At 38.2% G+C, this 52,884-nt stretch overlaps 5 protein-coding genes across 5 annotated transcripts; 3 read left to right on the top strand and 2 right to left on the bottom strand.

The window, feature by feature from the left end:
* The first annotated feature begins 430 nt into the window (after nt 1–430).
* On the top strand, nt 431–2,336 carry LOC117290885. The gene has a single exon (XM_033772451.1). The coding sequence runs from the start codon at nt 570–572 to the stop codon at nt 1,635–1,637; it is 1,068 nt and encodes a 355-aa protein (XP_033628342.1). The 5' UTR covers nt 431–569; the 3' UTR covers nt 1,638–2,336.
* Nucleotides 2,337–13,089: 10,753 nt separating this feature from the next.
* Nucleotides 13,090–24,216, bottom strand: LOC117290802 (coiled-coil domain-containing protein 42 homolog). Its single transcript, XM_033772362.1, has 9 exons — nt 24,058–24,216; nt 23,182–23,287; nt 21,936–22,040; nt 20,412–20,497; nt 19,448–19,619; nt 18,985–19,148; nt 18,485–18,553; nt 17,201–17,285; nt 13,090–13,358 (listed from the first exon to the last, which is right to left on the bottom strand). The coding sequence occupies exons 1-9, from the start codon at nt 24,111–24,113 to the stop codon at nt 13,266–13,268; spliced, it is 936 nt and encodes a 311-aa protein (XP_033628253.1). The 5' UTR covers nt 24,114–24,216; the 3' UTR covers nt 13,090–13,265.
* Nucleotides 24,217–24,299: 83 nt separating this feature from the next.
* On the top strand, nt 24,300–32,133 carry LOC117290976 (protein NipSnap homolog 2-like). Its single transcript, XM_033772567.1, has 10 exons — nt 24,300–24,388; nt 24,987–25,111; nt 25,794–25,839; nt 26,230–26,324; nt 26,902–26,972; nt 27,115–27,255; nt 27,910–27,941; nt 29,097–29,191; nt 30,047–30,130; nt 30,883–32,133. Exons 1-10 carry the CDS (start codon nt 24,300–24,302, stop codon nt 30,945–30,947), a joined length of 843 nt encoding a protein of 280 aa, XP_033628458.1. The 3' UTR covers nt 30,948–32,133.
* A 2,731-nt stretch (nt 32,134–34,864) lies between these two features.
* LOC117290251 (zinc finger protein 91-like) lies at nt 34,865–44,433 on the bottom strand. The gene is made up of 4 exons (XM_033771546.1): nt 44,248–44,433; nt 42,177–42,299; nt 41,294–41,404; nt 34,865–39,699 (listed from the first exon to the last, which is right to left on the bottom strand). The coding sequence occupies exons 1-4, from the start codon at nt 44,357–44,359 to the stop codon at nt 36,632–36,634; spliced, it is 3,414 nt and encodes a 1,137-aa protein (XP_033627437.1). The 5' UTR covers nt 44,360–44,433; the 3' UTR covers nt 34,865–36,631.
* A 633-nt stretch (nt 44,434–45,066) lies between these two features.
* Nucleotides 45,067–52,246, top strand: LOC117290252 (caldesmon-like). Its single transcript, XM_033771547.1, has 9 exons — nt 45,067–45,178; nt 46,047–46,321; nt 46,713–46,883; nt 47,565–47,687; nt 48,091–48,249; nt 48,488–48,603; nt 49,461–49,566; nt 50,649–50,777; nt 51,273–52,246. The coding sequence occupies exons 2-9, from the start codon at nt 46,211–46,213 to the stop codon at nt 51,336–51,338; spliced, it is 981 nt and encodes a 326-aa protein (XP_033627438.1). The 5' UTR covers nt 45,067–45,178; nt 46,047–46,210; the 3' UTR covers nt 51,339–52,246.
* Nucleotides 52,247–52,884: the final 638 nt, after the last annotated feature.

The following is a 52,884-nucleotide window of genomic DNA, read 5'->3' on the forward strand; positions in this document are numbered from 1 at the left end:
CTATATTCATCACACAAGTGATGCAAAACCTTCACCTTATACTTGCGAATTTCATAAATTGACAGTTGACTTAAATTCATCGCTTACATTTAGGGCTTGGGCTACATTATGGTGCCGCACACACGTGTTTGTTCTCCCGGTTTAACTTGTTTGAGTGTCATTTGCGGTTAGTGTTCACTTGTTTGCTTTGGTTACGGGAGCCTTGCCCAATGTCAACGGTCAAGAAGGTTTGAAAACGCACGTCAGAATTAGCAAATGATGTCATCAATTGACACATGCGTGGCATAGAGGGCCTACTGCAATTGACACGTTGAGCATGGGTCTGTCGATGTTGTGAAGAGATACCCTCGTTAATTGACAGAGACAGCAATCGACGGCCCAAGTTCGTGAGAATTAAGGTACTGAAAGAAACTATTCATTCTACCTCCATGATTGAACTATGAATTTCCTGGACGGGGGTGTATTGCCTTGTGGATGGAGTCAGTGATTAAAAGTGGGTGAACTTGACACTCTAAGGGCATTCGATGTTGAGCTGTTCACCGCGGTAGCTCGGGACTAAATCATACGAGATGGCAATGATGAGTGTTAACGGCTCGCTGTCTGATGCTGAAACCTACACTAATATTACCGATGTGAACATTACTACAGCTTCGCCACCGATGGGGCCACCGATGGACGGGCCACGGTGCCGTTGGCCGGCTCCTACTCCAGACTGGCCGGTAGCATTTGCAGAATGGCAATGGGGGTGGTACGTACACATCTACACATTCCCTACGCTGTATCTCTGTCTGACCATTTACATCATCGTGTGGTTTGTAAGCAGCTGCTTAAACGGGGACTCAAGAGGCGAAGGGGGGTACCGTGGGAACAAGAAGACACCCCGTCTGAACGCCACACTACACGGTTTAGTTCTCGTGTCGTGCTCGTCAAGATGTATCTTTCTGTACATTGACCCTTACGGAACTCGGAAACTGCTTCCATGTCCACTGGGACCAGTCTTGTGGTCAATGGGATGGCCTTTCATCACGGCATCGATAAGTGTGCTCCTTCTTGTTCTCCTCGAAACAACAAAGATGTCTCTAGCTCCACCGAAGTTTCAGCGGCCGTCTGTCCTCGCCTGCATCGTCGTCCCCTCTCTGTGCTTCGTCCTGGTGGCTGACTTTCTCGTCGCGTACGACAACTCGACAAAATATGCCCTGCTGGTGTGCCAGGTCATGTTCATTATCTGGGGTGCCCTACTTGGCTCGGGGTTCCTCTTCGTGGCGTGGAAGATGCGCCACATCGTCGCAAACTCCAAGGGGTGTTACACCAGCGAGGAAGTAGGTGTGCGAGAGACGGGTCGCCTGAAGCGACTGAACAGTATCGTTCTCTCCTGCTCGCTCGTCGGACTTGCCCTCACCGTGACCAATCTCTACGCCGTGGTGTCAATCTTCATTCCCTCGTTCCGTTCCGGGTATACCAGCCCATGGAGGTGGATGGTATTCCAGACGTGTCAGCGCCTTCTGGAGGTGTCAATTGTCGTTCTTGTCTTGATGGCTGTCGCTGGAACGGGTAAGTGGAGCAGGAAGTCGGTGGCACCGTCCTCGGCTGCTGTCACCAGGGCTGGTACTGCGTCGGTCTCCAACATCCCAGTTTAGGATACCTCTTCCTCTTCAAAAAAACTATTATAAATAAAACTATTGTAAACTCGTTCAAGAAAACGCTGATAAATATTCTGTTGGGAATTTCAATGTAAATATTAAACTTTACTGCAAACGCAGAATGAAAAGTAAAAATGTATGAACAACTATAATTGTACGCTCGTTTAAATAGTGGTTTTAATCCACTGCTGAATATTCGGTTGAAAGGACAATTTAACTATTTTAAGTAATTGCAAACGCAACATGAAAGAAAACGTTTGCCTTTTGCGTTTGACGGGACCCTTATAAAGGACAGGTAAAAAGAAAGACCAATTTAAAACAACAACAAATATATAATTGATACCTTGAAATCGTAGTTCGTTTTCATGTCGTTCACACGAAATACTTTACATTGCAATGATGTCGTTCCCTCAAAATAATGCTGCATACTATTTCGTTCCGTTAGGAAATTATTTCTTTTTTTGGAAGTATCAAGTGTCGAGAAAATGAAAGTCGATTTCGAGGGGACGAATACATTTCTATATGGAACAATGTCGGCCTATATATATTTTTGTTTTGGTACATATATTTTGTTCTCTATTTTTTAACTGTCCCTTATGAAGCCCGTACATGAAGTATAAGTCGAGGTTTATGTTTTTTATAAGCTTAAAGGCAGTGGACACTATCGGTAACTACTCAAAATAATTATTCGCGTAAAACCTTACTTGGTAACGAGTAATGGGGAGAGGTTGGTGGTATAAAACATTGTGAGAAACGGCTCCTCTGAATTAACGTAGTTTTTTCTTTCATAGTTATCTCGCAACTTCGACGACCAATATTGAGCTCAAAATTTTACAGGTTTGTTATAAATGTGTTGAGACACACCAAGTGAGAAGACTGATCTTTGACAATTACCGATAGTGTCCAGTGCCTTTAAGGGATACGATGTGGTGTTATATTTGATTGGTGTAATCGAGTATGACTCGTACATGTAACAAATGAAAGAAATACCCAATAAGCAGGACTTTTGATAACTTTTTATGACATTGAATTGGGACACATCAGCAAAAAACAAAAATGTTTGCTTTCACGTTAAAATGGAATTAAAGAAGTCCAGTAATCTTGCCTTTGAATTTCCAGTTTAGTATTTTGTAAACAAATATTGATAGCACTGTCTTAGTATTGCTTAATCTTAAAAGGACTCGTCCTTGGATTGAGTGCTTTTAACACAAAAAAAAAGGCATTTGAAAGCGTTTGTGATGAAAAGAATATGGTTGGAAAGGTGTTTTTAATGTACAATAGGGATCAAGAAAAGTATAACTCGAAATTGTGTGGTTTTTCAATTTGATGTCTCACACGGTCCCGTCTATTTGTGGAGTCGAACATTTATGAAGTGAAAGTTTCAATGGGCATCTGAAAGCACCTTTGAAATGCTTTTCGATGAACATGCTAGTCCAAATTTCCACATGTTTTTTATGTTGTGCTTGTGTTAGGATACATCAAGTGAAAATACATGTACTGGTCTTTGAAAATTACCCAAGAAAGGTGTCCAGTGCCTTTAAGTCATCTAAAACATGATGTGTGCATTAATAACCTCCAGGATTCTGTTATGGGGCATTTGGGAAACCGCAGCTACAACTCCGCCATTATGATGCGTCCTGCCTGAAGCCCTATGTCACAGTGTTTCAACGCTGACGGAACCAAGACCGTAGTTTCGAAAAGGCATAACAGAGAGATTGGCATTCTCATTACAATAAAAATGACGTTAGATAAGATTGCCCGTTATAGTTATATACATCCGTCAAAATCAATATACAAAATTTGTATTAATATTAATAAAGGGTTGACTAATGAGAATAATGATATTAATGTAGGCCTACGACGTCTCAATGTAATTCTATTCTAAGAAGCCACCTGTAGAGTCAGACATAAATAAACCGTTGTTATTTGAGCACAAATGAAAAAGTACAGCCTGGAAGTACAGCCTATAATACCTGTGTTGTGTTTGTTTGTAATACAGTTATCTGTAAAACTAATGTGTTTCGGCTTTTGTTTGTGCTGTTGTCGTTAGGGAAGTTTAGATCAGCTCAAAGGCAAGGTACGCGTTTGGTAATTAAGTTACGGGCTCTTAACGTTTGAAAAGAATACCACCACGACGCGAGGTGTCGGCCGGGGGCGGAGCTCCAAAAGGGGGAGATTTTAGCATATTTTAAGAGGCTGTATCTCGGGAACGGTACGGAGTATGGACTTAATTTTTGGTTTGTGCTCATTTTAGCCATAGTGGAACAGTTAGACAAAGTTTCATGTAAATCTGGGCTAATTTGACAACTGGTTAATTTCAACCCATAGGTTTGTACACTATAATATTTGGGGGAGGGGGTGTCTGGCAGGTCTAATGCAGCAGAAAATTTGTCTGACGGTTGATATTTTTTACTTAGTATCATGTTAATGACCGTTTCCACTTGGTTTCATGTGGTACCTAGAATCTTTGATTCAGCCCATTATTTTGCCTCTTTGTTGGGGGTCCATGCGCCACACGCAGCGGGGGGTCCCCGGCAGACATCCATATCTGACTATGTCAGGTTATCCACTAAACGTTCCTGTACTCAAATATTGGTACCTCGTTCCTTTAACCAAAGTGCTTTGGGCTGCCGGTCTATTACCACACATAGCGTGAACGTCAGATTGTGTTGTTTCTAGCTAGGTGACGTCACCACTTGGTTTTATTTCTTGCTCAAGCATGACGTCTGAAAAATGGTAAGTTCACGACATATACTAAAAACGAGAGAATTTAAAGGAACGTTACAGACTTGTTTTGCTAACGAAGCAGTTACTGACAGTGTATGCACTTTATGTACATTGTTATCTACCATACATAAACTTACAATTACCTGTAGAAGTTTCAGATCGCTCGGCAATCTGGGGCACGAGAAACTTGTGAAAAACCGAGTACACATTATGGTTTGCATGACATCGATTAAAACAATAATAATTTAATGTGACATTTCAGACAGAAATATTTCAAGGGATGTTTTCTACCATCATCAATATTTGACCATGTAAGTTTAATGTAAATAATAAGATCATAGACGATTTGTTTTTCATACCAATTCTGCAATGTTCCTTTAATAACGAATAATTTGTTTGATAACAACTGTATTATAATTGCTGATACTTTCAAGTCAACATTAGCAAACAAAAATTCACTGTCTGTGACGCTTGTCAGCCTTCAGCTGTTAATATTTCATCCCGATGCTTTTGTTCGCCCATTACTCGAAAACATCATCCAATTACTCAATTACTCGTGGAGGTGCACGCCTCCACGAGATGAAATTAAATTGGTTTCAGAAATGAAAAAAAAAATGAAAAAAACAAAAAAAGATTTGTAGTTACGCTTTAATGACCGTTATCAGCAAACTGCTGAGTAAGTTTGAGGTAGCGCTTAACATTACCGAAGGGCGTCTTATCAAAATGCTTCCAACATTATAAACCCCTGGCTACTGGGCAATTTAATTCATCCCCTTGACCATCTCAGCTCCCTGGGGGGAACATAAAGCCTGTGCAACAAAACTATGCGCTACTAAAGCAAAATCAATAACAAGAACCATCTCTTCCCTCACAGCACCCATTTACCCATGGCTGGAGAGAAGTAATTATAGATGCTGGTTTTCATTGTTACGACGAGTGGTCTCAACGTTTCGACACAGCCTTAAATCGCCATCGGGAGACTTGTAACGAGGGGTCGACTCGATCCAATGCTGAGCGAAAGTACAGTCCCGGACGAGTACCTTCCGCCATATACTTATTAAAGACACTGGACACTATTGGTAATTGTCAAAGACCAGTCTTCTCACTTGATGTATCTCAACATATGCATACATACAATAACAGACCTGTGAAAATTTGAGCTCAATTGGTCGTCGAAGTTGCGATATAATAATAAAAGAAAAAACACCCTGGTTTACACGAAGTTCCCCTTTCAGATGCTTGATTTCGAGACCTCAAATTCTAAATCTGAGGTCTCAAAACAAATTCGTGAAAAAATTACTTCTTTCTCGAAAACTACGTTACTTCAGAGGGAGCCGTTTATCACAATGTATTATACTCTCCCCATTACTCATTACAAAGTGGGGTTTTAAGCTAATAATTATTTTGAGTAAGTACTTTACTCCGCGGCTGTACAAATTAAGACACAGTGCCCGAAGAGCAAAATCTACACTGCAGATTGTGTTAATCCACTAATACACAATATTGTTATACCTCTGTGCAAATTGTGAAGTTTGATTGGTCGAGAACCACTCATGTGACGCGCAACAAAAACGCGTGTTACATGGTTCGCGACGCGCCGGTGTGGCGGTTTCATCTTTCCGCAGTGTTCAGTTTCCGAATGACCAAATACGGTAACATTACGTCATGCGATGCCTGCGCACAGCAAGCGAAAGTTGTCAGTTTTTAGTGCCGTCTTGAGTCATCCGTGTTACTCTTCGGTAGCTGTCATGGCGGCGTCCACGAGTACAACGAGCGGCGAACGCGTGTGGATCGTATGAGAGAATTCGGTGTGAAGACCAAGCAAATTATCCTGTTCACCAGTGGCACAAGCAGTGTGACCTGCTTAAAGTTGTACCCTTGAATACGTGTGATGGGGCAAGGGAATAAACAGAAAAGAATCGTAAAATAGAAACAATTTGGGGTCACAGAGAGAACTACAGTACTCGCCATGCCAGGGTACTCGCGGCGGTATTTTTGTCTGACTACATCACCCGGAAAATTGAACACGCCGGAAAGCTAAAACCGTTCGAACAACGTGCTGAAATGTCCGGCTACGTCACCCGGAAAACTGAACACGGCGGAAGACTGAAACCGCCACACCGGGTAACATGAAAAGTGATGTACACCGGGTGTACATCACCTTGATCGTTCCCAGCGTTGGTCGATTTCGCGCTGTGTACGAAACAATCGCGGGTTCGAGGAAGTTGTTTCTCGTTCGTCTGCTTATTAAACAATGAATAGTCCGTCGTAATAATGTTTGAAGATGACAACAGAACTTCGAAAAGAGGAATAACAATTTTACAAAGGTATAACAAAACAATTGTTGCACGTTGTGACTGGGGTCCATGGGTTTTGTACACCCTCGAGAAAAAATGGCACTTTCATTCCATTTTCCCCCTCGGGTGTACAAAACGCCATGGACCCCGTCACAGCGTGCAACATTATTGTATAATGGAATATGAAGCCTCACCATTACATGCATGCTGAGGTATCAATGAAGCCTTAAAAACTATGTATAGAATTAATTGTCCAAGTGAAACTTCAGAAAGTCGCGATGTTCTTTATTATTCAATAAAAAACAATTTCTGTTTTTTTTTTCAATATACATGTATGTTAATTCAGATGAACTCTAGTCCTAAGTGATGTTTGTAGCTTAGCATGGTGTGAATGATAAGAAAAAAATAATATTAGACTTACGAGTACAACCATGTAATAATGACAATACTGTTTACCGAAAGTGTATAATGGCTTTAAAGCCATTGGACACTTTCGGAACAGAACACAAAATAAAAGTTCACAGATTTACAAATAACTTACAGGGGTTACAGAAGGTAATGGTGAAAGACTTCTCTTGAAATATTATTCCATGAAATGCTTTACTCTTTGAGAAAACATGTAAACCATAAACCATATCAATTCTCGATATCGAGAATTACGGATTTATAGTAAACACATGTCATGACGCGGCGAAACGTCCGGAAACAAGGGTGGATTTTCCCGTTATTTTCCCCTGACTCCGATGACCGATTGAGCCTAAATTTCCACAGGTTTGATAAGAGCACTGTGTTTTGCAACTTGCGTTACACAACACACGGGACCAACAGCTTTACGTCCCATCCGAAGTGACGGTATAATAGAGATCAGGCTAGTCGAAACAATGACCACTCCGTGGAAGTTAAGTTAATAACGAAGTCCTCCAAGTCCACGAGGCGAAAATATTGTTCCAGCCGATTTCCTATACCTCCCCATTAGTAGGCAGGGCGGGTCTTTTCAGAACTAAGTGGCCTACGGAATAGTTTCCAGGGTTCCGAATGATTTACTCCGAGAATCAAAGTAGAATAAATAACAAGACAAGTTCCCACGAACAATCTATATTACACATTACGTGCAACCAAACTTAGTATGCATTGATACCTCGCCAGCATTCAACGACTCGGAAGCCATGGATACAAAAACTAAACACGATCTCCTACAGGCATACCTCTCCATTAGTAAACAGGACAGTTCTTTTCAGAAATAAAGGTAGTCACCCGAATTACTCCCCGGAAGTAGAATAAATAGCAAGACAAGTTACCAGGAACACGTAGCTAAATGATCGAGCCATCGTAAACTGATCATAGGCCTACATGGACTTCGATCACCATGCGATGCTCGGAAGCCATTAATTACACAAACTATAAACACGATGTCCTATACCTCCCTATTAGTAAGCACGACAGTTCTTTTCAGAAGTAAAGGTAGTCACCCGAATTCCGAATTACTCTCCGGAAGTTGAATAAATAGGAAGACAAGTTCTCAAGAACAAGACTGCAGTAAGTATATATGCAAGGTACGTGTATACACGATCGAGCTAGTGTGTAAAACTGAAACATTTACCTCACCAAAAACTATTGCGCACTTCATTACGCATTTACCACACGACCATACAACTGAGTGTCTATTACTTCCTCCATGGTCACACCTTTGCTGAAAATCAAACATCCTTGGGAACAAATTAACGGGATGGGTGAGATGAGAGGAATGCAGTTGATGATGAGGCAGGTGATGGTCGAAACACACTTTGAGAGTATACGTTGTCGCGTTCGTTCGCTCATCGATTCTAGATTGATATAAAGGGTATAGGTATACCGTGTATCGTGAATGCTACACCGGAGGAGGAAGGTAACACCCCGAAAAGTAATTGAACATGGCCCAATTTCATAGAGCTGCTTAACAAACAATTATGCTTAAGCAAACAAAAATCATGCTTAGTAAAAATCAGATTACCGGCCAGGACTCCACTCAATTATTGTTATGCTAAGTAAACAACAGCTAACTACCAGTCACAAGCAATGTATATGTCATGACATTTTGTCCAGTAACATGTGTAAAATAAGCAAGCTATTTTCGTGCTTAAGCAAATTTTTTGCTCAAGCAGCTCTATGAAATTGGCCCCAGAACTCGGTGTGGTGTTGATCGTTTGTTTGTAACCCTTGGTTTGCGTGAGGAGATGGGTTGGGTTCCACCCAAATGCACACCTGTAGTATTTCGGTATACACGTTTCAGACAGGCACTCCAGAGTTGCGCCTAATCAAATTATCATGAAAAGTTCGACGTCTCAAACAGTTGGGAGTGACTGGACTACACTTCTACTAAAGATCGACTGTTGCAGTCGTTCGGAATGACTGTGGAGCGCCTTTGTTTCAGACGTCGATCTTGTCAAGAGATGAACCTAAATGTACATGTAAATGTAATTGGGGTTGACCTATAGAGTCGCTCCTAATCTATTCAGTGTGCCTCTGAAACCGGTGTTTCTTGGTTTCACCGAGACCCTTCTTTCACTGGATGGATGCTCTGTGTTTTATTTATCGAGGCACAAAGATTCATCTTGTCAGTATCACCATGGTATCACCATAGTGATTCATCTTGTCAGTATCACCATGGTATCACCATAGTGGTTTGTATGGTTCCAATTAAACACTCTGCCTGTCAGTTCGTACTGTTGTACATTTTTTTAAGAGCGCTTTGACAAACTTTATTCAACGATTAAAGTCTTTTGAGAATTAATTTCATTATTGTGATGGGGGCAAATTTAGTTGTATAATCTTATTTATTTGACGTCCTTAAATGAATTTAAGTAGTCAAACATTAAAGAAGAAACAAAGTTAGGACGAGTAAAACAAAACCCGAGATGATAGACAACATGGCTCTGCCAGCAGGGACAAATAGCTTGCGTATTTCTCAACCTTCAAAATGTTTCTTATACCAATTGAAACTGTTTTCTCAAGGGCTTTGCTTCTTTGTCCGCTAGAAATGAACCAATGTCTGGTGAAGCGGGATGAAGAAAATAGACATCTTCATCCGTGGATGAAGCGAGCTTTAGTCTCCTGTCATATAGATCACCAGAGGGACCTCTTCGTGTTTAGAGAGATTCAATTGACCGTACTGACTACCGGTTTGATAGACGACAACCATGAGGCAAGTCCAAGATGTGACTCTCAAAGCCAGACCAACAGGGAATTGTTTTGCTGCTAATTTCATTTTGGGTATCAGGTTATTAAATAAAATGAAAACGCATCTCGAAACGCGATTAGAAGTTATATCTTGGTCAACATCACTTTTGTTGTTTTAATAACTGTGTATTCAGTCGTATAAGTTAGATACCGGTGATACAGCTGAGGTCGAAATTATTCTGTGGCCGCAAATCATAACACTGTCTTCGGAGGTGTATCTGTCTTGGGAGAAAATAATAATAAAGACCATCCCCAATTAATGAAGTAAATCAATAGAAGAGATAATTAAATAAACAAATCGATTAATTGCCAAATACAGACACGATATCACAGTCCATGGAAAAAGTGGCACAATTGTCAGGAGTACAAGGGCTGACCTAAATATACGGGGTGTAGGTTTTCATATTTCCATTAAATTTTGGAACTCAGACTTAGGTAGGCACAATGTCATGCCCGGAAATAATAATTAAATCAAAATAACGTTGTTAATATAAATTAATACGATTAAAATTTAATAAAATAATTTAAAGTGATAATAATAATAATAATAATGATAATAATAATAATAATCATCATAATCATAATAATAATAATAAACAAAAAAAAAGAGGGGAAGTATACACATTTCACAAAAAAAAAACGTTATAAAAAAAAAGAACATAATAATAATAAAATACATGAAAGAGATAAAATAGATTCAAACAACTTGGGTTAGAGAAACAAGTACAAATATAACAACGACAACAAAAAAGACAAGAAAAACATGGGTTCACATACTTCTGAACTTCAATTTTGAATTTTGTTTTTATTATCATACAAAGATAGTTTACAATATGTACATTATATACACGGCATTATTTCACGAATTCAACATAAAATGTTTAGCTTTTTAATATTGTGGTGTCTGATTTGATTGGGGAATAGAATTCGTTGGTTGGGCAAATAGAGGGAATATTTGGTTGAATCGTGCCTTTAATTATACCATGGAACAGCCACTGTCTCCTTGGAAAGATATTTGAAGGGCCATCACAAACATGAATAAAACAACTATAAGGTAGAATAACAATCAATTTTCAAAATGGCTGCTATTGCTCGTTTGACCGATGTTTTTTTCCCACAGGATATGCCTATACAATGCAATGGCAATTTTCAGTCCAGTCCAATATTTTTTTCCAAGACATAGGGCGATTTTGACTTTGTGCCAAATTCCATGTTTGTACAAAATGTATAACCAAGGGGCAAAGGCACAATTTCACATATTTGCCGTATGCCTACTATATTCAAGTTTTATGGACAAGCTGCACCATCATATTTGTTATGAAAACAGCTTCTATAATAGATACATATCATTCGCGCTTGTGTATATTTTCCAAAGCCTAAATTATAATTGGTTGATCATACCAGACACCATGTTGACATAACTTCCCAATCTCTAAAATGCTCTTTCATAAAGGCTCTCAAAGCGTTTATGTTGCATTAGGTTTCCTTCAAAAAGATGCATCAATTGTTAAATTCTCAACCTTCCAAACATCCTATGACATCAATAGTCACGAAGTGAGGCAGTTAATGTTCCATTGAGCTTATCAAGATGAGGTTACAGCCACTTCATCTTAGATAAGAGCCATCTTCTTACACAATCTTCCTCTTTCTTACAATGTCCAGTTAGTGGAACCTTTTGGGTGTCTTTTACATTTACGGAGCTAAATCCTCTTTCTTGTGTGGAGCCGATGGTTTGGGAACGGTTTAGAGAAGCTATTAAAAGATGAAAGCACTTTCTACCTTTGGGGAATTATACAGACACCCACTTAAGAAAATAGTGGCTCCAGAACCATCTAACTGAGAAAGAGCCATCTTCTTACACAATCTTCCTCTTTCTTACAATATCCAGTTAGTGGAACCTTTGGGTGTCTTTTACATTTACGGAGCTAAATCCTATTTCTCGTGTGGAGCTGATGGTTTGGAAACGGTTTAGAGAAGCTGTTAAAAGATTAAAACACTTTGCACCATTCGGGGAATTCAACAGACACCCACTTAAGAAAACAGTGGCTCCAGAACTATCTAATTGAGAACACGTTAACAAAAGATGGTAAGGTTGATCGTAAGTTGATCAAAAAGCACCACACAACAATTTTTAGAACGTTTTATCAAGCTTGGTGGGTGTGTTTGAATACAATTTTTTTTTTTTACGTAAATACATTGTGCTTAAAAAAAAATTCAAAAGAGCTTTTATGTAGGCCTAGTTAGGGCTTGATATCAGGACAGACTTACTGTCCTTAGAAATCATTGTTTGTTAAAAAAATTGTTGTGTGGTTATTTGATGTTCTCAATTAATCCTTTGAGGCTACTGATTGTGAAGCTCATACTAGAACCATTTTTTTTCTGTAAAATATTTCCCTTAGAAATGAATTCATATTTCAAAAACTGTATCTGAAACCCCTATGTTTAAATTGGCCATGGTTTGTTAAAAATTTTCTCCTAACTCACACAGGGATTAAACCAAAATTTTCACAGGTCTGCTATATCAGGTATAAGGTTTATCACAGATCACACAAAACATGAACACTGGCTGTGACTATTTTGTCAGCCCTACCAATCATGTACGCCTTTAAATGTCTGTATTTTCCTGCGGCTTCATTGAATCTAAATTTCGTTACAGTTAGTTGATTACAGCAACTGATGCCCTAGTTGAATTATTAGAAGGTTCCACTGAGTCCCTGACTCTCCGAAGGTTATCAATTTTACTGTGGGAGAATCAGTTTAACAATAAAGTGACCTAGTTGATGTCAGAAAAAAACATGTAACTGCAACCTTCTTCCCTGCAACAAAAATCTGAACGTGGTGTTAGCCAGGAACTTTTGTCTAGTCGATGTTGAAGGTTTGCCCTGCCCGGCACTAACAATTCTTTTATTGTTAAAGGCTTTGGACACCTTTGGTAATCTTCAATAACCAGTATTCTCACTTGGTGTATCCCAACATATAATGCATAAATAACAAACCTGTGAAAATTTACTCAATTGGTTATCGAAGCAATAGAATAATGAAAGAAAAAACACCCTTGTTGCCTTTCGTTTGTGTGATTTCAGATGCATAATAAAAGGCTCCAGCTGAAGTGTTTTATTATTTGAGTGAGACATTACATTACTTCAGAGCGTTTCTCACAATGTTTTACCATCAACAGCTCTCAATCCATTGCTGGTTACCAAAGTAAGTTTTTATGCAAACAATTATTTTGAGTAATAACCAATATTGTCCACTGCCTTTAATACTTTCCAGAAATTCTTGCGAAACCAGATTGAAGGGTTTGCAATGATAGGATCAAATCTGTGATAACTTACTTATATATTTACATAAGTATGAAGGACGTTTAAATAACAAAATAAAACTCCTAGCTTGAGGTTACAGCAGTTGTTGTAACAACTGTCTCAGCTCTCTTGATCTCTGTTGTAATCTGCGTCAAGTCCATGATAAACATCTGAATCTGTCAAGAAATCAAGAAAGGACACATATATTTAGATTTTGTAACAGACTGCAAAGAGCCATTTCAGGCCTAGAATTTCATCCCTTGAAAGGGCAAGGCCGTTTTTCATATTAAAAAAAAGGGCACATTTCGATTGGAAAATCTTAAAGCCAATGGGAAACCTTTGAACTACACCAAGGCAAAAACCAGGGGCAATGGGGACCATGGCCTCCGTGGCAGCCTGTGTGTAAATCCAGGCCTGCCAATTTGCTATTTATATTTTAATAAAGTCTTGTACAATGACTTGCTTATATTTACATCAAAAGTTACTGCTCACATGTAAATTCCTACTTATATAGTATTTGGATTTCTCTATTTATACTGTTGAAAGATCAATAAAAACCAAACTCAAAACTTCACTCAAAGATCTTCGTTGTTCACATTGTGTTGCCTACTTTAAATGATTTTGTTTAATTAACACAAATCTTTTTGTCCCAGGCAAAATGAACAATCCTGGAAAGTTGATATGAATCTCTTTTTGACTGAACTGAGCTCTTATGATCTGCAGTGATAATGCATTTTAGCAGTTTACAGACTTTCTGTAAACTACAAAAATATTTGGGTGGCATCATACTCCCATTAATTATCCTCTGGTCCCCCTGTTTCTAATGGGAATTTGAGGTCGGAAGTGAATAGACTTCCAGAAAATAATTGTTTATCACACTTTATTGTATTAAAGCTGCAGTCCTTACAAGTAATTATGAATAAATTTTCCTAAGAAATTAAAATCTTTGGCAGGTACTACATTTTGCCAAATTAAATTTGCAGTGTCCAAACATTCTTTGTACATGTACTTTCTTTTTATCTGTAAAGGGCCTTGAGCATATTTTAAGGCGGGTTTTTGTGCTATGTAATTGCTTTTTATCGTTAATACTATTATTACTTTAGTCATCTCTTTTAGAAAAATTCAGAAAAGAAGCAAATATCTGCAAAACAATCTAAAGGATAGCAGGATAAAAAGAGGAAGGTGTACACAATTGAATTGTGGTTTAATTAAGGCAAACTAAAAAAAGAAACGTGTTTAGCGTCCCGGCACGCTTCCTTTTTTAGAGGCCGCCTCTTTAATGAGTATTTTGTAACGGTCTTATTAAATCTAGAAAATACGTTACTTGAAAAATGTGTAGGGCAGTCATTAAAAATAAAGGTCCCCTTCCTTCCTTTTTTTTTTTTTTTAATATGTTTTGTTTTGTTCAATGTCTTGTCCAGCATGTTTCATTTTGTTATTGTGAGTCTGAACAGTAGAAAAAACAGTGGATTTTTTAAATTTTAAAAAGAGTGGTACTTGATCTACAAAAGTATCAAAACCCTTTTAAGCTTTGTGTATGTATCAACTTGAATCAAAGAGTACTTCATACCAGGGAAAACAGTTTTTCACAAAAAATACAATCCCTGCCGTCAATTTCACAAAACTCTTCCCAACTTGGGATTAATCTTAGGACAAAGGACGAGTCCCAGCCCTGCACTGTAGAATGCAGACCTTAAGATTAATCCTAAGTTAGGACAAGTTACTCGTCCTAACTCTAGAAAAGATTAATCCTAGCGTTTTGTGAGATCGGCTGCTGTTCACTGACAAAAAATTGAAAATAAGAAAAAACAAAAACCCCAAACACCCAACCAATACCTTAATCTTGTTAACATTTTGTTATAATAAAGTGATTGCTTTGGCCAGAGCACTGTGTATTCAAAGACTCATTAATTAATTATCCAAACAAACTTTTGTTATGTCTCTCAAAATTATTGCCAAGGTGATATTTTCACAATTTGGCAGGAAAATCTAGCAATTATTAACTTTTAATATTTACAAAACCATTTGCACAGTTGATTACAAGTTAGCACATCACTTGGAATCACAGACATGTCTTGTTTGTCACAAACAATTTTGTCTTTACTTTTATTGACCAAACAAACCTACGTGTACATGTTTTGGTATCGAGACAGAGGCCGTTTCTTAAAGGGAAGGTGCACAGTGTATGTTTCGTAATCACTCTTAAAATTAATGGCAATGCAAACTTTCAGTTAGAAGCCTTAAAGGCAGTGGACACTATTGGTAATTACTCAAAATAATTATTAGCATAAAACCTTTCTTGGTGACGAGTAATGGGGAGAGGTTGATGGTATAAAACATTGTGAGAAATGGCTCCCTCTGAAGTGTCATAGTTTTTGAGATAGAAGTAAGTTTCCAAGAATTTGATTTTGAGACGTCAGATTTAGAACTTGAGGTCTCGAAATCAACCATCTAAACGCACACAACTTCGTGTGACAAGGGTGGTTTTTTTCTTTCATTATTATCTCGCAACTTTGATGACCTATTGAGCTAAAATTTTCACAGGTTAGTTATTTTATGCATATGTTAAGATACACCAACTGTGAAGGCTAGTCTTTGACAATTACCAATAGTGTCCACTGCCTTTAAAGCAGCTTTCCATAGTATAAATCACTTTGAGAATCATTTCACTTTTAAGTAATGTGGTTATTAAAACGATATCAGTTTGTAAAGCCCAAATTTTGAATTCCTATGAGAACTAGTCTTCCTACATGTACGTGGAAATGCATTAACCGCTCTGGATTTTATTTTAAAAAAGCGACCACCATTTGAAATTAAATTTTCACATGTTAGTTTTGCTGTTGCACTGGGCGTACATTTCATAGGTCTGTTCACCACGGAATTCTGTGCTTAATTAAGGCTACCATCCTCTGCATACAAAGTTAACGCACAATTTCTGCACCAGCTGTCAGGCTGTGTAACCAAAGATTGCTCAGGAATAACTTAATGTCGCACAAGCACAAGAGCAAAAGCTCCACACTAACCTGGGTAAATACGCTTATGATAAGCACTTACGTGTACATTAAGCAGCAATTAAGCAGCAATAGAAGAGCCATGAACTTTGTCCATGGTCTATGTATACATAGGTGTGCTCTTGCAAAATCACAAAAGACACAGTGACGTGACTTAATGAGTGATTTTCTCAAGTTTTCTCAAACTGTTTAATTTAAAGGGATACTGCATTTCACCACATCATATTCGCACATGCTTGATCGAGCGCATTGGCACACTAAGCGATTATGTAATCTCGACCACAAGAGAACTTTCTATTGTTGAGTTTTAAAAAAAAACTCACAGGTTTGCATGGAAGGCCCATTGCCAAATATCATATGACCAAGTCGAGCATTTCTGCAAACTTTAAATTAAAAATTGTGTTCTTTAGTGAAGCAGGGTCCAACATTAAAAAGCTCTTTGACTCTACTTAAAATAAATAATCAGATAAAGCTGTCTTTGCAATGGACCAAAAATGCATTGATATGAATTCCCTATAAGGAAAAAACCAATGCAGTCAGGCAGGTACTACCCAATCCACAAGCAAGGCTCCGGTCAGAAACCACTGAGCCAACCTGACTACCCTGAATTGGTCTGTGTGCTATTTGTGCCTGTTTCCTTCTGAACAGTTTTACACAAGATTTAAGACATTATCAACTTATAATAATAACAATAATATAATACTTGAAAAGCACAACATATCCACCTAACAAGTAGGTGCTCAAGGGCGCAACAAAAAAGGAACAATGGGTTTTAGGCAATTACCATGAGGTTGGTTTTAAGGGAAGTTTTGAAGGAGTTGAGGGTTGAAATAGAGCAATGTTACGAGGAAGGCTGTTCCAAAGAAGAGGGGCAGCAGTACGGAAAGATCTGTCTCCCCGGGAGCAGTAAGTACTCGATTCAGTCAGAAGAAGTTGATGTGCCGAACAAAGACCAGCTCGACTGGAGTTACAAGGCATGATGAGTTCAGAAAAGAATATCTACTTACTCTATTCAGCTGATCAGCGGTGTCTTCAGCGACTGTCTGCTGCTTTAGATGTTTATTGACAAGTTGGAACAGATTGTGTGTTGCCCTACAAAAAAAAAAAATAATCATCATTTTGCATGTGATTTAAACTCGTTTACTTGAACCCAAACTTAAAAGGTTTGGTACTATAATATCCACAGATTTACATTAAACTTATAATACAAGGTTTCAAGATAATGATGGTACAACGCTTCCCTTAAAATAATTCTTGCTGAGGTGCTGTTGCTTTTGAGAATTGAGTAAAACAATGTTTTGAAATTACCGGTAATCTTCCTCTTAGGTTTTTTTATATATTTTTTGTTAGCATGTACAAAGTATATATTATGCGACTCTCCTAAAAACATTGCTCCGTGATTTTCACTTCTTTTCTCTCAAGAACTCACGACTAATGAAGCAGAAACTTCAACAGGTAAACTATATTACATTCATCGTCATTCACAGTGAGTAGCGATTCATGTCATGGCCAAAAAAACATGATCTACAAAAGGTATCAAAACCCTTTAAAAAGTTAAAAGGGGATTACATTTGCTATTGAATGAAAATCATTGCCACTTAGTTCTGATTGAACGTCATGGCCGACTTCAGCACAATAAATTTATCTAATTGAAAAATGATGAAGGTTGCAATCCAATTTGGAAAAGCTGATTATCAGTACAGTAATTCAATTAGCCAACAAAAGCTCAATACCGTTTTCTTTATTCTGTACATATGTATTGTGTAAAGGTCAAAATTGTGTGTATTTTTTTTTAGTTTATTTACATTTGTGCACAGTGCAAGACGAAGCATTTCATGTAAAGTATTGTTGAAGCTTTGCATGGTGTGGATAAATAGGAAAAAAATATATCAATAAATAGTAAACTTGAGGGAACAGCCATGTGTAAATCTCTTTTGTGGGAGTGTTGGTGTGGTCTCGACGTTTCAATTAGTATTCCCTCATCTCAGAAAAATGCTGGACTGGTGAATTTCAAGTTGTTTTAAAATCATTGTGACCAATAACTGAATAAATTATTTAATTAATTAATAAGTAACACTATCTACAAGTGGGGCCCCGGGTGAGCTTGACAGTAAAAATCAAACCCCGTTATTACACCCTGGCTCTGACTGCTTGACTGTTCTCTTGCCTACCATCTTGAAGCCACTTCTAGCATGACGCATACAGCTTAAAGAAGGGGGCTGACGGTAAGCCAAAGCTGCAGCCAGGGAAATTAATAGTAAAAAGTGTCCCATGTTTGTTGTCATACTCACATTTTAATTCTTCCTAGTAACAAAGTCTTCTTGGCTGCGGTGTTCTTGATATGTGTCCATTGGGACTCCCTGTTTAGTGATAGAAAAACAATAAATACATACAGGCTGTAAAAATAACACTATGGTGAAGTACTTGTAGGGCTTGAAATACCCGTTGCACCACTAGCCACAATTCACTAACCAGTGGCGTAACCGACATTCTCATATTTAACAATTTATCTTTCTAGGAGTTGGGGCAAGTGGGGTGAAGACATGATCTGGTGGGGTTATAAAATGCATTGAGTTATTTATTTGTGTATCGTTTGTATCTCATTTGGGGGACAAAGAGGACACAAGGGTTTGTGAGTAAATCCTTAAAAAAAATATGTGTTTGGAAAAACAATAGGACTCCAGGACTTACATGTATTGGGTTATGAATGGCATAGCCATATGAGGGAGTGGCTTTGTCGAGAAAATCATCCCAACAAAAACAAAAACAAACAAACAAACAAACTACATACCATTTAACAGCTTCACTCTGAGCTCTGTCCAGCCTCGTCTGTAACTGTGCAAGCTTGTTATTATAATGAAGAATCTCATTGTTCTTCTCTTCTGTGAACTTCACCAGAGCTCCTCTTTCTTTCTCCACTGCATCTTGCGTCCTGTGAGCCTTATCCAGCAGATCCTAAAGGAGGCAAGAAAGGAGATGGGAGGAAGAGGGATGAAGATGAAGTCAATACATGAAGTTGGAGATCAATCAATCAAAATGAAGCGCACGTAAGAAGTAAATTAAAGTCATTGATGTTAGGCTTCCTGAAGCAAGTGGGCTTTCAGAAGTGTCTCAAATGTGTTGAAGGATGTTGTGTCCCTGATGTGATTTGGAAGTTTAAACTAAAGCGACGTGTTTTATCTGAATTTATTTTTGTAAATAAAGATACGCCAACTTTCGCATGGGGAGAACACTTGGAACAGTTTCATACTTACACTATGCGTTGCGACCAGCGTCTCATAGCGAGCGATAATCTCTCGGATTTCATGGAACTCTTCAGCGGCCTCCAGCGTTCGCTCCAAGTAACGGTGATAGATTTTATGTTTGTTGAGACGACCGAGAAGTTTATCCTTTGACCCCTGGAGGTCTTTTTTCTCATCCAGTAATCTAAAGGAAGGAAATAATTAAATGAGAAGGTTTGTAATATTAATAATGACTAGTTCTTATATAGCGCATTTCACAATAATGTCTCAATGCGCTTTACGATTTACTTGCCCTGGTCAATGGGCTTATAACATTCCTTTAATCTTTCTAAGCTCCCTAGGGAGTATACAGCCCTGAGCTGCCATGGCGCCATAGTGGCTTTTTTATAGACAATATGAACCTCTACCCCGGCAGGTACCCATTTTTACCCCTGGGTGAAGAGAAGCAATTATAGTAAAGCATCTTGCTCAATTACGGACACAAGTGTCATGGCAGGGATTCAAACCCGAGTCCGATGACTTTACAACCAGAACTTGAATTAGATGCTCTAAACCACTCGGCCACAACCCCCTGGTGCTTATTAAGCCATTGTGTAGGAGAGTTATTCCCTAAAGCAGTGTAATAAGGAATTCACATGCCTGATGCTCTATTCTTAAAAATGGAAACGGCACCAGACTAAAGGGCATTGACCAGGGGTCCGATGTGTTTGACTGCTCGGCCGCCCGCAACACACCTTGGGCAATCAGTGCATTCAAGAAGCTACATGTATTAACGTTTCAATGTGTTCTATAAGTGAGCACTTAAATTACATTTTGAGATGTAATTATAGTTTAATGGAATTGAAAGACATCCTTTACCAGTGGGCGACAATCGGCTTAACAACATCTACATTTTCCTGTTACTTTTTCAGATTACTTGATATATAAGCTTTTCATTATCCTTTCAACTAAAACCCCATGATTTTCTTCCACTCACCTGAAGATTTCTTTCTCTTTAGACTTTCTCAACTCTCTCTCGTCAAATGCTTTCTTGACAGCCCTGGCACGCTTGGAATCATTTTCCTGTCAAAAATAAGGACATTTTAAATCAGTAACAGAAACAAATTAGCTTTTTCTAATGTAAAATGTCTGAATGTACTTAAACTTTGCCTTTAAAAAATTATTTGATGCGATATAATTTCTTTTTTAGGCCTACATTTTTTGTAAAAAACAACTGAAAATAATTACTTGAATAGAAGAATCTGCCGAGACATTTTGTGAACTAAAAAAGATGATAAACCTTAATTAATAATTAAAAATAAACAACCCCAAAATGCAAGTTAAAAAAAAAAAAAATAATCTTCCATATAAAGACACAAGTTGTAAATTAAATCAAATTTTTAATGACATAGGGGGGCCTAACAAGTGTAGGCCTAAAACAGTTTCTATCCTGAGATAAAAATTCAATTCAATTCAATTCAATTTACATGTTTTAATTATACTGTAAGTGTTAAACCCATGTGATATCAGGGGTCGATTTCACAAAAGATAGTCCTAACTAACTTAGGACTGGACCTACTGTAGTCCTAGATTAAAAAACTTAAGGCTAGTCCTAACTCAAGATAATACTAGTCCTAACTCTTTGTGAAATCCACCCCTGCTTACTCTAACCATGGAGGTCACCAATGCACTCTAGGGACCAAGAAGGCAAAATGGTCTGGCACCGTTATGGTGGAATGAGATGGAGGTATTCATATTGCTATAGCACACTGGGGACATGACAAACATGGTTGCAGCATTTACCAGTTTCAATACGAGAGGGAAATGAAAGAAAAGAAAGAGGAAAACAATTACAAAAAAATAATCACATAACATGTAATAATAAAAATACAGTGGCAAACAACAGAGAAATATTCAATATTCAACAATAAAACAATTAAATCTTTGATTACCGGTATGATATAACACATCAATTGGGGGGGGGGGGGGTAGAATAAGATTTGAATGAGTCAACTTGCAGTATACACATTGTACAATGCAAAGCAAAACACTTGTCATTTCGTTTGTTAATACACTCTACGTGGCCTATAATTAATACATGTAGCAAGTAACATAAATCTAAAATCTGTGGACTATGGACTAAACCTGGTATTTAAAAGAGTTTTCAAATGCATCACAAAAGAAAAAGGAAAAAGCATTTTTATAAAGTTAATAAAACATACAATTTCAAAGGAAACACATTAGAAAAACATATAATAAACGTGTCTATTTAATGAACACAATATGCAGCGCATGCAGCTGTGGTCAAGTGGTTAGACTGCAGGACTTGCAATCACAAGAATGTGATTTTGAATCCGGCCAAGCTAATCGCTCAACAATGACCAGAAATAGTATTGTCATCTATGTGAGTCAGTGAGTATACTCCAAAGGAGGTTTCTGCACAGTAGGGCCTATAAGAAGGTGATGATGATATAGCCCCCTTCTAATTTATAGATTTGTAAAACACCAACATTAATCTGACCTTGAGGAATTTGTCAAACTTAAGAAGCGATTCCTTCAGCTGGTATTCTTTCCTGTCGAGTTCTTCTCTTCTCTGTTGCAGACTCTCCATCTTCATCTGGAACTCCTATGATTTTAAAGATACAAAAATATTAATTTTGTGTTAAGGGTACACACAGTGTCTAGAGATTTGATGTTTTTTTTAAAAACTTTAATGACATTCGACTGGGAGATAGTCCCATACACTGTTGCACCACAACTGCACAGGAAGACTATTAGACCTGTTCGCAAATAACTGTTGAATGGGGTGAATGTGAATTCTAGGACAGCTAAGGATCAAATTTGATCCCCAGCTAGACCAGAATACACCTAATTCCAAGCCTCACACGGGCGCCCGAGTATTTGCAATAATGGGTGCGTTCCTTTAGCTTCCCTGGGTCGACCCCGGTCTGCCCCCGGTGCGTTCGAATAGCTTTGACGTCATTCCAGGGGCTCACCCGGTCAGCCCCCAGTACTGCTTGTGGAGTGGGTCACTTGGGGGTGACCTGAGGTGCATGCCGTCACCACGAAAGGGCGAGTGTGATCGTTCGATTAGCTCTTGTCAGGGGCTCACCCGAGTGAGCACTGCGGGGTACACCCAGGGAAGCTAAACGAACGCACCCAATGTGGAACTGTCCGGCTACGCCCTCAGTGTCTTTCTTTATTTGCCACAGGCTGTAATACTACATGTACTGTGTGGATAAGGCCTAGACTTGATGAACACTGTATCTATTTTTCAGAATCTATTGAACTACTTGTGTCAGGCGGGGCCTGCAATTTCATTTTAGAAAGGGCAAGGTCATTTTAATTTTGCAAAGGGAACTTTCATTGTAAAATCTGATATAGTCTATATTGGAAACTTTTGAAGGGGCTCCAAGGCCAACCCAAGGGCTAACAGTGGCCATGGCCTTCTTGGTCTCCGTGTAATTCCAGGCCTGAAGAAAACTACTTTCTTCAAAAGTCTACAGTCTGCTGTGGTACTTGGTGGAGTTGGAACTTTTTCTCTTTTTCTATCTACATGTAACTCGCACTAACATTCTTCAAAATTCAAAAGTCTGACTGTGGAATTGTGTGGAAGTCCATTACATTGATACGGCAACACACATATTCTTCAAAATTCCTCAAGATTACGACTTTAAGGAAATCAGCAGAATATGTTGTTGAACAGAGTGAACTGACTGAAGGAAGGAAAAGTCAATATTTAGTTAGTTAAACAGAACTAAAATTACCTCTTTCTGGGCGGCCAATGCTTGTTCAACCTCTGACATTTCTCTGCGTTTCTCAAGTAATCTGGTAGCTGGGGTCAGGTGGTCATCTTCACGCTCCGGCATTTTACTGAACATGGTGGGAATCAAAAACAATCAAAAAAGTTAAATCCTGCATTACAAATTTTGAAAAGGATCAAACCTAAGTTTCAGGGGGAAAATGCCTGATTTGTTGAGAGAAAACAAAAAATCTGTAGCCCTTTGAGTAATATTGTATCACTGTGAAAGTATTTTCTAAAGCTGTATTTAATCAAAACCAATTATTTCAAATTTATAATAAAGTATTTTATAAGGCTGAATCACACTGCAGCGATAACGGAAACGATAATGAAGTTAATCATTGTTAATTACCTTTTAAATCGTCACAAAAATTCATATATTTTTATCATGAGTGAATGTTGTCCTCCACTTACATTGTACACACACGACTGGCATGGTTGAAAATGACAATAGATTTTAGAATAGATGGATGGCATAACTACTGCTATCCTAAACTATAAATTGTATTGTTTATCCAAACCTTTGGCAAATTTAAATTTAAGGAAAAATATTGTACAATCTTAAATCTTGGCTACCTAACTAAAACAAAAATAATTATTAAATTAAATATAATTTTGTAACAAATACTCTCTACAAAGTAACATTATAAGAAATTCAAATATGCAGCATTGATACTGATCTGTTGTGTTAAAAGTTGTGTTTATGTTTTTAATTACAGTGTCACATTTATTCCACTAAGTTTATTCAATTTTAAAGTTCAATGAGAAAATTATTGAATTGAAAGACAGCACAGAATTGACGGCTACTTCGACAAAAACACTTCAGCAAATGTAAACTTACACGAGGAGCTTGTCCTCAAATGTCGTCCTGAAGTACTCTTCTAAACTCACAGTCATCTTGACAGTTATTTCTTTGACTACAAAATTGAAAATGAAGAAAATACAGTAAAATTTTTCGTAAGTAAAACTCCAAAACTGCACAAAGTCCTTTCCGTGTAAAAATCACTTAGCAACACGACTTTGATTGGCGAATATCGACCACTTGGTGGCGCTCTAATCTCTTCTGCCAAAACTTCTGCAAAAATGGCGATGAATGGACGACATTTGCTATTTCGCTCTTCACATTTCCTGCGGAATGCAGGGATTGTCAAACATGCACAGGCTCTGCAAAGGTACTGTTTACAGAACACATCTTTAAGTTATATTTCAGTCATTTTCAATGAGTTAGCATCGGTATTTATAACTAAAATATGGTTTTGAATTTTAGCCAAAGTCTGTTAAAATAGTTCTTATCAAATCAAACACGTACAATCTGTGTCAGTGAACTCTGTGCTGTGTGTGCAGTGGTACGTACACATTGGGAAAAATACAGGAGTCCATTTGTTTATATCGCTCTTTGAGTTTTGGGGCATGTTGGGGGATAATAAGACTAAGAGGCTTTGATTGTGAATGAATCTGTGTGGGTTAGACTTAGAGCTACTACATTAAAATACAACAATACAAATACCAGTGGAACTTAGCACAACCACACAACACAACGAGGAGAATTGACGAGCAGCCAAAATAACTAACAAACTGACAAACAAAGGCACCCTTCCCCTTTTTATTATTAGTTTACTGACTGGCTTTCAAGATTCTGCTGAGCCAAATAGGCGGTAGTTTAGGAATAATGAAGGCTTTGGTTGGTTCTCTTTTTAAAATTACGTGACGACCAATTTTGTACACTGCAATAAATAATGATGTATATTTTTTTATATTTTTTTTCTTCAGACCGTACTCTTCCAGTCAAAACGAGGGATGGCTGAAAAACCTACTCCATGTCAAGAAAGTCGAGCCAGCTAAGGCAGCACACTCAGAAACGCTCACAAATAAAGAAGTTGTATATGAAATGCAGAGTAAGCAATCCTTGTTGATAATGACAGTTTTTACCTTAATTTCACGATCCAAATTATCCAATCAACAACAGGTGTTGATGTTTTTTCATGTAGTTTTGTTTTTACCATTACATCAATGTGTATTCAGTTCTTTTTTTAGTTCTGTGGGGTAAAAAATCCACAGGCAAATCACTTGGGTGGAATTCAAACCCACAACCTTTGCATTGCTACGACAGCATAATGTCTTATCAATAGTCTACCAAGCTAGCCCATTGGCTAGAGATAAGTAAGATAAGATAAGAACTTTATTATCCCAGTTTGAATGTTTTTTTGAGAATCAATGTTCTTGAGTATGCCCAGACCAGTTCAAATGAAGACCTGGAATTGCGTCTTTGAGCAGGGCAATTTTCATGTTGCAAAGGGCACTTCTTGTTGAAACTCTTTGAAGGGGCACCGATACCAGAGACCAGGGGCAACAGAGGCTGTGCCTTGGTGAATTCCAGCCCTGCTATGATCAGAAATGGTCTAAGCAAGATCGAAATGTCTTTTGGATCCTGGTCAAAATGAATGTTCAGAATGACAGTGCAAAATCACACCAGTCCCGGTGTTTTTGCTTGCAGTGTTGCACTCGTAGGCATGTTGTAGGTTTTTACACTTTTTCTAAATGTCAAATTTTTGTTTTCTCTCCTCTGTGTTTTTGCAGTACATAATATCAAACCGGACAGGATGAGAGATTATATTCAAGCATCGTAAGTATTTAATTCATTATTTGTTGGGGAAATGAGAAGGCAAAACAAAGGGCTAATAGTCATTTTCTTCTTGGACGTTCAGACCAATGCAATCCTGTATGATTTGTCTTTGAAAGGGCAAGGACACCAAGGCATTTTCTCCCTGGTAAAGGGCATCCTATGACCCAACATGCTCAAAGAGGAAATTGTAAACTTCTAATGGAGCATTTCTAGGGCACCAATGCAATGACCAGGGGGCATGGAGGCAATCGCCTTCATTGCCTCCATGAAGTATCAGGCCCTGCCATGGGGTAAATTGTCTGAAGGCGCCTTATCCACAGTTTAGTTAGCATTGTGAATACATCTGTTGATGCAGTCTTTATCTGTCTTTGTGTTTGCATTGATTTCCAGAGAGCACTGTCTGAAGAGAATTCATGAGAATCCAGACTTTCCTTGTAGATTGTTTGGCAGCTGGAGTACGGCCTTTGGGCATCAGGATCAAGCAGGTAAGCAACCTCACCCGGTCCCTCCCTACAACCCGAAAGTCCTTCATACTGTACCACTCATTTTCTCTCAGTTTCATGGTTTCAGTACCACACACACACACCTAACACACTGCTTTCCATGGGTGTTATGGGTGAGTGGTTAAGAGCAGCAAATTCAAGCTCTGGTGGTTACGTCATGCGAGTGTTGTTTAGGGTCCCGGTCATGACACTTGTGCTCTGATACTTTACTTTAAATGATTCTCTTCACCCAGGGGTATAAATGGGTACCTGCGAGGGAAGAGGTTGGTGTTGCGAATGAAAAAGCAACTATGTCCATACAGCAGCTGAGAGTTGTATACTCCATAGGGAGCTAAGGAAGATTAAAATGAATGTCACTGGCCTACTGACCAGGGCACTAATGTAAAGCGCATTGAGACGGTTATTGTGAAATGCGCTATGTAAGAACTTGTTATTATATAATTGTTAACATTATGGGGTCAGGCATACCTAGGATTGGGACATTTAACCTTTGAACATAACAAATCGTGGAAATCCACATTTTAAAATAACCTTTTTATCTTGTATCTCTTTGTTATAGTTCACATCTGGTTCTACGATACTGGTTACCATGGTGTGAAGACAATGTCAGAAAAACTATGGGAGGACAAGGTAAGGTCATCCACAAATGTAACTTCTTATAATCATCAAGACTTTATGACTATAAGGCACTGGACACTATTGGTAATTACGAGTAAAAAGTTATAAGTAAATTTGCATTTGCTTAATTTTGTTTTTGTTTTCATTTTCTAAGGAATATAACGAGTATAAGAAACTCCGAGGTGAGATGTTGATGGACAGAAGTAACTCACTCCTTCTTCCGTTCAGCTTCTGGGGAAAGCCACAACCCACGGATACAGGAAATCTCTACGAACTCAGGAGCTATCACCTTAGGGTAGGCATTAACATGATTAATATGACTTCATTTGGGCCCAATTTCATAAAGCCAGTAAGCGTACAAACCTTGCTAAGCATGGAAAATCTTCCTTGGCAAAACTGGTTACCAGCCAAAACTTCGATATGAGTTTACACTGATGCAACTGGTGCCCCACTCATTTTTTGCTTGCCAAGAAATTTGCTAAGTGCTCAGTATTTTCTGCTTAACAGCTTTATGAAATTGGGCCCAGTTCTTTATGTTCTTAGCTGGTGTACGTAGAAGGTTTAACAAGATTAACTTCAATGAATGTTTATTCCACCTTAACAGTTACAACTACTTATAGTTTAACCAACGGGCCCCAATTTCATGGTTCTGCTTAACGTAAGCAGAGAATTGGCGCTTAATGGAAGCAGGGAAATCCGCACTTCAAGCGTATTTTGGGGGTTAGCAGGGAATTTTGCGCAGCAAGGCTTGCCATGAAAGCGAAGCATCAGAGGTATCGGAGGCATCAAAAACAATTCATGCCTTTTGTGGGTGTTTTAATTGCCATGATTTTTTTTTTACAAAAATTTAGAAGTTTTGTATGGACAGTTGTTTTTTGTTGCCACGACACTGAAAACAACAAAATAACCTGAGTTTAACTGGTTTGTGTTTTCTTGTGTTTTGTTACAGCCTGGCACTTTGATAGAGTGGGCCAACAACTGGTAAGTGTAAACTAAATACAATTCAAACCATCAGAGATGCGTATTGCATGGCCTAATTTAATTGTTTTGTCTGTCACGTGTTGTGCATAATGCGTTGTGGCCAATGCCTACAAATAAAAGTACACGCCAAGCATTACATATGATTTCATAAATCTGTACTATGTCCTAAATTTTGTGTGTTGCTAAGCGATTTCAATTTTAAAATTATGCAATGCGCATGACGGACAATAGGATTTCGGGACTAAGACCAACTTATCATGTATGAAAATTATGTAACCCAATATTAAGTTCATTGCATGGACAAATAATCTTTGGGGTAAAGTTATTATAGTATTGAAGAAAGTTTGGTATCATCATAAAGTGAATAATGCTTCGATGATTTTCTCACGATTATCCTGAGTGCAACTTGTTTTTTTTTACTGTTACACCGATGTGTATTAAGCACTGAATACTCCGTACTTTCTCGAGTTGTGTGACATAATCCACAGGCAAATCACTCCGGTGGGATTGGACCTGCGACCTTTGCATTGCTAGAGCTGTAGCCGATGTTGTACCACTAGACCACCAAGCTTGCCCGATGGCGAGAGGCTGTTCGATTCCTTGGCATAGGGTACAACATGATTTAATAGATTAAAACAAAACAAAAATTTGTTTGAACCCTGAATGCATTATGGACATCTTCTGAAAATAATAGTGGCATGTCATGGCCAGTGGTTATAAGCGCCGCATTCAAACTTGGTCCCGGTCATGACACTTGTGTTCTTAAGCACGACACTTAACCATGGTTTCTGCTCTACCAGGCAACATCTTGATGGATGATACCCAAACCTACATCTGTATGTTGACTTTAAAGGGGGTAGTAACCCTCTTTCAGCCCAAGAAGTGTGGCAAATGGAAACAATTATTGATTGTAGCCCACACCTTGAAGTTGCCTTGTGTGTGTGGTGACTTGCATTAAAAAAAATAAAAATAAAATTAATTTATAAAAAAAGGTGTTGTTTGGTGTTAGGTGATGATGTCATGGCGATATACCAGTTTGTGGGTGAAGACTGAAAGTGTGTGAGCATATTATGTATATTGGTCTGTGCCAAAATCTCTCTCACTTTGTTGGATGCCAAGTTTTAAATAAATGATACAATATTTTTTGTCTCACAGGAAAAATGGCATCAAACATCGACGAGAGCATAGTGAGGCAGTAGCCGGTCTCTTTACACAAGTTGGAGATCTCTATTTGGTGCATCACATATGGGGTAAGGTTATGAATATTAACCCTTCCATGCGTTTGACAAAAAACTTCCATCTGCCTGCATGAGACCCACTGTATTTTAATGCGCTCAGGAAAATCTTAATTAGCCTGGGTAAATAAAGCTATTACCAATATTGTTCATGCCCAACACCTTTCAGAGGGTCTAGGGATAAGTTGGGAAACAACAAAAATAAATTAAAAACATATTTGCTAATAATCTCAGATTTAACCTCTTTTGCACTGTCTGAGGGGAGGGTTAAAGGGTTTGGGTAATTTTTGTACGACACAAAACACAAACGTTCGCAAATTTATATTAAACTTACACGGCTTAAAGATAATGACAGTAGAAAGTTTCCCTTAAAATATTAATTGCTGAGGTGCTGCAGTTTTTGAGAAATTAGTAAAACAGTTCCCGAAAATAATTGTTTTGATTATTTCATGAGTCATTAAACACTAATACTCTTTCTAAGCATGTTTTGTGTCCCTCATCTGTTTGGCTTAAATGCCGGTTAAATTATTTCTCAACTAATATCTTCTTTGATCAAGTACTAAACCTCAAGGGAAACTGACTGGATAAACTTGGAGTTGAACAAAAATAAATTGACTAGAGCGAGGTTTGAACCAACGATCTTCGCTTTAGCGTGCTGACGTTCTACCAACTAAGCCATATGTGCTTCTTTGATACTGATCAATAAGCTACAACAGTCAGTTCGCTGCAAGTTTGACAACTTTTTTCATTTAAGACCGCTTCTCAAAATCAAAAACAGAACAACCATCATGAATCTTTTATTGACTACTTTTTTTTCTTCAAATTTCATAAAATGATGGAAAACATGTTGTTGTGCTTTTTTATCCTTAGCCTACCCTGATCTGCAGACCAGGAAGGAAATCCGTGAGAAGGCATGGCAGAACCCAGGGTGGGACAACTGTGTAGCCTACACAGGCAAGTATTTAACCAAGCAACTAAAGTTTTTTTGACTTTTTTTTTATGCAAGTCGCCAGACACACAAGGCCTGAAGGCCACTTCAAGGTGTGGGCTACATGTACAATCAATTTTTTTCCAGGGGCCGTTGACACTTACTCCTGGGGCTGAAACATGGTTTAAACCCCCTTTACAGTCAATCTACGGATGTAGGCTTGGTTATCATCCATCAAGCAACTAATAAATGTGTGCAAATACAAATACAAATCAGAAGCCTGGCTGGTAGAGCAGAAAGCACTACCTCCCAAACTTTACGAAGCAATCCTGGTTAAGGACACAAGTCTTGCTTAAGGACACAAGTGTCACAACAGGGACCCAAACGCACACTCTGCTGATCAGAAACAACAGAGCTTGAGTCCATGAAAATAGAGAACATTTTTATATAGCAAAGGTTTGCAGTAACACCATGTAATAATTAGCTCTAAATGAGTTGGGGATGTTAGGGTGGTTCTGAAAGAACCAGTGGTTTCAACCAGACGTTTCGATCAGTATGCTCTGATTGCTTGTGGAGAAAGCTGGACTCTGCTGGAGCTGCATAATTTTTTAGAAACAAGCTTGCATAATACAGTTTTTGAGAGCATACTGATCTAAACGTCGAGTTGAAACCAATGGTTCGTTTCAGAACCACCCCATATCCTTTACTGCGAATCATATTTCAACCATGCACAGTTTCAATTCCTACTTAACATTTGTTTTATGTATTGTTTGTACAGTTCCTCTGATCCGTAAGATGGAATCTCGAGTAATGATCCCCTTGCCGTGCTCACCACTTCAGTGAGAAAAAAAATCAACAACTCCTTCAAGTCGAGCATGAAGAAGATACCATGTTATGAACAAAAAGGAATCTAGTCAGTAGAGTGATGACTTTATATTGGAGTGAGAATTTATTTAGAAATAACGTTTCAAGAAAAATGGCTCCGGTTTATCTGAATATCAGATTTTTACCGAGTTGTTAGATTATGGTGCAAGTTTTACTTTCTAAGTTCAACACAACTGTTCTGCTGTTTGTGAATCTCCGGATTCTAAGATGGAGTGTGACTTAGTTACGAAGTTTGAGATACTTGGAAAACATTACAAATGTTTTGTGGGTGTTTTTTTTCACAGTAAAACTGGATTTTATGGCGGTTGCTTTCTTTCGATTATAAATCATTGGCATTGTAGTTCACTTTCGGTGAAACCACTGGAAATGATGTGCTTGTTTTTACATCATCAGACTTTCCAACGCTAGGTGACAGCAGACTTACCGGGTAAATTTCTATTGTTTATGTAGTTCTGAACATGCGCATAATTCTGAGAACAATGGATATACCCGGTAAGTCTGCTGCCACCTATCGTCCCAGAAAGTCTCTCATTGGCAGGATTCCTAGAGGGGAATTTTTTTCTTCTAAGATTCAATCCAGGGTAGTTTGACATTTTCCACGCAATTTGGCTAGAAATCCAGAGTAATAGGGTACATGGAATTTTCAAGATTAATTATTATTTGTTTATGAATACAAAACAGTCCATTGGCATTATCAAGTTTTTAAAAATGGTGTGTTCATTGTAAAAACACCGTCGATAAGATTAAAAACCCAAGAGAGGTTTGCAAGTAACACCATGTGAACATCTCTTTTCAGTAGTGGTTCTGAGAAGAACCATTGGATAAATAATCGCATATTTGCCTCATATTATAAAGATGGACATGGTAGAAAACTTCCTTTGTAATGTTTTGATTGAAATGCTATGGTTATAAGAAACAAGCTTGACATGTTACAGATTTTTGAGAACTGAGTAAACAATTTGTTTTGATCTTAGATGTCCAAATTACCAAATTGTCAAATTGTCCGCTCACACAGCGACTCACAATGTATGATCTATAACATTGCAGCAGTTTGGTTCTATTATGTAACAGATTAAAGGCAGTGGACACTCAAAAGGTAATTACTCAAAATAATTGTGGGCATAAAACCTTTCTTGGTAAACAGTAATGGGGAGAGGTTGATAGTATAAAACATTGTGAGAAACGGCTCCCTCTGAAGTGACGTAGTTTTGGAGAAAGAAATAATTTTCCACGAATTTGATTTCGAGACCTCAAGTTTAGAAGTTGAGGTCTCAAAATCAAGCATCTGAAAGCACACAACTTCGTGTGACAAGGGTGTTTTTTTCTTTTATAGTTATCTCGCAACTCCGACGATTGATCGCGCTCCAATTTTCACAGGTTTGTTATTTTATGCATATGTTGAGATACAACAAGTGAGAAGACTGGTCTTTGACAATTACCAATAGTGTCCACTGGCTTTAAACGAATTAATTAAATCTTTTTGAATTATGTGAGTTTAGTGTTACAGCAAAAATAAATATGTAAATAAATTTCTTGTCAGACCGAGAAATGAAAACAAGATTTTGGCATTAAGTTTTTCCTTCAGAAATTAATTAACAAAACTATGAAGTCAATGCTGTTTTACAAATTAAAGATGCTTTGTCAGTTTTTTGGCCGATTTGGCCCAAAAATTTTGATTTAAAATTCAATAGGTATTTTGATGGGGGTCGAGAAAGTTACAAGCTTTCATTTGAGCCATTGCTCGAAAAAGTCCGCCAATTATTAGTAGCAGTGAAATAAAGTGCTCAAAATTAGTTTTTGTCGGTATCTCGACAATATGTCCATGACCAATTCTTATGTGTTTTATAAGAAAGGTTTTAAATTTTCGTCATGGTTCCTGACCATTAAAAGTAAAAGTTTCGTTAGAGCGGGTGATACTCTTAAATACCATTCACTCAAAAAAATCTATTTTTTAATGTTTGGGGCCAAAAATCTGACATAGCATCTTTAAAGCTCAGGATGACCTTAAAGTTCATTTTCAACCTGAAGTTTTCTTACATGACTAATACCACTTCAACGTGTTTAATATTTTAATGTGTCAATGCCAATGATTTATTGAGTCATCCCAGCAAGACATAACATCATTAGGATAACTTGATTAATAGTGGCTTCTTGTAGTGCGCAAATCCGTCACTCAGTGACACTCGAGGTGCTTTTAACATTAATTGTTTTCCTGTAAGGTACATGTATATGGGACTATGTTTAAATTATGGGACCTACTCCTTTTACAGTACATATCACCATGTAATGGTTTACAAAGTGCTGTGTTGCAATATGCAGCCAATCAAACCAGGAACACCAGAACGAAACCTCTTCTCTTTTCGACAAGTGCACTGGGTTCATTTAGGTGCGTTACACAACAAACATGTTTTGTTACCACTTTCAAATTATTGGAGCATACCTCTAAACCATTTCAAACAATGTGCAGTTAAAACAAGCAACAGTCTTAGTTCTGGTTCAATCATCAAAGGCTTTTAAAAACATCACAAGTCCATCGTTTAATTATTTCATCAGATAAAATTGATTACACATTCTTTTTTGCATTATACTATTATTAATAAGGCCATTCTGAGTTGCTGGCCGCAACTATGGCTAGGACTGTAGAATAGGGTGTTGCCAAGGATGTCTATACATCAATTCATGATGATGTGATGATCCAGCGGTAGCTGTTCCTGCAAATTCGAGTATGACCTCATTTTTACAATTTCTGACAATCAAATCATGACTGTGATGTGTTTGCAGTGTCAAAAAGTACAAACGTTGTGTGAGAGGGGCATTAAGGTCAAATTCTGTTTTGTGCACTGCACTTCTTTTTCAGATCAACTCCTCATGGGAAAAAAAATAACTCACTTAAAGTTAATTATCATAAACATTTCTTGATTAAAGGTAATGGGGAGAAGTTGATAGTATAAAACATTTTGAGAAACAGCTCCCTCTGAAGTGACGTAGTTTTTGAGAAAGAAGTAAGTTTCCACGGATTTGATTTCGAGACCTCAGATTTAGAATTTGAGGTCTCGAAATCAAGTATCAGAAAGCGCACTGCTTCTTGCGACAAGGGTGTCTTTTCTTTCATTATTATCTCGCAACTTCGACGACCGATTGAGCTTAAATTTTCACAGGTTTGTTATTTCATGCATATGTTGATATACAGCAAGTGAGAAGACTGGTCTTTGACAATTACCAATAGTGTCCACTGTCTTTAAATATCTAATGTGATAAAAGTACATGTATCTACAACAAAATTATTACTGTAAATATTTTGAATTACCCCTGTGGTTATAATTTCTAACCGATAGTTATATTTAACAAACTTGAAAATGTTAAACTCAATAAAATAAAAAGAAAATGTTTTTCGAAAAAAGGTTAGTTTCCGATGTTTTCTTATGATCAACAGAAGTAAGTTAACAGGTCCAATATAGTATCGACTCTTAAAGTCAAAGCGTACATTTGGCATGTTTGGTGTCACAAACCCTTTGGTTGTTTTAATTCTACTGTCTGTTACTAAGGGAATAAATATGTGCTTGGCCGGTTTTAAACACTGTTTAATACCGGTCGCAGTCTGGATGCGATAATTACTCGAGCCGCTATGAAATGGTAAGACCCTCTGGTAAAAACTCCTTATAACATTGTATAAGGAGATTGGCATGTGCGTAATGCGAGATGTGGCACAGGTGTTCCAGCCGTTGCTCTCGACCAATAGGAATGAATAAACTGTCTTTAAGCACAGGTGCAAGCTTGCGTGTCACGCCCATATTTATACACTTCTGGCTGTGGTTATATCATCCGTTTAAACACCCCCTCGTGATGTCCTCTCAAACAATCATTTATGAATGTTGATTATAAATACAGCTTACCTTTTAATAGTTGGTAGCATTTTTGAGGTGTTGCCAACAATCTGGAGCGGTTTATGTCCATGCAGGAAATATAATTCGTAATTGGAATACACAATCTGAGAAAAGTTTCATACTGAACCGTTTCTCTGATTGAAATATTGAACCCCTCTCTATTTTTTTAATATTTGTTTTATAAACAAAACAAGGTTTAGAATTATGTTAGTATGACATCTAATGGATAGACTTTCACCATCTCTAGACTCAAATTGACATTAATAATAACTTCCTACATAATAAAAAACTAACATATAAATTTCCAGCTCAGTAACCTATCGCAAAGAAACCCAAATTCCAAAAGTAAAACTGTATGTACAAACCTTTTAAAATTATCAATATCAAAAGAATGCCAGTTATTTAGGAAAGAAAACAAAGAGCTGTACAAAAACATTTACAAAGTTTTGATGTTAACAAAACATAACATGCAATTGTTGCCAAATATAAATTGTACCCAACTGCCCAAGGTGAAAGTTAATGTTGAAATGCAAACGTTACAGCATTTAGAAATTGTTCCAACTTTTATTCATAATTTTCTCTTTAAAGTATTTTGTAATGAATTTTACAGTGTAGAGGATCACTGGTAACTGGATAATGAAGGGAGTGGCTCAAAAGTCGGAGTAATCAGAAAAGTTATATATTGATCAGATACATGTAGGTATTCCAGCTCTCACACATGTATCGTTCCTTTGAACTGCCAGAACGTTCCATTGGAACATCAAAAATACTAAATGTGCAAATTCACTCCTGTAGGACTGGTCTCGTACTTCAGCACAGTGATGCAGCCTAGAGAAACGTTCTTGCTGTCCAATGGATTGCAGGCATGTGCCCACGGGAACACTCTTGTGCACCTAGAACATGACCGACTTTTGAGACGCTTTCATACATGACCGACTTTTGAGACGCTTTCATACATGACCGACTTTTGAGACGCTTTCATACATGACCGACTTTTGAGACGCTTTCATACATGACCGACTTTTGAGACGCTTTCATACATGACCGACTTTTGAGACACTTCCTAACATGACCAACTTTACACATGCACCCCTGTTTAATGAGGAAGAAGGCATAATGGGGGTCTCCAAATTGGGAATTGTAAATCTCTCAGTTTGGAACTCTGGGCATTCTAATAAGCGATTGGCAAAGTTGGATCTGAATACTGTCTAGTGCAATGACTTGCTTAGTCACAAATTAACGCTTCAATTAATTCCTTATACTATTCAAAAGAGACAGTTGCTATTGTCACAGGAATCGTTGCAAGCTTTTGCGCAGTTACAAAAGAGAGGACAAACACCGAAACAGAATTTTGAAGGAATGTTTCTAGCACAGGGGTACAAGGCTTTGCTCATCAGGGCCCAATTTCATAGCTGCAGTAAGAACAAAAATTTGCTTTTGTTAAATGTGCTTTTCGTTAAGCTGCACAATGAAATTGGGCCCTGGAGTTGCTATACAAAATCTTTCCGCAAACCATTGACATAGCAACTGTCTCTAAAGTCTGAGACATTCAAATTAAACAGTATGAGACTAAGCAAACCATTGTACTAGACAGTACAAATCTAATTTGCAATATGGTTTCTGGAGAACCATCGAGTTAGCTCCCTAAAAACCTTGGGCCTCCAAACTGGGGAACATTGAGTCCCCCAACTAGGAAACTTTGGTCTCCCAATTGGGTTCCAATCATTATGAAAATATATACAAATTACAATTTCAGTATTAATTTATTGCCAACTCCATGTCATAATCACCTTGTACTGACTGAGTGAGAGGAGTGCTCTGTAACTGTTGATGATGACTCGGGACTTGACCGTAATCAGATATCACTGACCCTGGTAACGGAGTACATGTACCATCGTTAGTCTGGATGGTCACTGGTATAGGACCACTGATTGTCTCCGGAATGGCACCTGGAGTGGAGGGATTGGGAACTTGGAACACTGGGATGTTCATGGTGGACAGGTGTTGAGCTATGGAAGCAAGAGTCGGGAGATCGGACTCAAATCCCCCTTCTGCCACTATATTCTGGACAGTCTGATATTGAGTGTCATCTGCTTGTACCACATCTGTTACCAGTGGGAGCTGAGCTGTGGTTGCACTCTGCAAGTCCATCTTGATGTCTTCCGTTGGTGGCGCTTTCGGAGTTGCTCTTTTCCGGGGAGTTTTTCCATTCTTGTGTGTTTGCATGTGGCGATCGAGGTTGCCAGAGATCAGGAAGGTTTTGCCGCACTGCTCGCACTGGTAGTCCCGCTGATCCTGGTGCCACTTCACGTGAACCCTCAGGTTGGTCCTGGTGCGGAAGGCTTTGTCGCAGAGGTTACACTTGTGCGGTCGCTCATCCCGGTGCATCATGAGGTGTAGAGTCAAGCGGTGACTGCGGTTGAACGTCTTGTGGCAGATTTCACACTTGAAATCCCTCTTGTCAGTGTGGAGGCACAACATGTGCTCCTTCAAGTTGCCTTTAGTCTTGACTCGCTGTCCGCAGATGTCGCATTGGAAGGGGCGACTGTTATTGTGCGTTGGCTTATGTGCGGTCAGGGTACTCTTCGTGGCAAAGCCTTGCCCACAGATGGAGCATACGTATTTATTTTTTTCTTCATGTTTAGACAGCATGTGATAAGTCAAGCCGCCCTTTCGATAAAACACTCTATCACAGATGGTACACTTGTACTCGACATCTTTTGTGTGTAAGTTGCGATGACGGTTCAGGAGAGAACTGTGAAAGAAACCCCTGCCGCAGAACTCACACTTGTAAGGCTTCTCGGCACTATGGCACTTGATGTGCGACGTAAGACTATACTTATCAAAGAATATTTTGCCACAAAACTCACAGGTGAACTTGATCCCCATTTCTTCGTTCTTGTGGCAGTTTAGATGGCGCATGAACGTGTTTCTGAAATAAAATTCTTTCTTGCAGGTGCTACAACTGAAAGCCGGCTTCTTATTGTGTCTTGAGTTCATGTGTTGTTTCGCATAATATAAGTTCAGAAAAGTTTTATCGCACTTCGTGCATTTGTAGTTACCATCGGGGTCAGGCTTCCAACAGGGTCTCCCCCTTTTCTTGGGGATCTTTTGTTCCATTTGTTTTGGGTTTGGATTCTTTCGCGACCTCCCTTGTTTCCTGGGAGACTCCCCAATGGTCTCTTCAGCTGGTTCCTCCTCTTTATCGTCTGTCCTAGATGATGTATTCCCACCATCATCGATAATCTTTCTCGGTCTACCCCTTTTCTTTTTCGGCTGCTCTGCAGTCTTTTGTGTACCTTCCAAACTTTCCATGTCGAATTCTGCCTCTTCATCGTCTTCACTGTCATCTTTGTCCTCCTCATCCGCCTTCTCTTTGTCATCATTATCACTTCCCGTCTCATCTTGGTCGACTGATTTGGCTTCCTTCCCATTTAGCTCTTCCTTGTCATTCTTCATGTTTTTACCTTGACTTGACCCATCCTCTGTTGCCTCAGCATGACCCTTTTCACCAACCTCCCCTTCATCCTCCTCATCCTCCTCCACATAAATGCTTTTTTCTTTCATGGCCAATCTTCTTGATGTGCGTTCTGGCGTTTTAGATGTCACTCCTCTATCAAGCGCACTTCTTAGAGATCTACGAGATTTGACATCTTGAGCTTTACTTTTTCCCGTTGAGTGTACCTTGCTTCTTGTCGAAACACTTGTTGCTTCGACAGTATCCCCTAATGGGTACAGTTTATCAGTCTTCTTCCTAGCTTGTTTTTTTGTAAGGCCATGTTTTGCAGCAAAGTGGCGTGACAGCACGTAGCGCTTACAGCACGTCGCTGAACAAAGGTCACATGTAAAACCAGCATCACTCTTTCGAGGGTACGACTTTTCTAATTTGCTTCTGACAACCTTAATTAGGAGCCCATGAAATTCAAGCAAGTGCTTTGATAGTCTTCCCCGCACGCTGAACCTACTCGTGCAGAGATCACAGGCAAATTTGGCACTTTCAAGCTCCAGGCGCCGTTTGTTGGCAATCTTTTCTGATTTCTCAACAGTCATGTCATGCAATGACACCATATGGTTAACAAGCTTCTGACTTTCATCAAAATTAGAGTTACATTTAATGCAGTGATACTGTCCACTGGGAGCCACCTCCTTGGTAACAGTGTATTCTTGCTGCGCTAATTTAACAGCTTCACAGACGCTACTTACTGCTTTCTGTCGAGAGAAATCATGCTCTTCTATCAGATGAGTGCGGAGCTGGATTCGGTTTTGGAAATACTCCTCACAAATTTCACATTTCATCACCTTTGGGGATGCCTCCATGCCAACTGCTTTAGACGAGCCGGATTTTTCAGGCGTCGGAACTGGTTTACTCGGCAGTTCTGGTTCAGAAGTCTCAAGTTCGTCAAGGATCCTCATTGCCTCAGTTATATCCGTACCGTGTACAGACAAGAGATGGTCATACAGCTTCGCCTGAGGCTTGAAATTTTCCCCACAAGTCGGGCATCTTCTCACACGGGAGCGACCGCGCGTTTTCTTTGTGACTTCGCAGTGGCGCAGCTTATGGAAGTCGAGCATCACGGTAGAGCCAAGATCTTTATGACACTTGTCGCAGGAGGTCTCTGGGGTTGGCTCGTCGCTATTGTTGACAGTGTTCTCCTTCTCGCTGCCATCATCCTGCTCGACCTCAAAGCCATCTGCCATGTCATCGTCACTCTCTTCTTGCTGGACTGGGATACTGGCAGCCGGGAAGACTGGTGGTGTTGAGGTTTCCTCTGGTTGGATGATGTCTTGCACAGTTTCAGCATTGGTCTGTTTGTTCTGTTGCGCCTCTGTTGGTGAAAAAACAGAAAGTCAAATGACAATTAAACAAAGCAATTTCTTCAAAATGTATGAGTTTTGGAGGTAACCTTTTCAAGGTGGGATTAAATGAGTGTCTTATTTACACTGTGTCTCACAAAACACAGATCCGGTAATGTTTCCCCTATGTGGTTGTCTTTTTTTTTACCAAAGGGGATGGACCCTCTGATATTTTTATTTAAATTTAATCTTTCAGAAAGAAATGCCTTTAACTGTATTTCTGCAGGGCTTGGAAAAATATGCCTATCATGATCATACCTCGTGCAGGGGATAAAAATTAACAGTGTAAGTACATGTGTAAACTCCAGGGTACAAAACATTCACTGGTCCACTGACTTTCGCACTTGGCCACTAACCCCACAACCAAACAAGTCCTACAGTCTAGTGCTTTCCATAACACAAATCAGAAGAAGATTTACAAGTTCTTCAAATTTCAATATTTTCGAAAATTAAAGCAATTACAAAGAAAGATATGCACTTTGGTCACGTAAAACTTACTGAGCTACAACCAATTAAAGGGAAGGAGCAGGCTTGGTAATTGTCAAAGACCAGTCTTCTCACTTGATGTATCCCAACATACATGACATAAGCAAAAAATAACGAGCCTGTGAAAAATTGGGCTCAATTGGTCATCGAAGTTGCGAGAAAATGATGAAAGAAAAAACACCCTTGTTCATGTTGTTGAACGAATTTGTGTGCTTTCAGATAGGAATAACAGACTTCTGGCTAGAAGTCTTTTATTATTTGAGTGACAAATTACCTCTTTCTCAAAATTTATGTACTTCAGAGGGAGCCGTTTCTCACAATGTTTTATACTATAAAGAGCTCTATATTACCAAGTAAGTTTTTATAATAATATTTGTTTCGAGTAATTACCAAATGTGTACCTTCCCTTTAAAGCAATTACAAGGAAAGATTGCACTTTGGTCTTGAAAGTAAAACTTACTGAGCTACAACCTCTGTAAACAAGGGGGGTAGAGTATTCCACAACTTTGGAGCAGCAAAGAACATGTACATTATGTGCAAACCTCAAGGTAAACAAGCAGTAACTTTTTAAAAATGAATGTGAAATTTAAAGGAACACGTTGCCTTGGATCGGTCGAGTTGGTCTTTGAAAAGCGTTTGTACAATGATCTACACAAATTTGCCTTGAAATTGCGTGATTTTCCTTTTACTTTGCGAACTAACACGGTCGGCCATTTATGGGAGTAAAAAATTTGACTCCCACAAACGGCCGACCATGTTAGTCGATTTCGAGTGATTTTTGTGTGGATCATAATATTCTACTTTTAAAATATGTTTCTAATCCTATGCATTTTATAACAAACGTTTACAAACTCGACCGATCCAAGGCAACGTGTTCCTTTACTTGGCAACCAATGCAGTATTGTGCATTATATCATATTGTTCTGTGTACAGTTGTGCCACATACATGTACTTCACAAACCAATGCAGTTGAACAATTTCAAATGGTTGGTCAACTTGTTGGAAAATGTGGGCTGATTAAAGCACCAAAACAAAAAGTAACTTTTAAATAGTTTGTTTAATTTTGTTTAATTTTCTTACCGACGTCAGTTACAAAAGTGTATCTCTTCTCTTTAACACCATCTTCACTTGTTTCCACCTCCACAAATAAAACACCGAGTTGGGAGAGAAGTTGGACAGCTATCTCACTATCTGAAGAACAAAAATAAATAAAAAATCTTGACACTAAAAACTATTTGCTCCTTGAGTGATTAGGGGCCATTCAGAGAAGTTAAAATTTTATAAACTTTCGATTTTATTTCAAAATTGTTTTGAAGTTGATAGAGTCCTCATTATTTATCATTGCTATTCATGGTTTATTAAAATACTGCAATACAGCTGTTAAAAGCCGAAGTGTACAGTTTAAAAATAACAGTCAGTTAAAATATGACAGATATTAAACGCGAGTGGTGAAAGCATGACCAGTTTTCAACTATACCTAATGTTAAAAATGTGTAATATGCAGTTGTATTCACTGCCCTTCCAGTGCACAAATTTCCAACATCTAAAATATTTTTTAAGTTGTTCCCCAATAGTGTATTATCCATCACAAATACCATCACATAGCAATTTATTCAAGCTTCTCCCTATGAAACTGGGCCTTCTGGACCCAAATTGCCCAAGTTCTGTCAAAGCACGCTGAAGTGAAATGAAGTCTGTATGCTTTTTACTTGATGTTCATATTTTAGTTTTCAAAGCTCCACTGTGCAATCTAAAGAAATTCAACAAGTTAAAAGAAGATGATTTTGAAAACTTAATTCCAGAAAAAAAAGAGAAAAAAAAAACAAAAAAACAAAAAACATACAAAACGTAATTCACTTGTATCAACCAGCAATGTACACGCATCGGCCCTGTTTTTGCCCTTATTGCTGTACACTAGCCTGTGCATAGGGAAGAATCCTTAATTTTTCCACAAACCCCTTACCATCTTCAGATGCAGTCTGAGCCTGGATTCTTGCAACCAATCGAGTAGTCTTGTTGATCAGAGTATCCAGAACTCTATCCAGCTGACTCTGCCTCCGTAAAGACTCCCAAAGCAGCTGACAATCTGGAGACAAAAATACAAAAGTGTAAGAGAGAGAAAAAGTACGACAACACAGGTAGGCCCAAAGTTTTCTATGAACTTCTGTTAAGTTTGTACCACATCCTTGATACATAGACCTACAAAATGCCCCCTTTTCCTTCCCACAATGCATTTTGACAATTGAAATGAAATGTTGCAAAAAAGGTTGAAAGAAAAATGTCCAAATTGAACATTCATGGTTCATTGACATCGAGTAAGCCGCATACAGCAACCCGTGACCCTGCCTGATGTGATTGTTAATCACGTTATAAATGAAACTGGCACTCGTATGTACTATTTATTTTTCAGTTCTGCAGTTAGACCTGTTTTTTTTATTATTGTTATGGTTTATTTATTAACTGCACTGGCGGCCAAGCAGGGCGAAAAAGTACATTTACAAGTAAAAATAGTTTGTTTAAAAAAATATTTTATATTACAGACTAGTATTGATAGACTAGTTTGGTTATATAAACTTTTTTTTATGTGGGTCACACTAAATACCGACAACTCTGTAATAGAATTGTCCAAGTACGTCGAATAGACAACATGGCGAATATTTCCGTTCGTTACTAAATTTGGGGTGAAAAACACTTTTTTACAATTAAAAATACAAATGTTTCAACAGTTTGAAAGTGATTTAGATGCATATGACTCGTGTGCATATATTTAACGTTGACTTATGTTAAAATGTTCTGTTAAAGTGCATTTAAAAATTGTTGTTGTGAGTTGTCAGTATTTAGTGTGACCGTTTTATGTTTAATATACTGATTGAAAAGTGATGGCGCTGTTCCATTCAGTGACACTCCAACACTGCTGACTCATGGAGAGGTAGCCCTTGATCGAGATTCACACAAAACTGTAAGAATGTTTACAAGTTTTATGGTAAGGGTCTACATGTCTGTCTGGGTATGTTCGTAGTTTTGTCAGGTCGTCAGGGTGTAGTTGATGAACATAATGAGAACCAGAAGAAAAACTGGTTGACAATTGTGTCAGTAAGTGGATTTGTAAGAGAGACTGCGAGGATATTTTTCAGATCCTCTCTTTCTTTTTTTTGTAGGTTATTTTAAATATTGGCCTTTTTGTAATAATACATTGTACGCTACACTAGCCATTCTTTGTAGTAGTAGGCCCTATTTGCTGTTTATAATATGAATAATATAATTCATATTTACGTTGAGGCCGAGTACAAAAAGAAACATGTTTAGCGTCCCCGCCCGCTTCCTTTTAAGAGGCCGCCTCTTTTTTCCAAAATTCATAATGAAAAAAGTGATATATTTTAAACGATCTCAGCTAAAACAATAATAAAGTTTTGCCTGGATGTCTTGTAGTACATGTTGTACAAGTTGTACAACACGTTTCGTTTATGTATTGTGTGTTTGAGCAGTAGAAAAAACAATGGATTTTGACATTTTAAAAAGAAGGCCATCTTGAAATAAAAAATAAAAAATAAAAAGCCCTCCTCCTTCCTTTTTTTGAGAAACCTGGACGCTAACATGTTTCTTTTTTTACTCGGCACAACACATTATAAAATTAATAAAATATAATATAAAAAAAATTAAAATAAACAAATCATAAAATTAATAAATGGGCTTATACTTACAACTTAAAATTAAACTTGATTTTATATAAGGTTTATGACAGTAATGAGTAAGTAACAGTAACACTAACACTGTATTCAGTAACACACAACACAATGATTTATTATGTAATTTTAATATAACTATAATATATTATAAATTTATTGTTATTTTATAAAACAAATATGATCAAATCAAATGAAATGCAACGCAAATCAGGATAATTTTCGAGAAAATCCAGTGAAACTAAAATTACAAGAACAAGGATTTACTGTTGAACAAAAATGAAAAACACCTTTTATCACGAATTGGATGCAGTTTGGGTCCTCACAAATTGATGTGCACTTTTTGTTTACCTTTTGAATTGCCAATCGAGTTCGATGTGGTCTGCATTTCATCATCAACATGCTCATCTTGATTTGTAGATTCTAGTTTCACTAAAGAAACTGAAAAATCAGGGTCATCCATCGCACTAGGCTTTGCAAATATTGGAAGCAAATAGCGAAATAGCGGGGGAAATTTTAACGACGCGATTAATTTGATAGAAATTGTCTGGTAACTAGTGTTCTTTATGACTTCTATGGTGGCTCAGCAAAAGTTCGTTGGTGACCAGACTAATGGACAAAAGACAACTCGACCCAAACTCGACCTGTGCATGCTATTAACCACCTTTGGCGGGCGGGGACGGATAGTTGGGGGAAGGGGAACACTTTTGAACAAATTTCTCCCATGCAGTTTCCATATTTTCACTGAAAAAATGAAACAGATTGAGTAAATATAATGTTCTAGGGTTAAATTGCATGTACCAGGATTTTATTTTCTCCACCCCCTCCCCCCCTCCCCCCCCCCCCAAAAAAAAACCTCCACCTCAACTTCATCAGTTAGTATAGCCTTAGTCCAAGAGGTAACTATCTCATACTCGTAACGTAACGTAATAATAATCAGACATAGGGTGCGCTTAGAACGTCTTGGAACCAAGGCTACTGTCAGTTGTGCATTGGGCAAGTGACACAAGGATTCGCTCGACCCCCGCGTATGTTCTAGTGATGGTTTTGAGCAGTGCTATTATTTGCTGGGGCTAAGGTTGGTTGCTTGGCGTTTGTATATAAAGAATTTAATTTTCTAACGGTATCGACGATTGGGTCGTTTTCTTGCTGTTGCTTGTAAGGCTTCTAACTTCTGGCCAATTGTAATTGCTGTTTTATATTTGATTTCAGTCGCCATTTTGTTAGATGGACATACTGTCCTCCTAATTGAAAGCGATTTGTTTTGAAAACGATTTATTTAGTAACTATTCTATTGTAAATTTAATCATTAATGTCATTGTAAAACTTCGTTATCGACTTCCAATGGTCTTGATGGTGGTGAGACGGTAAGTAAAGTGAAGTCAGACTCGGAGTCGGACCGGAGACAGAAGAAAGATCAGACTCGAGCCTTTCGTCTTTCGATTCGAGGTCGAATCGAAGGTCCATAACTTTATAAGTGTGGCCTTATTATACATCCCAAAAATTTGGAGATTGCTTGCAGTACTGATCCAGATCCAGATTTGCTCAATTTTTACCACCTTCAACAGGGCCGCAGCATGGGGACCGGGGGCAATTTTGTTCTTCTACCGTACTTCCAAATTTCCATCCCTAACCCTAACTAAATCTAAAACAATCCCCATCCCATAAGGTTTATCGCGATTCAGAAAGGCACTGCATTGTGGGAAGGAATATGGGGCGGTTACTATGCAGTTTGTACGACTCGCGCACGCAACGCCCATACCTTTGTGTGGGTTCAACAGTGCCCTCTCTTGATATTTTGCTATTCGCGATAAACCTTATTGAAAAGCACTACGACAGTGGCAATTTTGATGTACAGAACACAAAATAAAAAAATGGGTTCAAACATAAACAAATGACAATAATAATAGGACTAGGAGCATGTTATGGCATTTGAATGTCACTTTTAAAAAATCTTGAATCAATAGATGGATTGCAATATGCGTCATCGACTGCCATCTTTGATGTATTAACAAAGGAAAGTGCACGCGTGTATGCGCTGCGCGTTCACTTTTCCCTTGTTAATACATCAAAGATGGCGATCAATGACGCGTATTGTAATCCATCTATACTTCACTTATTCAATTATTATTTTTATTTATTAAATAAAGGGCCAACCAGTGTCATCCAGCAATGTGCAATTCTTTGGTTCAATGAACTAGAGCGACTTTATACAATCTTTGTATACCGGTAAGATGGATACAGTACCAGCAGTACCACTCATCTTAATTCCTGTATAAGTAAAACCAACAAATGAAGTGATGACGCAATCACCATGACAACACCGAGGTCCAATCACACTGGCAGAACACTGGGGAATGTTCGAGTTGGCAACAAATCAACGATCTTCCCACCACTTGCAAAGACTCTCAGTGATTCTAATAAGGTACTTGTTTTGTCTTTAGTTTCAGGAATGAAATTGTCTTTGATGAACACTTACGTGTGCAGTACACATTTGCAAGTGAGGTTAAAAATTAAAAAAATGCTACACTTCTCCAGACTGGACTGTTCCTACCATAATTACTTAGAACTGGCTCTTTGCAAAAGTTGTGGAAAATTCATAATTGGGGTTCCAAATTGCTCTTTTAAGTACTTTTACATGCAATAACAGATTAATCAGGATGGCCAAGTTTAAAGAAAGGGTGATGGAGAAAGTGCAACTCTGCACTTTTCTATTCTATGAATAACCTACAATGTCTACCTTTACAGTACAATATTTGAAAGTAGTGTTTTGTTCAATTCTTCAAAATAAATTTCCTGTCACTTCTTTTGAAAAGGCTTTCTTCCAAGAGCATCGTCTTATGATCCATGGTGATGCACTATCTACCCCTTCCAAATCACCAGTAAAAGAGGAATTGATATCCCCAAGGTCAGTGACCTCATCGCGACCCCTGACCTCTAGATCTGATCCCAGCAGCAGGGCCCAAGAGGAGATGAAAGACCTCCATGTGAGTAATCTCAGCAGGCCTGGGCCCACATTTCATAAAACCTGTAAGCACAGACGAACCTTGCTTAGCAGAAACAGGTCACCATGTGAAAGACCAGTGAAACTACGTGCCCCAATAATTTTTTTTCTGTTATGCAAGATTTTGTTGTGCTTAGCAAGTTGTTATGCTTACACTCTACAGGCTTTATGAAATTGGGCCCAGTAGAAATTTGCCCCAAATTCATGAAAGTATAAATACTAATTATAACAATTGTTTTTGTGTTTATTGTCTGTTTTTAATGAGCCAAAAACAGTAGTATTGTTACATTTGTCATGCTGTAAACTTTCTTTGACAAATTGCATGTATATTATTCTACAATATAATAACTTTATAGACAAAACATACACAAGGTCAAACAAGGACTTTCCAAACTGTATTCCGGTCTCAACTTCAACTTTACAAAAGTGTAATTTTAAATTCCTACAAGTATGACGCTCATCAAGATACATGCACTATAAATGTGGTCGGATTTATCAACCCCGCCATTACTCTGTCAGGAAATTGGTGTGACTCAATGTGTAAAAAGCAAAAGTATTCAGAAATAGATTCAGAAATCGTTTATTTCTGGTTTTTGGCTCTAGAATTAAAAATGCATTAGTCATGAATATAATTGAGATGTACTCATCTTTACTAATCCAATAGACACGTGACAAGCAGCATCGGAATCGCATCCAATCCCTACAGAAGGTGATTGATCAGCTTAAGGCTGAGCTTAAAGTCAAGGCAGAAGAGCTTACTCAAGTGCAGGCACGCCTACTACAAATTGTGAGTTATTTACAGAATCTTGAGTTATTTAAAGTATTTCAATCATCAACAAGGATGAAATTTTTCCGGATATTTGCCAAAATCCAGAAATTTTCTGAATTTAGTTTTTTACCTAAAATACCTAGAAAAAATTATATAACAAAATAAAAAATTGTGTGGCAACTCCCAGGCAAAATAAATAGCGCTGCCAATGGTGCCACCAGACTCTGACTGTTTGTGTGATGAAGTTAAATGTTGTTAATGATTAGCATGTAGCCCCTTTTAATGCATTCTGACGCTTGCTGTAAAGGGAGCATAAGTTCCACTTTCTGTAGTTTTAACAGAGCAAGTCACAAACTGTATAACAGGATACTTTGTGACAATATCTTTACTTTACTAAAGTAATATCTGTATGGTATCACAGGAAGAACATTATAAACGTTTGTATGAAGAAGAAAAGCAAGCACACAGTAAGACGAAGGAGGAACTGAGTAATACAAGAGATGAACTGAGGGAGAAAACCATCTATGCTGAGCAGTTGAAGACACAGCATGAACGACAGCTTGTTGATATCAAATCTATGGTGAGTCAAAGGTCTTTCAGAATTATTTGTCAAAGTTAAGTAATTTTTTGTGACTAATTATTCACACATATCTGGCATGCCAGATATTAGGTTTTGTTGGAACTTTATGAAGATTTAGGAGGTATCATTTTTCTGTGAAAACATTGGTTTCAAAATCAAAACCATGGCGACATTTTCATAATAAATACTTAATTTAGATTTTACACATTTAAGTTTGTGTTATGTTCTCTCTTTGCAGCATGAACAAAACATGTCATCACTTCGAGTTGAGAAAGACAAAGAAATCAGCGAGCGTGAGGCAAGAATAGAGAAGATGAAGAAACAAATGGGTGACATCTTGAGAGATAATTCATGGTACGTTCAGTTCAGATTATTCCTCCAATGCTAAGTATGACAATAGAACTCCATTATAGCTAGGGGACATACTATAGTTGGCAGAACAAAGCAGTTAACAGCACTGGACTCAAGCTTTGGTGTTGATCTTTTTGGCAGAGAATGAGTTTGTGTCCCGGTCATGACACTTGTGTCCTTAAGCAAAACACATAACCATTGTTGCTGCGTCCTTCTGGTGGGGCGTAAAGCTGTAGGTCCTGTGTGTTGTGTAATTCACGTAAAAAAAAGAAGTGTATATGGCCTAGGCTTCTAAATGATCCGTAACACCTTGTAATAACCCCTTAAGGCCCGGTCTCACAGGCCCCGATAACGAGAACGAAAACGATAAAAATGCACGCCCTCGATTGGTTGAATGAGCGTGGGCGTATTCTGCGTGGAGCATTTCAACCAATCGAGGGCGTGCATTTTTATTGTTCTCATTATCGTTCTCGTTATCGGGACCTGTGTGACCGGGCCTTTATGCTACATAAATATGGTCTTGATCAAATTTAAACAAAATTAAAAAAACCTGTCTAAGAATGTTTTTGTCCGTTCAAGTGCCTTGAATACCTTATTATTCAGAGCTGCCAGCTCCCTGATTCTGCTGAAAGGTCCCTGAAGCTAAACCAATCTTTCCATGTTCCAGTGAACAAAAAAGTCTTCCTGATCATGGAAACTTTGTCCCTAGTATGTTGAGTATCTGCCTGATTGTTGTACACAAATTCCCTGATTGATGCAAATGCTGGCAGCTCTGTAGTTGTATAATGGTTTTAAATGAAGGTCCATCAAACAGCTGGTTTTAATATCTTTCTGTGTTTCTTTTGAATTCATATTATCAGGGAGCGTCAGCAACAACTTGAGGAGTTGAGTAAAGAGTTAACCAAAGTATCTGATGAAGCTTCAGAATTGAGAATCAAGTATAAGAACGCTTCTTCCAAATCACAGGTATGGAATTCACATGGTCCGGACCTCGGTCCGGCCTTTTTCCAAACCACGTCGTTGGCTTCTGCTATTTAGGCTGAATTATTGTTGGTACAGGGATTCAATCTTGGGCCAAAGCCAGAGTTGAAGCCTAGGCCCTGGTTTCAAAACAGGACGTGTTTCGAACAGTTTTAATAAGGGAATAAAAGGGTAGCGACGAGTTCTTCAACGTAAGTTTAAAGCCGGGAGGGTCGGCGGTTGTGTGCCTTTAACGCACGGCAACGGACCCTGCAAGGTTTTAAACGGACATTGAAAAACGAGTCGCTACTCTTTTATTCCCATTCATAAATGCCCTTTTGTTAAAAAAACAAATACAGTTTTAGACACTTTAACAATTGAAAACTCAAGGTTTGAAATATTTTGTGAAGAATTTGTTCGAGGCGCATGGGTTGTGTGTACGTGCGCGCGCTTAGATTACGCGCTGATAGCTATGATTTGCGCGTTCTGCGTGATAATCTTGCGCGATAATCTTGCGCACGGAAGCCAGCTCAGTGTGCATAAACAGAGCTCCAGTGTGCATTAACAAAAGGTTTATGCACACCCACGTGACGCGCTCTCCACCAATAGGAGTAGAGAAACTGTCTGGGGTATTTATGAATTAATGTTAATGTCGATACGAGATATGACGGAAAACACGCAAAAGTGAACCACTTGTTGTCTACTGGCACATTAGCAGTTTTGTTTCAGTGGTTATGATTTTTGTAGGGTACCTGAAACCACCCAATGTGGTATGAATAGACTACTGGCTTATACTGAAAACAATTTAAGTGGATTATAGTTCCATTTCACTCAGCTTTGCCTCGTGAACTTGAACTGTCCAGGTTTCATCCTCGTGACTAATTTTGCTATAATTTATTGTATTCATATGCATCCAATATGTGTACAACAAAGTAGTTCATGTAAAGCGCATTTTACAACGCAAAGTTTCTTGGTACCATTTGCAAAAGCAACACCTAGGCCTATCTAGGGCCCCCGGCAGGTGAAGTGTTTTTTTTTTGCTCTTTCATCCTCCTAATGTAATTTTTGTTTTGGTTTCTTAATCTTAGTCTTGTCAAAACTGCAGCCTTATGAAAGCAGACCTTGAGAAGAAGACTAAGAAGTTATCAGATAGGGAGGTCACTATACAACAACTCAACACAATCTGTAAGAAATTTGAAACACAACTAAAGCAACAGGTACGTGCAAATTATGATAAAGTCAAAAATCTATTTCAAGATGTATATATAGTGTTAACCCACATCGGCCCCATGCAAATTTAACATCTACTATATTTCAAGATGATTCAAATTTGTTCAATTGTCCGTTCCTTTTGTTAAGTTTTATCATTTGAAGTGTTTGCATATGTTTGGTGATGACTCTGAAAATTAATGGCAATAAAAACATTACTTGGTAATATTAAGTACAGCAGCTTTGAGAATTGTTTACTTTGAAGTACTGCTGAAGAAGAGCAGAGTTTACTGGTCGAAACGTAAAGACCAAACCGGCTCTTTTCAGAGCCATCACTCCCACAAATAAGTTTGATTACTTGGTTGTACCCGTAAGTTTACTATTTATTTACTTATAGTTAACTCTTACTAACGGTTGGGAAGCGCATCCCTTCAAAATGTCAAGTTATTATGTTAAAATAGCCGCTTTTAATTTTGATCCACTTTTCCTTCCTTCTCCTGCAGGATATACTCTTGAAGGATTTTGCTGTTAGTAAAGGGTACAAGCCAGACAACGATCTAAGAAAATGAATATGTGATGGAGTCTATATGGACACAAAGCATAATATTAGACCTTGGGCAACTGCGTCTCAGATCACCAATACTTGCAATACATTTTTATTGGTGTGACTGCTAGGGGAATGAACAAACAACTTCTGATAAACGCCATCTTTACGGACAACCTGAGTTTCACCACTGATCTCTATTCTATTGACTGGATGGGACATGTTGAGCGCATTGTACACGTTTGATGATTAATGTTGCGACACACTGTGTACTCGTTCAAGATGGACTCTGCATACCACAAGCAAGTCAGATCATTCGCTCGGCCCCAGCGGCCAGTCTATCCAGGACTACTGGGATGGGCTAATCAGCGTGCACAGATTCTTGTTCAGGAAGTACGTCATGCGTACAGTGTGAGTGTGATGTGAGTGTGATGCAAGATGGGACTGAGCATTAACCAATGAGCATGCTTGATACGTTTGCCCATCCCAACGCTTTGGTTAAGGCAAGGCGCTGGGGTTGAGCGAAGTCCGAACGTCAATGTTGGTCCATGGTCTATGCTGTAATTGTGCACGGTCTAAATCAGCAGATGGACATTTCCAGTATTCAGGATTTGTTTTATGAAACTTTTTAAGTTGCTAAATTATTGAAGGTGACCTTAATGGTGCTTTAGGATGGTTATGAAAAGAATAGCTCATGTACATTATAAGAGAATGTGTGTGTGTTCATGATTGCCGTGTATCACAGTGTCTCCTGTAGTTAGTACCCCCATTGCTACATTCACAAACAACTGTAAAAGTCATTGTGTCAGTGCAACAAGGTCGTGTTTACTTGAAAAGCAAGTTTTAGAATGTCAAAACGTTATATCTCATTTAAAGGGAAGGTACACATTTGGTAATTACTCAGAACAATTATTAACTTAAAAACTGACTTGGTAATGGGCATTGGAGAGCTGTTGATAGTATAAAACTCTGTGAGCAACGACTACCTCTGAAGTAACATAGTTTTTGAGAAAGAGGTAATTTCTCACTAAAATATTAAAAGACTTCTAAGCTAGAATTCTTTTATTCCTATCTGAAAGCACACAAATTCGTCCACCAAGGGTGTTTTTTCTTTCATAGTTTTCTCGCAACTTTGATTAGCAATTGAGCCCAAATTTTCACAGGCTTGTTATTTGATGCTTATGATGGGATACGCCAAGTGAGAACACTGGTGTTTGACAATTACCAAACGTGTACACTGCCTTTAATACAAAGAGATACAAAGTTGTTGTAGTAGCTTTTTTGTGCGAGATACATATTTTGTTTCAGTATCAAGTCACGACCTTGTTGAAACATAAGGAGAATTTTGGGACCTTTTATGGTGCACGATGTTGTTCCATTATAAAAATTTATGCATCAAGGTTTCCAAAAGTGTTCATAAACATGCATGACTTATGCAGTCTGTAGACCTCCAAATGATACCAAAAAGTGTGCTTAATTTTTTTCATTTTACAAATTTTTATTTGTGACACTGCCATTACAAAATTTGACTGTTCTCAGGAAAGGCCAACCACTTTACATGTAACAATTAT

The sequence above is a fragment of the Asterias rubens genome, chromosome 5 (genome assembly GCF_902459465.1).
Source record: "Asterias rubens chromosome 5, eAstRub1.3, whole genome shotgun sequence".
Lineage (NCBI taxonomy): Eukaryota > Metazoa > Echinodermata > Asteroidea > Forcipulatida > Asteriidae > Asterias > Asterias rubens.

Coding starts and splice junctions, on each gene's coding strand:
- LOC117290252 (XM_033771547.1), top strand. CDS start 46,211: ATGACAACACCGAGGTCCAATCACACTGGCAGAACACTGGGGAATGTT. Junction 46,322..46,712: donor CTCTCAGTGATTCTAATAAG/GTACTTGTTTTG, acceptor TCTTTTGAAAAG/GCTTTCTTCCAAGAGCATCG. Junction 50,778..51,272: donor AAACACAACTAAAGCAACAG/GTACGTGCAAAT, acceptor CTTCTCCTGCAG/GATATACTCTTGAAGGATTT.
- LOC117290885 (XM_033772451.1), top strand. CDS start 570: ATGGCAATGATGAGTGTTAACGGCTCGCTGTCTGATGCTGAAACCTAC.
- LOC117290251 (XM_033771546.1), bottom strand. CDS start 44,359: ATGGATGACCCTGATTTTTCAGTTTCTTTAGTGAAACTAGAATCTACA. Junction 42,300..44,247: donor CTCGATTGGCAATTCAAAAG/GTAAACAAAAAG, acceptor TTTTGTCTCCAG/ATTGTCAGCTGCTTTGGGAG. Junction 41,405..42,176: donor TCAGACTGCATCTGAAGATG/GTAAGGGGTTTG, acceptor TTTGTTCTTCAG/ATAGTGAGATAGCTGTCCAA.
- LOC117290802 (XM_033772362.1), bottom strand. CDS start 24,113: ATGACTGTGAGTTTAGAAGAGTACTTCAGGACGACATTTGAGGACAAG. Junction 22,041..23,181: donor CATTGGCCGCCCAGAAAGAG/GTAATTTTAGTT, acceptor TTAAAATCATAG/GAGTTCCAGATGAAGATGGA. Junction 13,359..17,200: donor CCGCTGATCAGCTGAATAGA/GTAAGTAGATAT, acceptor ATTTCTTGACAG/ATTCAGATGTTTATCATGGA.
- LOC117290976 (XM_033772567.1), top strand. CDS start 24,300: ATGGCGATGAATGGACGACATTTGCTATTTCGCTCTTCACATTTCCTG. Junction 29,192..30,046: donor TTTGGTGCATCACATATGGG/GTAAGGTTATGA, acceptor TTTTATCCTTAG/CCTACCCTGATCTGCAGACC. Junction 30,131..30,882: donor CAACTGTGTAGCCTACACAG/GCAAGTATTTAA, acceptor TTGTTTGTACAG/TTCCTCTGATCCGTAAGATG.